Source organism: Capricornis sumatraensis, chromosome 1, assembly GCF_032405125.1.
Source record: "Capricornis sumatraensis isolate serow.1 chromosome 1, serow.2, whole genome shotgun sequence".
Classification (NCBI taxonomy): Eukaryota; Metazoa; Chordata; class Mammalia; order Artiodactyla; family Bovidae; genus Capricornis; species Capricornis sumatraensis.
In genome coordinates, this window is record NC_091069.1 from 215,685,500 (window position 1) to 215,757,588 (window position 72,089).

Sequence of the window (72,089 nt, forward strand, 5' to 3'; positions counted from 1 at the left end):
TTGTTCTTTCTGATTTTTCATTGTTATATAGAAATTAAAATAATTTCTGTGTATTGATTTTGTATCTTTCAATTTTTCTAAATTCACTGATTAGCTCTAATTTTCTGATAGTATCTTTAGAGTTTTCTATGTACAGTATCATGTCATCTGCAAACAGTGGGAGCTTTACTTCTTTTTTTCTGATCTGGATTCCTTTTATTTCTTTTTCGTCTCTGATTGCTATAGCTAGGACTTTCAGAACTATGTTGAATAAAAGTGGTGAAAGTGAACACCCTTGTCTTGTTCCTGATCTTAGGGTGAATGCTTTCAGGTTTTCACCATTGAGAATAATGTTTGCTGTAGGCTTATCATATATGGCCTTTACTCTGTTGAGGTAGGTTTCTTCTATGCCCATTTTTTGAAGAGTTTTAATCATAAATAGGTGCTGAATTTTGTCAAAGGCTTTTTCTGCATCTATTGAGATTGTCATATGGGGTTTATCTTTCAATTTGTTAATATGGTGTGTCACATTGATTGATTTCTGTATATTGAAGAATCCTTGCATCCCTGGAATAAACCCAATTTGATCATGATGTATGAGATTTTCAATGTGTAGCTGAATTTTGTTTGCTAAAATTTTGTTGAGGATTTTTGCATCTATGTTAATCAGTGATATTCATCTGTACTTTTCTTTTCTTGTGTTGTCTGTCTGATTTTGGTATCAGGGTGATGGTGGCCTTGTAGAATAAGTTTGTAAGTGTTCCTTTCTCTGCAATTTTTGGAAAGAATTTTAGAAATATAGGCATTAGCTCTTCTCTAAATGTGTGATAGAATTCTCCTGTGAAGCCATCTGGTCCTGGGCTTTTGTTTTTTGGGAGGTTTTGATCACAGCTTCAGTTTCAGTGCTTCAAATTGGGTTGTTCATAATTTCTATTTCTTTCTGTTTCAATCTTGGAAAATTAAACTTTTCTAAGAATCTGTCCATTTCCTCCAGGTTATCTATTTTATTGCCATATAGTCGTTCATAATAGTCTCTTAGAATCCCTTGTATTTCTGCATTGTCTGTTGTAACCTCTCCTTTTTCATTTCTAATTTTGTTGATTTGATTCTTCTCTCTTTTTCTTGATGAGTCTGGCTAAGGGCTTGTCAATTTTGTTTATCTTCTCAAAGAACCAGCTTTCAGTTTTATTAATCTTTGCTATTCTTTCTCTCATTTCTTTTTCATTTATTTCTGCTCAGATCTTTATGATTTTTTTCCTTCTTCTACAGGCTTCCCTGATAGCTCAGTTGATAAAGAATCTGCCTGCAATGTAGGAGACCCTAGTTTGATCCCTAGGTTGGGAAGATCTCCTGGAGAAGGGAAAGGCCACCCACTCCAGTATTCTGGCCTGGAGAATTCCATGGACTGTATAGTCTATGGGATTGCAAAGAGTTGGACATGACTGAGAGACTTGCACTTTCACTTTCCTTCTACTAACTTTGGAGTTTTTTTCTTCTTCTTTTTCCAGTTGTTTTAGGTATAAAATTAGGTTGTCTGTTCAATGTTTTTCTTGTTTCTTGAGGTAGGATTGTATTGCTATAAGCTTCCCTCTTAGAACTGCTTTTGCTGGATCCCATAGGTTTGAGTTGTTGTGTTTTCTTTGTCATTTGTTTCTAGAAATTTTTCCCTTTTGATTTCTTCAGTAACCTGCTGGTTTTTTAGAAACATGTTGTTTAACCTCCATGTGTTTTTGTTTCTTTTTTTAAAAAAACCCTTTATTTATTTATTTTAATTGGAAACTAATTACTTTACAGTATTGTAGTGGTTTGTGCCATACATTGACATGAATCAGTCATAGGTGTACATGTGTTCCCCATCCTGAACCCCCTCCTACCTCCCTCCTCATCCCATCCCTCAGGGTCATCCCAGTGCTCCAGCCCTGAGCACCCTGTCTCATGCATCAAACTTGGACTGGTGATCTATTTCACATATGGTAATATACATGTTTCAATGCTATTCTCTCAAATCATCCCACCCTTGCCTTCTCCCACACAGTCCAAAAGTCTGTTCTTTACATCTGTGTCTCTTTTCCTGTCTTACATATATGGTCATCATTACCATCATCTTTCTAAATTCCATATAATGCATTAATATACTAGAAATATTATTTCTAGTGTTGGTGTTTTTCTTTCTGACTTACTTCACTTGTATAATAGGCTCCAGTTTCATCCACCTCATTAGAACTGATTCAAATGCATTCTTTTTAATAGCTCAGTAATATTGCATTGCACATATGTACCACAGCTTGCTTATCCATTTGCCTGCTAATGGACATCTAGGTTGCTTCCATGGCCTGGCTATTGTTAACAGTGCTGTGATGAATACTGGGGTACACGTGTCTCTTTCAATTCTGGTTTCCTTGGTGTGTATGCCCAGCAGTGGGATTGCTGGGTCATATGGCAATTCTATTTCCAGTTTTTTAAGGAATCTCCACATTGTTCTCCATAGTGGCTGTACTAGTTTGCATTCACACCAACAGTAAGAGGGTTGTAACAGTGTAAGAAGGTTCCCTTTTCTCCACACCCTCTCTGGCATTTATTGTTTGCAGACTTTTTGATAGCAGCCATTCTGACTGGCATGAGATGGTACCTCATTGTGGTTTTGGTTTGCATTTCTCTAATAATGAGTGATGTTGAGCATCTTTTCATGTGCTTGTTAGCCATCTGCATGTCTCCTTTGGAGAAATGTCTGTTTAGTTCTTTGGCCCATTTCTTGATTGGGTATGTATTTTGTGGAATTGAGCTGTAGGAGCTGCTCGTATATTTTTGAGATTAATTCTTTGTCAGTTTGTTCATTTGCTATTATTTTCTCCCATTCTGAAGGCTGTCTTTTCACCTTGCCTTTAGTTTCCTTCATTGTGCAAAAGATTTTAAGTTTAATTAGATCCCATTTGTTTATTTTTGCTTTTATTTCCATTATTCTGGGAGGTGGGTCATAGAGGATCCTGTTGTGATTTATGTCAGAGAGTGTTTTGCCTATGTTCTTCTCTAGGAGTTTTAGAGTTTCTGTTCTTACATTTAGGTTTTTAATCCATTTTGAGTTCATTTTTGTATATGGTGTCAGAAAGTATTCTAGTTTCATTTTTTACAAGTAGTTGAGCAGTTTTTCCAGCACCACTTGTTAAAGAGATTGTCTTTTCTCCATTGTATATTCTTGCCTCCTTTCTCAAAAAGAAGTTGTCCATAGGTGCACGCATTTATCTCTGGGCTTTCTGTTTTGTTCTATTGATCTATATTTCTGTCTTTGTGCCAGTACCATACTGCCTTGATGACTGTGGCTTTGTAGTATAGTCTGAAGTCAATTAGGTTGATTCCTCCAGTTCCATTCTTCTTTCTCAAGATTGCTTTGGCTATTCAAGGTTTTCTGTATTTCCATACAAATTGTGAAGTTATTTATTCTAGTTCTCTGAAAAATGCTGTTGGCAGCTAGGGATTGCATTGAATCTATAGATTGCTTTGGGTAATACACTCATTTTCACTATATTGTTTCTTTTGATCCATGAACATGGTATATTTCTCCATCTATTTGTGTCATTTTTGATTTGTTTCATCAGGTTTTATAGTTTTTTATATATAGGTCTTTTGTTTCTTTAGGTAGATTTATTCCTAAGTATTTTATTCTTTTCGTTGCAATGGTGAATGGAATTGTTTCCTTAATTTCTCTTTCTGTTTTCTCATTGTTAGTGTATAGGAATGTAAGGGATTTCTGTGTGTTAATTTTATATCCTGCAACTTTACTGTATTCATTGATTAGCTCTAGTAATTTTTTGGTGGTGTCTTTAGGGTTTTCTATGAAAAGGATCATGTCATCTGAAAACATTGAGAGTTTCACTTCTTCTATACCAATCTGGATTCCTTTTTATTCCTTTTTCTTCTCTGATTGGTGTGGCTAGAACTTCCAATACTATGTTTAATAGTAGTGGTGAGAGTGGGCACCCTTGTTATGTTCCTGACTTTAGGGGAAATGTTTTCAATTTTTCACCATTGAGGATAATGTTTGCTGTGGATTTATCATATATGGCTTTTATTATGTTGAGATATGTTCCTTCTATGCCTGCTTTCTGGAGAGTTTTTTTTTAAATCATAAATGGATGTTGAATTTTGTCAAAGTCTTTCTCAGCATCTATTGAAATAATCATATGGTTTTTATCTTTCAATTTGTTAATGTGGTGTATCACATTGATTGATTTGTGAATACTGAAGAATCCTTGCACCCCTGGGATAAAGCCCACTTGGTCATAACCTATGATCTTTTTAATATGTTGTTGGATTCTGATTGCTAGAATTTTGTTGAGGAATTTTGCATCTATGTTCATCAGTGATATTGGCCTGTAGTTTTCTTTTTTTGTGGCACCTTTGTCAGGTTTTGGTGTTAGGGTGATGGTGGCCTCATAGAGTGAGTTTGGAAGTTTACCTTAGTCAGCAATTTTCTGGAAGAGTTTGAGTAGGATAGGTGTTAGCTCTTCTCTAAATTTTTGGTAAAATTCACCTGTGAAGCCATCTGGTATGGGCTTTTGTTTGTTGGAAGATTTCTGATTACAGTTTCAATTTCCATGCTTGTGATGGGTCTGTTAAGATTTTCTATTTCTTCCTGTTTCAGTTTTGGAAGGTTATATTTTTCTAAGAATTTGTGCATTTCTTCCAAGTTGTCCATTTTATTGGCATATAGTAGCTGATAGTAGTCTTTTATGATCCTTTGTATTTCTGTGTTGTCTATTGTGATTTCTCCATTTTCATTTCTAATTTTATTGATTTGATTCTTCTCCATTTTTTTCTTGATGAGTCTGGCTAATGGTTTGTTTATTTTATTTATCTTCTCAAAGAACCAGTTTTTAGTTTTGTTGAATTTTGCTATAGTCTCCTTTGTTTCTCTTCCATTTATTTCTGCCCTAATTTTTATGATTTCTTTCCTTCTACTAACTGTGGGGTTCTTCATTTCTTCTTTTTCTAGTTGCTTTAGGGGTAAAGTTAGGTTATTTATTTGATTTTTCTCTTGTTTCTTGAGGTATGCCTGTATTGCTATGAACCTTCCCCTGAGCACTGCTTTTATAGTGTCCCATAGGTTTTGGGTTGTTGTGTTTTCATTGTCATTTGTTTCTATGCATATTTTTATTTCTTTTTTGATTTCTTCTGTGATTTGTTGGTTATTCAGAAGCGTGTTGTTTAGCCTCCATGTTTGTATCTTTAATAGAAACTTTTTTTCCTGTAGTTGTCATCTAATCTTACTGCATTGTGATCAGAAAAGATGCTTGAAATGATTTCATTTTTTTTGAATTTACCAAGGCTAGATTTATGGCCCAGGATGTGATCTATCCTGGAGAATGTTCCAAGTGCACTTGAGAAATAGGTGAAATTCATTATTTTGTGGTGAAATGTCTTATAGATATCATTTAGGTCTAACTAGAGTCCCTTGGACTGCAAGGAGATCCAACCAGTCCATTCTGAAGGAGATCAGCCCTGGGATTTCCTTGGAAGGAATGATGCTAAAGCTGAAACTCCAGTACTTTGGCCACCTCATGAGAAGAGTTGACTCATTGGAAAAGACTTTGATGCTGGGAGGGATTGGGGGCAGGAGAAGAAGGGGACGACAGAGGATGAGATGGCTGGATGGCATCACTGACTCAATGGATGTGAGTCTGAGTGAACTCCGGGTGTTGGTGATGGACAGGGAGGCCTGGCGTGCTGCGATTCATGGGGTCACAGAGAGTCGGACACGACTGAGCGACTGAACTGAACTGAACTGGTGGACTAACTAGTGGACTCTCTGGGTCCATTGCATCATTTAAAGTTTGTGTTTCCTTGCTAATTTTCTGTTTAGTTGATCTATCCATAGGTGTAAGTGGGGTATTAAAGTGTCTCACTATTATTGTGTTATCATTAATTTCCCCTTTCATACTTGCTAGCATTTGCCTTACATGTTGTGGAGCTCCAATGTTAGGTGCATATATATTTATAATTGCTATATCTTCTTCTTGGATTGATCCTTTGATCATTATATAGTGTCCTTCTTTGTTTCTTTTCATGGCCTTTATTTCAAAGTCTATTTTATCTTATATGAGTATTGCTACTCCTGCTTTCTTTTGGTCTCCATTTACATGAATTGTCTCTTTGCAGCTCTTCACTTTCATTCTGTATGTGTGCCTTGTTTTGAGGTGGTCTCTTGTAGACAACATATATAGGGGTCCTGTCTTTGTATCCATTCAGCCAGTCTTTGTATTTTGGTTGGAGCATTCAACCCATTTACATTTAAGATAATTATTGATAAGTATGACCTCATTGCTATTTACTTTGTTGTTTTGGGTTCACATTTATAAACCTTTTCTGTATTTCCTGCCTAGAGAATTTCCTTTAGCATTTGTTGAAGAGCTGGTTTGGTGGTGCCAAATTCTCTCAGCTTTACTTGTCTATAAAGCTTTTGATTTCTCCTTCATATTTGAATGATATCCTTGCTGGGTATAGTAATCTGGGTTGTAGGTTTTTCTCTTTCATCACTTTAAGTATGTCCTGCCATTCCCTTCTGGTCTGAAGAGTTTCTATTGAAAGATCAGCTGTTATCCTTATGGGAATCCCCTTGTGTGTTATTAGTTTCTTTTCCCTTGCTGCTTTTAATATTTGCTCTTTGTGTTTGATCTTTGTTAATTTGATTAATAAGTGTCTTGGGGTGTTTTGCCTTAGGTTTATCCTGTTTGGGTCTCTCTGGGTTTCTTGGACTCGGGTGGCTATTTCCTTCCCCATTTTAGGGAAGTTTTCAACTATTATCTCCTCAAGTATTTTCTCATGGCCTTTTCTTTTGTCTTCTTTTTCTGGGACTCCTATGATTCGAATATTGGGGCATTTAACCTTGTCCCAGAGGTCTCTGAGGTTGTCCTCATTTCTTTTAATTCTTTGTTCTTTTTTTCCTCTCTGCTTCACTTATTTCCATCATTCTGTCTTCCACCTCACTTATCCTATCTTCTTCTGCCTCAGTTATTCTACTGTTGGTTCCCTCCAGAGTGCTTTTGATCTCAGTTATTGCATTATTCATTATTAATTGACTTTTTTATTTCTTCTAGGTCCTTGCTAAACATTTCTTGCATCTTCTCAATCCTTCTCTCCAGTCTGTTTATCTGTAATTCCATTTTGTTTTCAAGATTTTGGATCATCTTTACTATCATTATTCTGAATTCTTTTTCAGGTAGATTCCCTATCCCCTCCTCTTTGGTTTGGTTTGGTGGGCATTTATCATGTTCCTTTACCTGCTGAATATTTCTCTTCCTTTCATTTTTTTTAGATTGCTGTGTTTGGTGTGGCCTTTCTGTATGCTGGAAGTTTATGGTTCCTCTTTATTGTTGAGGTTCCTCCCTATGGGTGGGGTTGGATGAGTGGCTTGTCAAGGTTTCCTGGTTAGGGGAGCTTGCATAGTGTTCTGGTGGGTGGGCACTTCTCTCTGGAGTGCCATGAAGTGTCCAGAAGTGAGTTTTGAGGTGTCTATGGGTTTGGTGTGACTTTTGGTCACTTGTGTATTAATGGTCAGTGTTATGTTCCTGCACTGCTGGAGAATTAGCATGATATGTATTGCTCTGAAGCTTGTTGGGTCTTGGGTGGAGCTTGGTTTCAGTGTAGTTATGGAGGCTTTTGGATGAGCTCTTGTTGATTAATTTTCCCTGGAGTCAGGAGTTTTCTGGTGTTCTCAAGTTTTGGATTTAACCCTCCTGCCTCTGGCTTTCAGTCTTATTCTTACAATAGCCTCAAGACTTCTCCATCCATACAACACTGATGATAAAACATCTAGGTAAATGGTGAAAAGATTCTCCACAGTGAGGGACACCCAGAGAGGTTCACAGAGTTACATGGAGAAGAGAAGAGAAGAGGGAGGAGGGAGACAGAGGTGACCAGGAGGAGAAGAGGGAGAATCAAAAGGGGAGAAAGCAAGCTAGCCAGTATTCAATTTCCTATGTGCTTTCCACAGTCTGGAACACCCGGACAGGTTCATGGAGTTACATAGAGAAGAGGAGAGGGAGGAAGGAGATAGAGGTGACCAGGAGGAGAATAGGGGGAGTGAAAAGGAGAGAGACCAATCTAGCCAGTAATCAGTTCCCTAAGTGTTCTCCACACAGCCCAGAACTCCCAAAGAGATTCACAGAGTTAAGTAGAGAAGAGAAAGGGAAGAGAGGAGATAGAGGTAACCTGGGGAAGAAAAAGGAGAATGAAAAGAGGAGAGAGCAATCAAGCCAGTGATCACACCCCTAAGTAAAAATGGGTACTGAAAATCAGATTCTTAAAGGTACAGAATTGATAACAAATACCAAAAAGCAAAGATTAAAAATCTAGAGGTTAGACTCTCAAAAATACAATATTAAAAATACAAAATAAAATCACAAAAAATATAAATATATATATATGAAATTTGCTTTAAAAGTAGGGTCTTGTTTTTTTTGCAAGGTAATAGTAGGTTATAAAAATGAAAATTAAAGGAGTAAATTAAAAAAAATTAAATATGATAATAGTAAAATACATCTAGGAATTTCTCTGGAGCTGTTGAGGGCAGTGTAGGGTCAGTTCAGTTTCAGATAGTTCCTTGTTCCAGCTTATACTTCTCAAAGTCTATAGGCCCCTTCCAATGTTTAGTCAGTGCTAACAATAGGGTTTTAATCTGTAGCCCCTATCACTTTCAAAGCGGTTCCCTCTTCTTTGTTTATTTTGGCTTCCTCTGTTGGCAAGTCTCTTCAGTGACTAATTTCTGCCCTGACACAAGGGGGTGAAGGTGGTCTCTTATTTAGGCTTACTTGTTCAGTTGTGCTTTGGGGAGGGTGGAACACTGCAAACAAATATCCCTGGCATGTGTGGGGAGTGCTTGCAGTGTATGGACCACACTGGGTTTGCCCCAGCTCACGGTGCATATGCTTTCCAGGTCTTCACTGCTCAGGCTCCAGGTTCCTCTGCAGGGGTTCTGTCCAAAGCAGGCCCTGGGTTTTGTGCACTTCCCAGATCTAAGCTGCTCACGTTCAGGTTCTTGGGTATTCCACAAAGGCACAGAGTTGGTCGGGGATGCGTTTTGTGCCCTTCCCAGGTCTGAGCAGCTCAGGCAACCAGGGGCTTGGCGAGCACACTGTCCAAGGTGGTCTGTGTGTCTTATTATGCAAAGACCTGGTCCCAGCTGCTTGGTTTCCTGGGTGCGCCAGGAGAGCACCGTCTCAGGTGTGCCGTGTGTCTCCTCTGGGGAGTGATCTCTGGCTGTGACCCTCCTGGCAGATGTCAACCGTCCGGGATCCCAGGAAGACTTGGTTAGCAACTGAGAGCATGCTCACAATTTGGTGGAGGATGCCACTTCTGGGTCCGAGATTGCCCATTGCCTTCCAGCTCTGGCTGTCACGCGCCTGCCTCTCTGCCTCTGGTGGGGGAATGGGCCAGTCCGCAGCTGGCTAGCTCTCCTCTGGTATTTGCTCAATCCTTTGTTTTGTGAGCAGGCCCAGCTGTGCCTTAGGTTAGAGCTTTTCACGGGAAAGTTCTCTCTCTCTGTCTCTTTTTTTCTCTCTGTCTATCCTACAGTTTGCTTTCCTATCTCACGTTAGCTCCCTCAGATTGTCCTCAGGGCATTCAGGCCTGGTCCTTTCCCTAAGCATGCAACCCACGCCTCCCTGTTCAGCCCTGCTCGCTGGTGGCAGATGTGAGCATCTGGGCTACTTCTCCACTGGGAGTTGCAGTTAGGCATGTATTCTGTGGGGGTTTTTTTTTTTTCCCCTCCTTGTTATCTTGCCCTCTGAGATTCCAAAACTCCCCAAAGACCCGCCGGTGAGAGGATCTTCTGGTGTTTGGAAACTTCTCCTCCTTCATGACTCCCTCCCCAGGACGAGTCTCTGTCCTTAACTCTTGCTTCTCTTTTTGTCTATTTTGTCCTACCTCCTTTTGAAGAGAATGGGCTGCCTCTCTGGGTGCCTGGTGTCCTCTGCCAGTGTTCAGATGTTGTTTTGTGGAAGTTGCTCAGCATTCAAATGATCTTTTGATGAATTTGTTGGGGAGAAAGTGGTCTCCTCATCCTAATCCTCTGCCATCTTAGGACCACCTCCGTGTTTGTGTTTCTTACAGTTTTTTTCTTGCAATTGATATCTAGTCTCATAGCATTATGGTCGGAGAAGATGCTTGGTACAATTTCAATTATCTTAAATTCACTGAGGTTTGATTTGTGACCCACGATGTGGTCTATCCTGGAGAATGTTCATGTGCACTTGAGAAGAAGCTGTATTCTTCTGCATTTGGATGGAATGTCCTGAAGACATCAATGAGATCCAACTCATTTAATGTATCATTTAAGACTTGTGTTTCCTTATTAATTTTCTGTTTTGATGATCTATCCATTAGTGTGAGTGGGGTGTTAAAGTCTCCTACTGTTATTATATTACTGTCAATTTCTCCTTTTATGTCTGTTAGTGTTTGTCTTATGTATGGAGATGCTCCTATGTTGGGTACATAGATATTTGCAATTGTTATGTCTTTCTCTTGGATTGATCCCTTGATCATTATGTAGTGTCCTTCCTCAACTCTTGAAATATTCTTTATTATAAGGTCTATTTTGTCTGATATTAGGATTTGTACTCCAGCTTTCTTTTGCTTCCCATTTGCATGGAGTATATTTTTCCATCCTCTCACTTTCAGTCTATATGTGTCTTTAGGCCTGAAGTGGGTTTCTTGTAGACAGCATATATATGGGTTCTGTTTTTATATCCATGCAGCCAGTCTGTTTCTTTTGGTTGGAGCATTTAATCCATTGGGCTTCCCTGGTGGCTTAGAGGTTAAAGCATCCACCTGGAATGTTGGAGACCCAGGCTCAATCCCTGAGTGGGGAAGATCCCCTGGAGAAGGAAAATGGCAACCCACTCCAGTACTCTTGCTTGGAGAATCCCATGGAGCGAGGAGCCTGGTAGGCTACAGTTCATGGGGTTGCAAACAGTCGGACATGACTGAGCGACTTCACTTTCACTTTTCATAGCCATTTTCTAATTGTTTGGGTTGACTTGGCAGATCTTATTTCTTCTGTTATATTTCTTGACTATATAAGTCCGTTTAACATTTGTTGTAAAGCTTGCATGGTGGTACTGAATTCTCTTAACTTTTGCTTGTCTGAAAGCTTTTTATTTCTCCATTCATTTTAAATGAAATCCTTGCTGGGTACAGGAATCTTGGTTGTAGATTTTTCCCTTTCAGTACTTTAAATATATCCTGCCATTCCCCTCTGGCCTGCAGAGTTTCTGCTGAAAGATCAGCTGTTAAGTGTATAGGGTTTCCCTTGTATGTTACTTGTTGCTTCTCCCTTGCTCCTTTTAATATTTGTTCTTTGTGTTTAGTCTTTGTTAGCTTGATTAGTATGTGTCTTGGTGTGTTTCTCCTTGGGTGTTTCCTGTGGACTCATTGTGCCTCTTGGACTTGATTGACTATTTCATTTTCCATGTTGGGGAAATTTTCAACTATAATCTCTTCAAAAAATTTCTCATATCCTTTCTCTTTCTCTTCTCCTTCTGGGATCCCTATAATTTGAATGTTGGTGCATTTGATATGGTTGCAGAGGTCTCTGAGACTGTCCTAAGCTCTTTTCATTTTTTTTTTACTTTATTCTGCTCTTCAGAAGTTATTTCCACCATTTTATCTGCCAGCTTACTGATTCATTCTTCTGCTTCAGATATTCTGCTATTGATTCCTTCTAGAGTATTTTTAATTTCAGTAATTGTGTTGTTTGTCTCTGTATGCTTAATCTTTAGTTATTCTAGGTCTTTGTTAATTGATTCTTGCATTTTCTCCATTTTGTTTTCAAGGTTTTTGATCATCTTTACTATCATTATTCTGAACTCTTTTTCAGGTAATTTTCCTACTTCCTCTTCATTTATTTGGGCTTCTGTGTTTCTAGTTTGTTCCTTCATTTGTGCAATATTTCTCTGACTTTTCATTTTTTTTTTAAGTTATTGTGTTTGAGGTCTCTTTTTCCCAGGCTTCAAGGAACGTTGAATTCTTTCCTTGAAGAAGGTTGAATTCTTTCTTTATTTTGGTTTCTGCCTTCCTAATGTTGGTCCGGTGGTTTGTATGAGCTTTGTATAGGGTGAGATTTGTGCTGAGTTTTTGCTTTCCCTCTGATGGGCAAGGCTGAGTGAGGTGGTACTCCTGTTGGCTGATGATTTGGTTTGTATTTTTGTTTTGTTTGTTGTTTAGATGAGGCATCCTGAACAGGATGTTACTGGTAGTTGGGTGATGCTGGGTCTTGTATTCAAGTGGTTTCCTTTATGTGAGTTCTCACTATTTGATACTCCCTAGGGTTAGTTTGGCTTCCCTGGTAGCTCAGAGGTTAAAGCATCTGCCTGCAATGCAGGAGACCTGGGTTCGATCCCCGGGACAGGAAGATCCCCTTGAGAGGGAAATGGCAACCCACTCCAGTCTTCTTGCCTGGAGAATTCCATGGACAGAGGAGCTCGGTGGGCTACAGTCCATGGGGTCGCAAAGAGTCAGACACGAATGAACGACTTCACTTTCACTTCTAGAGTTAGTTTAGGTGGACTCTCGGAGTTGGTGATGGACAGGGAGGCCTGGCATGCTGTGGTTCATGGGGTCTCAAAGAGTCAGACATAACTGAGCGACTGAACTGAAAACTGAAAAGGGTTAGTTCTCTGGTAGTCTAGGATCTTGGAGTCGGTGCTCCCACTCTGAAGGCTCAGGGTTTGATCTCTGAGGCTCAGAGCAGGATCTTTCACAGTCTTTGCACATACAGGAAGTGCAGGGTGGAGACTGAAGTCCTGTTCACTGTGGAGCAATTGGCTTCCTCACTGGTTGATTCTCTGCACTGAGACAGCTGCACTGCTTGCTCTCTGCTTCCAGGTGTGGGAAGCTGTGCAGGCCAGCAGTGAAATGATTGGGGCAGCCTGGGGATGGGGCCTAGGTAGAGACAGGCTTTCAGGGTGTAGTTTGTGGAGGGAAACAGGTCTGCGTTGCACCTTGGGAAGGTCATTTGTAGATTTTAATGGTGGTCATTCTGACAGGTATGAGATGACACCTCACTGTGGTTCTGATTTACATATCCTTAATAATTAATAATATAACATTATTATTATAAATTACAACAGACTGGTTCCAAATAGGAAAAGGAGTACATCAAGGCTGCATATTGTCACCCTGCTTATTTAACTTATATGCAGAGTACATCATGAGAAATGCTGGGCTGAAAGAAGCACAAGCTGGAATCAAGAATGCCAGGAGAAATATCAATAACCTCAGATATGCAGATGACACCACCCTTATGGCAGAAAGTGAAGAGGAACTAAAAAGCCTCTTGAAAGTGAAAGAGGAGAGTGAAAAAGTTGGCTTAAAGCTCAACATTCAGAAAATGAAGATCATGGCATCTGGTCCCATCACTTCATGGCAAATAGATGGGGAAACAGTGGAAACAGTGTCAGATTTCATTTTTTTGGCCTCCAAAATCACTGCAGATGGTGACTGCAGCCATGAAATTAAAAGACACTTACACCTTGGAAGAAAAGTTATGACCAACTTAGATAGCATATTGAAAAGCAGAGATATTACTTTGCCAACAAAGGTCCATCTAGTCAAGGCTATGGTTTTTCCAGTGGTCATGTATGGATGTGACAGTTGGATTGTGAAGAAAGCTGAGTGCCGAAGAATTGATGGTTTTGAACTGTGGTGTTGGAGAAGACTCTTGAGAGTCCCTTGGACTGCAAGGAGATCCAACCAGTCCATCCTAAAGGAGATCAACCCTGGGTGTTCATTGGAAGGACTGATGCTGAGGCTGAAACTCCAATAGAGTTGACTCATTGGAAAAGACCCTGATGCTGGGAGGGATTGGGGGCAGGAGGAAAAGGGGATGACAGAGGATGAGATGGCTGGATGGCACCACCAACTCGATGCACATGTGTTTGAGTGAACTCTGGGAGTTGGTGATGGACAGGGAGGCCTGGTGTGCTGTGATTCATGAGGTCACAAAGAGTTGGACCCAACTGAGCACTGAACTGAACTGAATTGAACTGAATAATTAGGGATGATGAGCATATTTTTATGTGCCTTTTGGCCATCTGTATGTCTTCTTTGGAGAAATATGTTTAAGTCTTTTGATCTTTTTTGGTTTGCAGTTATGATAAGAATTCTTGAACACAAATTTTTATTTATATTTCTGATTATTTTCTCACAGGAGCCCCAGGGATAGAGTTACAGGGTCAAAGAGTAAGAAAATTTTAAACCTATTGATACATGTCACCAAAATACTTTTTTTTCAAAAGTTTGTAACAGTTTACAAGCCTACCAAGAGTGGGAATGAATATTAACTTAGACAAATTTTGCCAAGTTCATAGGTTAAAGAAGGCGTATCATTGTTTTAATTCACAATTTGTGATTACTAGTCACTGAACAATTTTAATATGTTTATTAGTCATTTATACTTGTTCTTCTGAGAAATGTCTGTTAGTGTCCTTTGTTTTATTTGTGTGTGTGTGCAGTTAACATTTTTCTTATTGATTTATAGGAGCTCATACATGAACTGTGAACTTCCTGATGTTCAAGCTGGTTTTAGAAAAGGCAGAGGAACCAGAGATCAAATTGCCAACATCCGCTGGATCATGGAAAAAGCAAGGGAGTTCCAGAAAAACATCTATTTTTACTTTATTGACTATGCCAAAGCCTTTGACTGTGTGGATCACAATAAACTGTGGAAAATTCTGAGAGAGATGGGAATACCAGACCACCTGGCCTGCCTCTTGAGAAACCTATATGCAGGCCAGGAAGCAACAGTTAGAACTGGACATGGAACAACAGACTGGTTCCAAATAGGAAAAGGAGTGAGTCAAGGCTGTATATTGTCACCCTGTTTATTTAACTTATATGCAGAGTACATCATGTGAAACGCTGGACTGGAAGAAACACAAGCTGGAATCAAGATTGCTGGGAGAAATATCAATAACCTCAGATATGCAGATGACACCACCCTTATGGCAGAAAGTGAAGAGGAATTAAAAAGCCTCTTGAGGAAAGTGAAAGCGGAGAGTGAAAAAGATGGCTTAAAACTCAACATTCAGAAAACAAAGATCATGGCATCTGGTCCCATCACTTCATGGAGAATAGATGGGGAAACAGTGGAAACAGTGTCAGACTTTATTTTTGGGGGGCTCCAAAATCACTGCAGATGGTGACTGCAGCCATGAAATTAAAAGACACTTACTCCTTGGAAGAAAAGTTATGACCAACCTGGATAGCATATTCAAAAGCAGAGACATTACTTTGACTACTAAGGTCCATCTAGTCAAGGCTATGGTTTTTCCAGTAGTCATGTATGGATGTAAGAGTTGGACTGTGAAGAAGGCTGAGTGCCGAAGAATTGATGGTTTTGAACTGTGGTGTTGGAGAAGACTCTTGAGAGTCCCTTGGAGAAGGCAATGGGACCCCACTCCAGTACTCTTACCTGGAAAATCCCATGGGCGGGAGAGCCTGGTGGGCTGCCTTCTATGGGGTCGCACAGAGTCGGACACGACTGAGTGCCTTCACTTTCACTTTTCACTTTCATGCATTGGAGAAGGAAATGGCAATCCACTCCAGTGTTCTTGCCTGGAGAATCCCAGGGACAGGGGAGCCTGGTAGGCTGCCGTCTATGGGGTCGCATAGGGTCAGACACAACTAAAGCGACTTAGCATCTTGAGAGTCCCTTGGACCAAAAGGAGATACAACCAGTTCATTCTGAAGGAGATCAACCCTGGGATTTCTTTGGAAAGAATGATGCTAAAGCTGAAACTCCAGTACTTTGGCCTACTCATGTGAAGAGTTGACTCATTGGAGAAGACTCTGATGCTGGGAGGGATTGGGGGCAGGAGGAGAAGGGGACGACCGAGGATGAGATGGCTGGATGGCATCACTGACTCGATGGATGCAAGTCTGAGTGAACTCCAGGTGTTGGTGATGGACAGGGAGGCCTGGCGTGCTGCGATTCATGGGGTCACAAAGAGTCGGACATGACTGAGCGACTGAACTGAACTGATTAGTAAAAATACATTGGCTCAATTTCACATTTTTATTTTTTTTAATTTTATATTTATTTATTGGTTTTGCCTGGTTTTAGTCGTGGCTTGCAAACTCTTATTTGCAGCATGTGGGATCCAGTTCCCTGTCCAGGAATTGAACCCATGCCCCCCTGCATTTGGAGCATGGAGTCTTAGCCACTGGACCACCAGGGAAGTCCCCAATTTCACAGTTTTAATCTGTCTATATATCTTTTAATTGAAAAGAACCTTGTAGGCCTATAAATACCTCATTAGATAAAAATGGGTGGATGCTAAATTTCAAGTGATGATAGTGTCATTTGTAAAATTTTATAATTAATTATCTGTTTGTAGTCAACATCTTCAATTCATTTAATCAATGGATGTTTATTAGATATCTACTGACACACATGTATGTGGGTATATAAAACAGTATATATGGTTTACATATATGTAACAAATATAACTATTTAAGATCTATCTATATACATAGGTCTTCCCTGGTGGCTCAGTGGTAAAGAATCTGACTATAATGCAAGAGACATGAGTTTGGTCCATGGGTAAGGAAGATCCCATGCAGAAGGAAATGGCAACCCACTCCAGTATTCTTGCTTAGGAAATCCCATGGACAGAAGAACTTGGCAGTCTACAGTCTGTGGCGTTGAAAAAGAGTTGGGCACAGCTTAGTGATAAACAACAACAACAACAATCTATATTCATACTATAATTTTTAGAAATAAAAATCATCTTCTCATAACTACAAATTTTCTCTTCAATAACTGGACACTAAATTCAACACATGCTTGTGTGGAAAGAGAAGTTTAAAATGGCTTTTATTTCTCAAATATTCACTCTGGGGGGAGAGATGGAAATGTACACAATTAACTTTAAAGCAAAGCATTACTGATAAATACAGTAAAATAATCATACACAGAATGAAACAGGCTTATATAAGAAGCAGAGATTAAATCCGACTGAGGGAGTCCCTTTGTAGACAGTAAGTTTTGAATTATCTCTTATATAATAGATAATTTTTAGCCTTACTTGGTCTCTTTAAAGGGCTTCCCTCGTGGCAGATGGTAAAGAATCTGCCTACCCAGTTTCGATCCCTGGATCAGGAAGATCCTCTGGAGAAAGGAATGGCTTTAAGCCTTGTCAGATCCTCTCTGAACTGTTGATTTTTGACAAGCAGTTGGGACTTCTTGTCAGAAGTGGGGAATGATAGAGTGATGTGGAGTGGGGAACAGGGAGCAATAGAAGGAATAGGAAATTCCAGGTCAAAGGTCAGTTTGATAAAAGAAAGATATTGGAATGTGGAGGGATGGCTTAAGAAATGCAAGTATATTAGTACGTGGAGTCAGGGGGAAGAAGAGCGGGCTGCAGATGAGTCAACTTGAGAGTCAGGTGAGGACCACATGGTAGACATCCCTGAATGTCAGGCTGAAAAGCCAAAGCTAGGATTTTATGTTGTAAGCAATGGGGAGCCCTTGAGAGTTTCTGAGTAGATGAGTGTCATGATCTGTTTGTGGCAATTTCCTTGCTGCAGGAATGAAGAGTGAATAGGGGGAGGAGAGTGGAGTTGGGGAAACCTGTGGGGAGGTGAGGGTGGTGAGTGATATAGAGGAGGGGCAATAGGAGGGAGAGAGTATAACTCAGGGACAGTCTGGAGGCAGAATTGTGAAGATGTGGTGACTAATTGGATATGTAGAGGAGAAAGGGACAGAGAGAGAGAAAGATGAATCCCAGATAAACCTGAAGCAGTTCAGAGCCTGAACAGTTCCAGCTGTTTTGCCTACATCCCCGTCCTAGGGACTGTCTTTTCCTTAGTGTGATTCAGGAGTGTACCTGGGTTATAAACATCACACAGAGGTCTATAATCAAAGGAAGAGCGCTTTCTCTGCACTTCTTACATGGGGATACAGCACATTTATCCAACACTGGGGATAGACTGGCTGGAGCTTCAGTCACAGTTACTTGCCCAAGACATACACTAAGCTGAGGGATGCTGGACAGTTTCCTCAACCCCTCACAACCTCGGCATCCTTATCTGAATTCACTGCTTGTGTGGTTTTAGGAACTAAGTGCAATAATGAATGAAGATGCTGAGCAGAGGGACTAGCAAATATTAAGTGCTCAATAAATGCTACATTTAAGTGATAGTGGTAAACGTTTTGGGGTTAATTTGAGAAATCAGAATAAAAATAACCTCTCTGTTAAGTTTAAGAACAGAGTATACAATAACTTGGAACTAAAATCACAGGGCTGAAAATTCATAAAATAAATGTGATTTAGACAAAGAATAAAAACCTAAGCTATGCTGTGTCCATAAAAAGAAAAAAAATGTTTGGAAAAAAGTGAGCTATTAGTAGACTTAGTAATCTTGCCTGAGATAGCATCATAAGACTTCCCCTATTTCATCCTATCCCCATCTACTCACTTCCAAGTTTAATGTGATGATGCATTGTAGACATTTTAGGCATTGTATTTAATGAGTATTATTCACTCCATGATATTAATATTTCTCAGGATTAAATAATTAATTTAATCAAATTGTATTTGTGAGCAACCAGATATTTGTAGAGCTCTGAGCAGATACTCAGCAATCTCTGAATGTGACATTTTTTCAGACAGCCAGAAGCACTGATCCAGATGAGATGCTCTCTCTTGTAAGTGGAGTTTTGTCATACTAGAAGGAAGCTACACAATAACAGAAATGCAGAAGATATGGAAGTTTTCATGAAGGTAAAAGCTGTAATGGGCACTTGTATATAATTTAAAGTGTTGCTCCTTTATTATCAAAATCCAATTGCATAATCAATTTTTATTTTATTATTACTACTAAGTTTTCTCTGTTGACATCTGGCTCCTTTTGGAAGCCAGGAAATCAGAACCAAATTTGTTTGCTTTCCCAGTAATTTATTTTACATTAAAAGCTGTCTTAGTTTCTTGACATATGAGAAATAATTCGCTTTTAGCACCATATTATGGATTTGAGCATCAAAATAAGTAAGATAATGGTGGATTATAACACATGAATAAAACAAGAATTCGTCAGTCCATACTGCTAATAATAAACAGAAAAACAAGGGAAAGAGAAAGCTCTCCTTATAATAAAAATCAAACTAACAAGTGTAGACAGAATGAGGACTGATAAAGTTAAAAAAATCACCATTTTGTAATCATCAGGAGTCATTAATAGATACTAAAAGTTGTAGCTAAAATTTTGATGAGAAACAGGTTTGAAAGTTTCAAAGGACAGTTTCAAAGTATGTGGCTAAATTATTCATTAATTATATAAAGGAAATAGTAACATTACAGTGAAGAAGCTGGCAGATGCCACTTTTACCAAGTGATCAAAGTGAGTATTACCATTAATGGGAAAAATCAACATCATGAGCCTCCTGATATGATCTCGTGGGAAGGACACAGTTTCACTTTTGTGGTATTCTTGCCAAAAATGTATAATCGGAATCTAATATATATCATGAGGATACAGCAGACAAATCCAAGGTCAGAGGCATGCTACAAAATAACCAGCCTTTTCCTTTAAAAAATGTCAAGACTAGGAAAGACAAAGAAAGGCTGAGCAACTGATTTGGATTAAATGAGACTAAAGAGATATGAGAACTAAATGTAAAGTGAGATACTGGATTGGATCCTGAACCAAAGGGCGAAATTGCTACAAAAGACATTACTGGGACAATTGCTGAAACTGGAATAAGGCATGAAGATAATAGTATTGAATTAATATTCAATTTCCTGATTTTGGTAAGGAAATGGAGCAGGACCCTATGGCCCTTGCCCCTCATGTCCTCAGCCTGCCTTTTGCCTGTGGAGAAATTTTAGCCAAACAAAAAGTTTAATCAGAGAAGTGAGAAGCAACAAAGAAAAACAGTCAAAGGGGACCAAATAATAATAATGCACTCATTAAGCATAGTCAAGGACCTAAAGTTCCATCTCAAGGACTATAGACAATATTCTGAGGCATATCCTTTGAGCTGTCTTGTAGATACCGAAACCCTCATCAGGTTTAAGAAGTTATCCACATAATGACCAGATCATAGCCATGACATAAACTGCCATGATTCCAAGAATTGGCCTCAAGGAAATGGGAACAAGCTAACCCTGGAACTGAAGATTAACTGTACTTAAAACAATTGAGATAATGCTGGTCAGACCACCAATGACAAATTTCCAGATGACCGTCAGAGCTGACTCTGCTGTTTTTGCATGTAGCGCTCCCTCCTTCAGCCTATAAAAGCGCTTGCCCCCTGATTGTCAGTGGGAGGGGGTCAGCCTTTAGACCGATGTCCTTCCCCACCTCTATGGCCTCTTTATTGATTTCTTAGCAGGGAGATACCAGACCCCACTTTTCGTTACAGTAACTGTAGTGTGGTTATATTTAACATTCTTGTTCATGAGAAATGCACAATGAAATTTTAGGAGGTAAAGGGGAATTATGTTTACAACTTACTCCAAGATGGTTTAGAAGAAATAATATGTGTGTATACATGCACATGTATGTATATGCATGTGTAAATACATACACACAGATGGTGGAACAGGGAAAAGGAAATGCAGATGCTCAAATAAAGAGCCCTTTTCTCAAAAGTAGAGTTCTAAAAGGAAAATGTTTAACATACAAGAATGTGAGGACAGATGGTAATTTGTTACATAGTGATTATTTTCTCTCTCACTCTTATTGGCTGAGCGTACTTGTGTGAGAAAGTAGGCACAGGTAAGTACTTGCCTTGACATTGATTTCAGACTGTCTTTTGACCAAATGATTCAGTTCAGTTCAGTTTATTTGCTCAGTGGTGTCCAACTCTTTGCAACCCCACGAATCACAGCACGCCAGGCCTCCCTGTCCATCACCAACTCCCGGAGTTCACCCAAACTCATGTCCATTGAGTTGGTTATGCCATCCAGCCATCTCATTCTCTGTCGTCCCCTTCTCCTCCTGCTCCCAATCCCTCCCAGCATCCGGGTCTTTTCCAATGAGTCAACTCTTCGCATGAGGTGGCCAAAGTATTGGAATCTCAGCTTCTGCATCAGTCCTTCCAATGAACACCCAGGACTGATCTTTAGAATGTACTGGTTGGGTCTCCTTGCAGTCCAAGGGACTCTCAAGAGTCTTCTCCAACATCACAGTTCAAAAGCATCAATTCTTTGATGCTCAGCTTTCTTCACAATCCAACTCTCACATCCATACATGACCACTGGAGAAACCATAGCCTTGACTAGATGGACCTTTGTTGGCAAAGTAATGTCTCTGCTTTTGAATATGCTATCTAAGTTGGTCATAACTTTCCTTCCAAGAAGTAAGCATCTTTTAATTTCATGGCTGCAATCACCATTTTGGAGCCCCCCAAAATAAAGTCTGACACTGTTTCCACTGTTTCCCCGTCTATTTGCCATGAAGTGATGGGACCAGGTGCCATGATCTTCGTTTTCTGAATGTTGAGTTTTAAGCCAACATTTTCACTCTCCTCTTTTCACTTTCTTCAAGAGGCTTTTTAGTTCCTCTTCACTTTCTGCCATAAGGGTGGTGTCATCTACATATCTGAGGTTATTGACCAAATGATTAGATATCTATTTAAAAAGATAACACTCTCTCTTTTTCTGGAAAATCAGAATGTAATTTCTTTTCACATACTGATCTTAAATGCTTGACTTTTAACAAATATTACATGTCTGCTGTTATAGTTTGTTGCTGAAAATATAAAACTGGACTTTCAAATTAGAAGTCTGTAATCTTTTTTTGGTTAGGAGGAATTTTCTTCAGTTTGCTTTATTATAAATTCCTATTGGTCATTCAACAAATAACTTCCAAGTCGAAGGGAACTGTTAATAAATATTTCACTTTTTTCCTCACTCGATCTTTGATAATTACTTGCTCAATATAGTAGGAGAATATTAGGTTGAAAGTTTTTCTTATCTGAACAGATCTCATAATTGGCAGTCTGAAATTTTTGTGTTCCCAGTATCAGACACATACACTAGGAGAGGTTGTACTTCAAAAACTTAGAAGTGGGATGAGATGTTCTAATACACCTAAAGGCAAAAGCATCTCAGAGATTTCTTCTGTGGTGTCATCAAAAGAGCACAGTCTCTCGGGACAGAAGACTTTGGCTCCAATCCCAGCTTGGTTGCTTACTATGAGTTTGTTCTTGCACAAACCGCTTAGTCCTGCTAACACTTAGTCATATGAGCTATCTGTAATCTACCTTTCAGGCAGGTGGTAAGCATTAAATGTGCAAATGTGTCTATCTGAAAAGTGAGTAGCATAGATCTGACCTAGAGTAGGACTCAATGCATGTTTCATTTTTGTTAACAGTTCTCTCAGAGCTGAATAAGACAAATTCCCTTCCTATCACACACCAGTTCAAGTTACACCCAGTTCACTCTAGATGGGCATTTAATGGTGATACATTAATAGCATTAATATTTGTCCAATTGGTGTGTCTTCAGGTTTGGACTCACTCTTGAAAGTTTATGTAACTTGCCAAAATCAGTATGTTTCTTTAACATTCCCTCTCAAAATGCAAGGATTCAGTTTAGATTTCAGAGCCTCCAGAAAAGAGAGACCAGGTGCTTTGGTCTTAGGATGAAACAGGTTGTAGATTCTACCACTTAAAGTCTAAACTTTGCTGAACTGAAGCCAGAGAGAGAAAATTCTTTGAGGTTGCTATTAAAAGCATTGGGTAGCATTGGTAAGTCAGTCAGTTCAGTCGCTCGGTCATGTCTGACTCTTTGCGACCCCATGAATCACAGCACACCAGGTCTCCCTGTCCATCACCAACTCCCGGAGTTCACTCAAACTGATGTCCCTCGAGTTGGTGATGCTATCCAGCCATCTCATCCTCTGTCGTCCCCTTCTCCTCCTGTTCCCAATCCCTCCCAGCATCAAGGTCTTTTACAATGAGTCAACTCCTCACATTAGGTGGCCAAAGTATTGGAGTTTCAGCCTCAGCATCAGTCCTTCCAATGAACACCCAGGGCTGATCTCCTTTAGGATGGACTGGTTGGGTCTCCTTGCAGTCCAAGGGACTCTCAAGAGTCTTCTCCAACACCACAGTTCAAAAGCATCAATTCTTTGGTGCTCAGTTTTCTTCACAGTCCAACTCTCACATCCATACATGACTACTGGAAAAACCATAGCCTTGACTAGACAGACCTTTGTTGGCAAAGTAATATCTCTGCTTTTCAATATGCTATCTAAGTTGGTCATAACTTTTCTTCCAAGGAGTAAGTGTCTTTTAATTTCATGGCTACAATCACCATCTACAGTGATTTTGGAGTCCCCCAAAATAATGTCTGACACTGTTTCCCCATCTATTTGCCATGAAGTGATGGGACCAGATGCCATGATCTTTGTTTTCTGAATGTTGAGTTTTAAGCCAACTTTTTCACTCTCCTCTTTCACTTTCATCAAGAGGCTTTTTAGTTCCTCTTCACTTTCTGCCATAAGGGTGGTGTCATCTGCATATCTGAGGTTATTGATATTTCTCCTGGCAATCTTGATTCCAGCTTGCGCTTCTTCCAGCCCAGCATTTCTCAGGATGTACTCTGCATATAAGTTAAATAAGCAGGGTGACAATATACAGCCTTGATGTACTCCTTTTCGTATTTGGAACCAGTCTGTTGTTCCATGTCCAGTTTTAACTGTTGCTTCCTGACTTTCATATAGGTTTCTCAAGAGGCAGGTCAGATATCAATATTTCCTCATGTGAAGGGATTAGGAGTTAAGCAAATGGTACATTATTAGTCATGACTTGTCATATAGAGGGTATGATTGGATTTATCTTGACAGTATTTTTTTTTTTTTACTTTCATTATTCTTAGACTAATTCATATAATTTACTATTCCTTAAATTAGTAGAATTTCTCCATTTTCAGAGTGGTCATTCATATCCAAAGAATATTCATATTCTGAGGCAGGAAGCATCAGAGTTAGCTTCTATGTAGAAATTAGGATGAGACCTAATCAATCGCAGTTAATCTTAGCTTGATTCAATTCTGAACTAAAGCCAGTTTTGATCTGGCCAAAGCCAGTGTTTCTAGTTTATTATTGGTTCCTTAGCAGTTGACAAATAGGAAGATGTGTTCCAGCTGGGCAATAATCTGACTGGTGGTGGAGACCTTGACACAGTGGGCCCACTCTGACTCCCAGGACTGTGTGAGAGTGCAGACAGGTTGGGTGCAGCTAGGGCCAGCTTCAAGGGCCCTACTCTTGAAAGTGTAGTGCTCCATTGTGATCTTGAAATTCTTAATAATTTTTGAATAAATGTCCCACATGTTTATTTCACACTATAGCCTGCAAATTACATGGTCTATAGCTCTTGCTGGGTGCCTTCACTCACATGTACCTTTACAGAATTGGTTAAGCCACTGGTTGGGCCTGGTAAGAGGTCTTCCCTCTCTTTTTTCATTTTCCTGAAGCCACTGTGGAACATGCAGGTGTGTATTCTGAGAGCAGGCTTTCTTCTTTATAGTATTATATGTCAGCGTTTCTATGCTGTAGGCAGTAATATGAAGATTAAGAAATGCACAAAAAGTTAAGTAACATTGAGCTTGACAAATTTGTTAAAATCTTTAGAGTTGACATAGGGTTTTTACACCGAGTGAGGGTTCTCTTGGGTTGTCTGCTTCAGGCCTGCTTGCTTGTTACCTATAGAAAATCTATCTCTATCTTAAAGTTTCAAAGGCACAGTTTAAAAGAAAGATTAAATAGTTAAATTCCTTTCAATTCTGAGATTCTTTAATTCCTTAAGAAATAGACTTAAGAGCAATAGAGATTTACTCTTTATGTGAAATGATTAAAAACAAGCCTCACTTCTTACAGAGAAACACAATAATAGCTACTATTTACTGAATACTTACTATGTGCCAGGCACTTGGATTACATGTTGTTTTCTGTATCTTACAATAGCCCTAAGAGGTAGAGTTATTATCTATCTCTTCATTGTGCCAATGAATAAATGGAAGCTTGGGGAAGGTAAGTCAGGGCAGCCAGGACTCAAACTGGCCTGGCTGACTCCCAAGGTCCCCATGAACAGCCTCTACCCTGTATGGCCTCCCATCAATTAAACAGAGGACTAAGCTCTGAGTCAAGGCAGGACTTGCCCAGGGAGTTGAATGTGAGGGTGACCTGGCTGTGACCCTGCCACACCATTGATTTCCAAGGCCCATTAGGCTGATGTGGTGGCCCAGTGTCTTCTTTCTCCTTCACCTCCATGTACCTCCATCAAGCTTTAAGTTACTGGCTCAGACAACAGAAATGTCCTCTCTCTGATAAGAGAGGATTTGCCCTTGGTAGGTGCAGGTGATGTGAGGACTCAGTGAGTCCTCGAGATAGGGAGCTTTCTGTGACCCTAAAATGCATTCCGAAGTGTTGAGATGAACACTATGGGAAGGGTCTGGCTGGTTTTCTTTCTGCAGGCTTCTTTCCCCTCCTCCCATTTCACCCAGGCACAATTTTAGGGGAGTTTTAGGATGGATGTTATTAGCTTGCTCTTTCATTGTTGCTAATATTTTTGTTTTTTTAAAAAAGATATACATAGAGTTGAGGATGGATCATCTATTGGAGAGAAATTCTTTTGCATTTCAATTCATTGTCCATTTAATTAAAGGAATGGAGGAGAAAAACGCTGTCATGGAAGCATATACTCAATACATTAGAGAAACAGCTCATTCTTACGCAGGAATTACCCCTGTCAAATCAATGAAGTGGGGTCACTGAGCACATAAATTCTGTTTACATAATTTTAAGCCATCAGAGGTAGAAAATGCATCTTCTCTAAAAGTTTGTTTTGAAATTCTGAAGAGGCCTAAACTGCTGTTGTTTCTGGCAAGACCCTTCAGTAAAGTTGGTACCTCTCTGTTGTCCCTTAAATTGCTTCTACCAATTACGAAGGTAAAGAGAATCAACTCTGTCTACTTAAACAAAAGGAAAAAATAGGATAATGTGTGTAAAATACTCAGTGCCTGCCATATGGTGATTTTTCTTTAAGTTAGCTACTCTGATATTTGCAGGGCTGTCTTATTCTGGATCAGTCTCCTTGTCTGACCAAGAACATCATAACAATACCTTAAGTTTTTTCACCTATAAAGTGCAGATCGTCACCTAAACTAATAAGAAAATTACTTCTAACTATTGAAATCTGTGATAAAATGCACTGTTCCTTTTTTTTTTCCTTTAATGTTTTGGTTACCCCTAAGAGTTTTGCTGTGGTGTATTTTTATTTTAAAAATAAATTTGTATTCTCAAACTAATCCATACATTTAATATAATTTATGTCAAAACCTAAATGGGGCATTGTTTTTCAGACAGGATATTGAAATTTTTTTCTGAAGATTTTCTGGAAAGGCAAACATCCCCAAATAGCCAGGAAAATGTTTAGAAAAGAATCATAACGATAGGGACCAAGGTACTTAATCAGGAATCATTATGAATTATAATAACTCAGTAAGTTTAAACTGAACAGTGTTGGCACAATAGTAGACAGACAATAGATTGAGTATATGTAATAATATGATAAAATTGACGGTAATTGCTAGTCAGTGGAAAACAGGTATACCATTAAATAAATTGTGCCAGGAAAACTGACTTACTATTTAGAAAAAATAAAGTTATATTCTTAGCTTGTATTTTATACAAAATAAGTCCTATGTGGGTTAGAGATTTAACAATAAAAAGTAAAATGATAAAAACATTTAGAAGAAATTATGGATGGAAACAATATCTCAGGGTAGGGAAGAACTTTCTTTAAAGCATGAGTGAAGATAGAAATCATAAAGGGAAATGCGAATATCTGTACGTTTGAAAGTGTGGAATGGAAAATAGAGAACAGACCAAGGTAAAGCACAAATGATAAACTGAGAAAAGTTGCTTCATATAACAAAAGGTAAAGACTAGGAGCTCTTTATAACATAATTATTATCTTTCTCATAGAAACATGTGCTAAAGCCTTGGGCAGGCAATTCAGTAAAGCATTACAAAGGGCCAAGAAACAACTTTAAAATGTTCAGTGTTACTTGTAATCAAAGAAAAACAAATTAAAATTAAAAACACGCATGTTCAATTGTAGAACTGAAAATGTCCAGTATAGCCAGGGTGTGGGGAAAAAGGCATTACCAGACACAGATTATAGGAGGACTTATCTTTCAGCATGGCAGAGCTATTTAAAACTATGCCTGAAAGAAAATGATTGGACATGTGTACATATATGTAAAAGATGTTTATATTGGAGTTTTAAAATGAGTGAAAAATTGAAAACAGCTTAAATGCTTGGCAAGAGGGGACTGGCATAGTTCTACAACAGAATACTCTGTAGACATTTAAGAATGCTAATATGGCTATAAATTTATTGAATAAGGAGTCACTATCTATTATTGAGGTTCACACCCATCCCTAAAAGCAAGGGAAAACATAGCATAAAAAGTATGATCCCACTTTTTTTGTAAAAAAACTTTATATAAACTCAGGAAGTAGTTGGGAAGGGTAATCAACTAATTTTTAATAGAGGTTACTGCTGGGGGTGGGATTACACTAGTGATAAACTTTTACTTTTTTGTGCTTTCAGATTTTAAAGTAAAAACTTTAAAAATTATAATTGTAAGACTTAGTAAGTTGGAAGTAATACTTTAAAATATGAAAAACATTTATAGTAAGGTAGTAAGATTATAGGTGATTTAAAAATTAGTTCTTCATTTTTCCAAAATTTCTATTACTCAAAAATAGTTGTACTACTATTATATTAAGAAAATTGAAAAATTAAAAAGGAAGAAAATAAAATCTATATATGAATACGCACACACACATGAAAATTCTGAAACATTGCACATCAAAATCTTCATAGTGTTTATTTCTAAATGATGATGTTGATAAGTGATTTTAAAATGGTTTTCTTTTGTTTATATGCATTTATTAATTTAAAAACACATGTAATACTTATAGAATAAATAACAAAATTATGGCATAAAACTTTAAAATTTTATATAGTATGATTTACTTTTAATAAAAGAAAAACACAAATCCTAAGTATAAATAAGAACTCTGGAACCAATATAAATAAACAATGTGTGTTTAAATAATTTTTGGAAGGAAAAAGTTATTTTGAAAATTTTCAACACCCAGTGAAGTGACATAATTGGGGACAACGAGAGGTGACACACTGAAGCTGGACATCGCTGTTGCTCACCAAAATGCAGCTTTTGTTTCTAGTCCATGACCTTAGTTTGCTGTCACCAACAGAGGCTCGTGTACATCAGCATTTGGAATTGCAAAGCAAGTCTTGATTGATGGATCTAAAGCGATTTTTAAATTTGGGATCCTAGCATGGACTTTTGTCCCCGCTTGAGTTTCTGTGTCCTTCCGCGCGGGAACTGGGCTTCATCCAGGATCTGGGCAGTGGTGGTGTTACCACAAGAATGTTTCCTTGAACTCAGCTCTCCTCTGTCGTCTTTTCCTGAGCTGGATGGTGTGGTTGGTCCCCCCCAACCCCTGCAAGTGACCACTGAAAGACCCTTGCTTCTGAGATGGTTGGCGCTTCAATCAACATCAAAGTTTTAATTTTCCTTCATTCTCACAATGAAAGGGGAAATTTGGAGCCCCCACTTCACATGGAGTTCCTTGCTTCCCACCTCTCCACTTGGCCTGTTTTCACACCTCTTGCGATGCCTTCACTATGTATCTCATTATAGCAATCTATCAAGCAATCATGTATATGTATCTTGGATTGTCTTGTGTTTTTGTTATTTTTCAATGCATGCATCGTGACATACTTCTTGAGGATAGGATACATGATTTTTTAAAAAATATATTTTTAATTGAAGTATAGTTTAATTACAATGTCTTGTTAGTTTTAGGTGTAGAGCACAGTGGTTCAGATATACATTCTCCTTCAGATTCTTCTCTCTTCTAGGGATAGTATCCATGCCTTTTAATGCTCAGAAATTATTCTGCATTTTTACATGACAGAGGTAGCCCAGTATAGGGAGAAGATTATTGTTGCAGGCCATGAATTCTAGTCCAACACTGTTACTGAGTGAATCTCGAAAACGTCCCTTCCCTTTAGAGCCTCCATTTCTTCTTCTTTTCTTTTGGAAAATAAGGGGTAGGACTGCATTTATAATCACAAAATGAATTCTAACTTGTCTTTAAGCAAGATGGGTAACAGCATGACTGAAGCAGGCCAGCTCTAAGAAGACTATTTCTTAAAAGATTTGTGGCCTTCTTGATCTATTTTCCTCACATTTGAAAAAGATGGGTGTTAGGAACTTGTTGAATTTTTATAAGAGAAACAATACTGTAAGAAAAATAACAAATGGCAGCTGGTGCTCTGCCTCCATGTTTGGGATATATAAGGAGTGGTGGAGACTGTGGCAAACTGAACGCTCATGGCCAGTATTACCGTGTTGATTGTTGTCAGCTTTCCAGGTCCTCACATTTTAAAGAGAAGCCAGATAATGTAGCTGTTTATGTCAAGTCTCCTGATTTTTGAATGCTGGCAAGGAATGTAAATAGATTTTGAAAGCATGAGAAGGTAAACACATCTATAGATCCCATCCAGTTCAAGGTCTGAGCATGTGTGTTTCTGGACTCCTGACCATCTAGGAGCCTGATATCTCAATTAATCATCTCCATCTGACAGGGAGCACTGTTATATGAGCTTAGACAGGCTTCTTATCAATTTCCCAGAACTGATTTTTAAGAAAATGTCCATTTTATCAAGAGCATCATTTAGGATATTGAAACTCCTTTCAACATTTCCAAGGATGAAATGAGAATGGCCTACAAAAGAAGTTTGATGTTAAAGTCTGTGCTTTTCTTGATGCTCAGAATCATAGGCAATCAGAGCTGGTGTGATGGTAGAGGGAAAGTTGATGGTGTGTAAGATAAAATGTTGATGGGCTGGAGGACATGTGAAAACAACTGTGAAGAAATAGTCTGAAGAAATGAAGGGATGTGAAGGAAGTGTAGATGGTGAATGAAGGGGCCCTTCTTTGAGCTTCTGTCTACAGAGAGGCAATAGAACAATGCCTTTCCTCTCACACACTTGTTTTGCTTTTAGGACTGAACATTTGTTTTCAATTTTAACAGTTACATTGCATGCTTTCATTACACCATTGTCTAAAATATTGCTGAGGCCCTAACCGTTGTAATTTATCTTTTGTACTATATAATTTGGAGCCGCTCAGGCCAGAAAGGAACATCTGTATTGAAAGGTTGAACTCGACACAGTTTAGAGTCCTACACTGGGCCCGTTCTAAGGTCAGTTTCCTCATAAACTTCGTTATCACTGTTGGTTTTTATTCATTCTATTTGACATATTAAGCTTCTGTATCTTGGCATAAAGGACACAATATTGCAGCATATTGGCAAGCTCATTTGCTTTTCCCAGCTAGTGTTGTGTCCAAATATCAATCCCCAGGGATAAACACGTGTATATCGACTGCAGGAAAATGAAGCTTAGCAGCAGGTGGCCTTTTGCTGCCTAATGAACATGGCAATCTGTTACTATCACCGCGGCGCTTTTCACCAGACAATTAGGCAACTAAGCATGTAATTATTCAGGCCAACGAGAAGAGGCTCTCCTCTAATTTTATCTTTTCATTGCTGTTTACTCACCCACACTCCCCTCATTAGCGAGAGATTTTCCAGTCTATGCTAATTGGTTTCAATAACATTCATTTCAGTTGAAAGAGAACGATTCCGTTAATTGAGAATCGAAAGAATCTTTTCATTTTAAGTGCGTCCTGCAATGGAAATCTGAATACTCTCAACAGGTTCGGGCTAATGAAATTAAGTCACACAGCCATTAGTGGTGTAATAGAAATAAAGTAATTTATTTTCATTGAAGCATGTGCTATAGGTCCAGAACAATTAATACAGCTTGAAGAGGACAGTAACTTGTAAAAAAATAGATTGAGGGTAAACAAGATGATTTCCCTTAGAATGGCTTGTTTAATTCTTGGTTTAAACCCCTTGTTCTTGTGGTGCCACTTCTGAAGCATTTAAAGTGAAGAGAACTCATTTGTAAAATGACAGTTATCTAATTGTATATGAACAGCCCTGTTATTTCCTAGAGCAGCCACTTAAATGTATCAAGATGACTCACTTGGTTAGCCCTATTGGATATTTTAAGCTGAATGTGCTTATAAAAGTTTTACAGCAAAACAATTAGTCAACCTGAGTATTTCAGTCTTCTTTATGTAGCATCAGCATATTTACATGTGCGTGATTTAGAATTGTACTGAGTCCTATGTCACAGCTATTATCATTTGATGGACCTTGGAATCCATCACAGGTATTATGACATCAGGCACTGCAGTGTCAGTTCCAGGAACAGGCAGACAGAATTTAAAATATGAGGTACTAGCAAGTGTATTTATACAAAAAACATACTGTTTCTCCAAACAAACTAAATTATCAAAGAAAAATCTTAAATGTAAATGAAATGAAAGACTTTGGTTTGGGCTGCCTGTTCCAATTCTGTATTGACAAGTTATTTTTTTCTTGCCAGCAAGAATTTATTTTTAAAGCAAATCTCTTCCAGTTTCAGAGGGTGAAATATTGAATACATTACTTTCACGCGTACAAAAACATACCTATATCATGACACTTTTACCAAAATTCTCATATCTTATTTAGTTGTTATTTTTTTAATGGAATAATCAATATGAAACCATTTGGGTTGCTGTCAGACTAGCTGCCTGTGTATAACATTCCCTTTCCTTCTCACACACAGAACCAGAGTTCTGCTGTGGCCATTAGTATATAGTACAGGTCTGCTTGTTTCTAGAAGCTCCTGTGTATGTCAGTTGGTAGGTGGGTGGGAGGGGAGGTGGGGGTAGCATATTATGCAAATGTTATGTCTTTTTTTTTTTTTTAGTTAGATTCAAAACTGCATAATGGGGACAGGCTTACAAAATAATACACTGCATAGAGTTATGAATATTTCAAAGAATTATTTCTTTATTTTGTGCATAGCTCAGAGAGCTGACATTTGATTTATAGCTGCACGGATGTACCTGGGGTTGCTAAGGTTACCCAATTTCATTCACCCATAGATATTTGAGATCTACATAATGCCATCACATCCTCCACTGCATTTCAAAGTGATGTTGATAAATGGTGCCTTCCTTAGATGATATTTCCATTTAGATATGATATATCTCATGATTTCTGTCTTTTAAAATATTGTGGTTGATGAAATTTTACATTATGTGCATATACAGAAAGCAGTGATACATATTTTTTTCAGTTTTAAAGGTTCAAAAACCTGTGAAGAGTGGACTTCCCTTCCCCACTCCCCATCCTGCACCTATTCCCATATGTTGAGGTTTACTATGACTAATATTGAGCTCCTTTTTTTTTCTTAAGAGAAAAAACCCACATTATTGTTTGTCTTATGTTTAGAGATATAACAAAAGACTAGCTAGTCACCTGCAATCGTTTTTATGATGTTTCATATCTTTGCAACAAAGGCTTAAGTTTCAGAAAAAATAAAAACACCTTTTGAGTTTTTGATAAGAAACCTATGGAAGTTATTTTTTTCCAGCAGATCTTTTTTTAAATTTTAAATTTATTTATTTTAATTGGAGGCTAATTACTTTACAATATTGTATTGGTTTTGCCATACATCAACATGAATCCACCACTGGTGTACACGTGTTCCCCATCCTGAACTCCCCTCCCACCTCCCTCCCCATACCATCCCTCTGGGTCATCCCAGTGCACCAGCCCCAAGCACCCTGTATCATGCATCGAACCTGGACTGGCTATTTATTTGACATATGATATTATACATGTTTTAATGCCATTATCCCAAATCACCCCACTCTTGCCCTCTCCCACAGAGTCCAAAAGACTGTTCTATACTTCTGTGTCTCTTTTGCTGTCTTGCATACAGGGTTATCGTTACCATCTTTCTAAATTCCATATATATGCGTTAGTATATGTATTGGTGTTTTTCTTTTTGGCTTACTTCACTCTGTATAATCGGCTCCAGTTTCATCCACCTCATTGGAACTGATTCAAATGTATTCTTTTCTATGGCTGAGTAATACACCATTGTGTATATGTACCGCAGCTTTCTTATCCATTCATCTCTAGTAGATCTTTTTAGAATTTTCACTTATAAGGTTTTTTTTTCTTTCTTTCTTTCTCTACACACACACACACACACACACACACACACGTACATAAACCAGCACATGCATGCAGGGCTTCCCTGGTGGGTCAGTGGTAAAGAATCTACCTGCAATGCAGAGACACAGGTTTGATTCCTGGGTCAGAAAGATCCCCTGGAGATGGAAATGGCAACCCACTCCAGTATTCTTGCCTGGGAAATCCTGTGGACAGAGGATCCTGGCAGCCTACAGTCCATGGTGTTGCAAAAGAGCTGGACACGACTTAGCGAGTAAACCATGCATATATATAATTTAAAACATGTATTTTACTATTGCTTACAATGAACACTGACCTTTTATCTTGTGATGCATTGCAGTCCTAGAAAGAAGTCTGGTTCAGGGTCTCCCAACTTCAACGGAATCAGCATCAAATCTAAGGAAGAAAACAGGTAAAAATTGAAAATCTCTATTTCTACCAGAATAGACCTGGCTTCATGGGGCAATAAAGTTGCTAATGGAGAGAGATGAACACATGCAAAGAGCCATGAGCCCTATCTTATTAAGTACAGATCTGTGGATTACATGCTTTCATTTCTCCCTAACCAGATGTGTTGAATTCTGAAAAATTAGTTTTTTACTCCCCTCTTCTGAGTGAGAAAATAGTAATGGAAAAGACTGGGATGATGAAATGTAGGAAAGATTTATGAGGGCTGTGGTTAAGGCTTTTGCACCATGTTCTTTGGAAGGAAACAGAGACAGTCTGGCTAAGAATGAAGGATGGAGAGTGAAGGGGTGGAGCAAAGAGGTTGTTGGGAGAAGGAGACCGCTGAACTGGGGAAAAGCCATTGAGAAGGGTCTGTGGAAGGTGAGGGGCCAGATAGTGAGGAATAACAGAAGAGGTGACTGGGGTCAGGTGAAGTTGCAATGTGTGACATGGTCAGCCATGCCTAACAAGATTCTGTGCTATGGATGTTTTCAGAAGATCACAACATGATAGCAGAGTTGCTTTGTTGGGCTGTAAGTTATTAAAAATATTTTGAGTTAGCTGCAACATTTACACATTGGAAGATTTCATAGAGAAATTTTGAGTTTTGGATACTTCTGCAAAATCAGATCTGGAAATACTGGATCTGCATTCCTGGATAGAAAACTTAAATGGAGCTTAAGAGTGTCTGACCTCTTTACAAGACTAAGCCTCTCCAGGTTGCCCCAGCCCCCTCCCCATCCTGAGAACCCAACTACTTAAATTAATACACCTAATCCCTTTGGGCAGGTGAATGCACTCCTGCTTGACTCCGGTATTCATGTGACTTTGCAACTCTGTTTTCTGCTCTACACCTAATACCTGGCAGATAATCGATGATCAATAAAGGTTTGTTGAATTAATAGAAGATAATGCCTTGTTGTATTATGAACATGCAGGTCTGTTCTTCATGGGAAATTGTAAGATCTTGTAGAGTGAGGATTGTATCTTCTCATCTTTGTAACTTCCATGTCAACACAGCAGAATAAATATTTAATAAACATTGGTTCAATGTTGCACACATATTGGGAGGCTAAGCAGTTGCTGTCTTTATAAAGAGAAGGAATCTTATTACTGAGAGATGGAAGACAGCAGGTCTGCTAAGCTGATGGCCTCAGTGAGCCGAGCAAGATCATACAGCCCTGACCAGGATGGTAAAGGGCCTGCTGGCCTCTGAGCACAGAGCCCGTCCTCAGAGTAAGCTGATGTCTTTTGATCATTAGCTCTCAGGCTGTAAGAGAAAGCTTTTGGAAGTCCTACCTGTTACTCTCTTTGGTTGCCCCCTTGCCTTTGATTTCATTTCTCTTGGCCTAACTTGATCTGCCTCTGGACTCCTGCTTTCCCTTCATTCACTTTTTACCCTTCATTTGTCCCTCCCTTAAGTCTGGTTACACATCCTTTCATTTTCCTATGTAGCCATCTCCAAACTGACGTCCCACTTTTGTGATTTTTTGCCAGGTTTGGCTCACATTTAAAGCAGAGAAGGAGTAGTGATGGTTGGGAGTGGAGAATGAGAAGGAATTTGAATTGTCTGTTTACCTTTTGTGTTCTGTTTATAATTTCTGAACAAAACCCCTCTCCAATAAGACCATCTGGGGAGGTTCAGGAACACAGGCTCAGGCCCCAGACTTCTTGGGTTTTTGTTCTAACTCTGCCTCTTATCAGTTCTGTGACCTTGGGTAAACTATTTAGCCTCTCTGACCTCAGTGTTTGTAAAGTGAAAATAACATCATGTGACTCATAATGTCATTGTGAAGACTGAATGGGTAAATATAGGTACATTGCCTAGAACAGTGCTGCTGCTGCTGCTGCTAAGTCGCTTCAGTCGTGTCCGACTCTGTGTGACCCCGCAGAGGGCAGCCCACAAGGCTCCCCCATCCCTGGGATTCTCCAGGCAAGAACACTGGAGTGGGTTGCCATTTCCTTCTCCAGTGCATGAAAGTGAAAAGTGAAGTTGCTCAATCGTGTCCGACTCTTCGCGACCCCATGGATTGCAGCCTACCAGGCTCCTCCATCCATGGGATTTTCCAGGCAAGAGTACTGGTGTGGGTTGCCATTGCTGACATATAGTAAATGCTCTGATTTCCAAGGCAATCTGTGTCCAAGGCTTTGTGAGCCTCTGTTATCATATCTGCACTCTTATTTGGACCAAACTATATGTATAACTTAATTTTTACCCACTCATCCCTCTGCCATTCCAAGCACAGAGTTCTGGATCACTCATTTATTTAATCAGTATTCACCTAATGATTGCTAAGTGCCAGATATTGTTCTAGGCTCTTGGATACAATGCAGTTTTGTCTTTGTTTTCATGGGTTTTATACTCTACCTGGAGAAGAGGTTCAATAAAAAAAAGAGCATCTCAGCACTTTAAAGAACCTCTCAGTGTATTTTATAGTGCCATGAGTGGGGGATTACTTTGTATGCTGTGAGAGAGAGAGTGTGTGTGTGCGTGTGTGTGTGTGTGTGTGTGTGTGTGTGTGTGTGTGTGTAAAGTCATTTTAGAGAGGTTGGTTAAGGAGGATTTCTCTGAGCGGTGACATTTGGATGGAAACCTGAATGGGAGCAAATCAGCCATGCAAGGAGCTGGCTAAGGGTGTTTCAGGAAGAGCAAATAGTAACTATAAAACCCCGAAGGCTAGAATAAGCTTGACAGTTTCCAGAAAGAAGACATATGTGGTTGGGGCAACTCTGGACTCTGATGTAGAAAGGTACAAGAAGTGATCAGACATGATTTCATAGTCCTCATGGGGCAGGGGAGATGCTTAAATTTTACTCTATATGTCATAGGAACTGCTGGAGGATTTTAAGTAAGGAAATGACATAGTGATTTTATGTTTTCAAAATACCATGCGGTTGAATGACTATTATACATACATATTGTCAGTATTTCTGGAAATAATAATTTAGTTAATTAATTACATGTTGCATGCAATGCATAGACCATCTATAAGTAAGACAGCCCCAAACAACAGTGACTTAAATGACTGAAATACGGTAGCTTATTTCTCTTGTGCATGGAAGTGTGGAAGTAGGCAATTCCAGGGCTGATACGGGGATTTGGCTAGATGAAAAACTCAGAGTACAGTACCCTTTCAGCTCTCTGGTCTACTATCTCTAAGTGTAACCTTCAACCTTATGGTCCAAAGTAGCAGCAAGAGCTCCAGCCATTGTATCAGTCTTCTAGGCAGTACAGATGAAATTGGAAAGAACATATCCAAATTGTCTTGAGGTTGACATATGACACATCTGCTTATGTCTCTTCAGCCACAACTTATTCCTATTTCCACAATTATCTGTAAAGAAGGTCAAGGAGTGTAGTCTTTATTCTGAGCAACTATGTGAGCTAAAACCTACGAATTTTACTACTGTAGAAGAGGGAAGACAGATATTGAGGGTCATTTAGCAATCTCTCTGCCATATAATTCTGTTATTAAACTAAATCCGAGTTCATTAAAGCTGGAAGTGATTTAGAGATTTGCTAGGTTAACCACTTCTGTGGTACCATTTATACAATCACTTTAACTCAGTTCCAGAATCTCCAGTACCCAGAGTCTCCTGGAGAGTCAATCACTAGTTTCACTGGGGGGACTGTGATGTCTCCTTGGGTCTTCTTAGCAGGAGCCAGTTATGAAGTTCCCTAGCCCCTTACTCCCTCGCACAATAAACAACATCCAGTGGAACTGTGTGGGATGAGTGGATTTGAGTGTAATTTGAAAATGCCAACCTCAAAAGCCTAAGAAGCATCAATCTCAAGGGTCACTATTGAAAAATCTCATCTCTCAGTTCCCCGAAGGAGACTGTTTGAGATCCTGGTCAGCAAGTAGTAGGTTTGGATCAGGGATGGGCCTTTAACAGGTGGGGTCTTCCAGCTCCCAGAATCAGTTTTCATTTTCCTCTTTTCTTTCTTATTTTAAAAAATATTCATGCCCTGATGAGCAATGCATTCCCTAGAGCAGAATAGAGATGACCCCACGGAGCACTGGGCTCTGTTGATGGGAATTGCTTTTACCTTCTGGAAAGAGAATAGGCCACAAAGGATCAATCTTTTCTCTGTTGTATCTCTTTCAAGTTGAACTGCATTGGACAATGAGTGGATTAAAAAAAAATTCTATGGCCTGGTGTGCTTCAGATGCATTTGCCAATTTTAACATCATTCTCCAAGTTATATAAAACTGGAGAATAAATGCCCAAGCCTTCTGTATGGTGAGCAGTTTACTTCCCAGGCAGGGATCACATTTGTAACAAATCTCCTCAGAGATGCATTTTGTAAGTGAAGTGAAGAAATCATTAGCAAAGCAATATTTGAAGAAGCAGCCTGGCTCAGTTCTGAAAGCAACTCTATTTTAACCTTTAAAAGATATCATTTTACTTACCAGGCTGCTTATTACAATTACACAGTGTTTTCCTTGGCCCCTGGCTCCATTAAACATATGTTTTATAGCAAGTTCTCAATTACATTATCCTGACAGGCTGGCTCATAAGGGCACGTTATAAAGTAGAGAGACTGCAAAGTGCTAAACTGGCCCTCATTAAGTTTATAGTTTTTATTACCTTGTTTAGGGCACTTTTTCTTCCCTTCCTTTCACCGGCTTTCTTTTGTGACATTTAATTTATAAGAAGCAAAGAGACACTCTTGTCCTTGTGGCTGGCAAACTCTCCCACAAGAGGCATTGAAGGGATGTGTCTTTAGCACGTGATGCCCATCCCACTGCCCTCCTCTGGCTGTTAGTAAATTGCTTTTCTTTCCCCTAAAGGTTGCCCACTATGTCAGTACCCTTTTAGTGTTAAACAGCAACAGGCTATGCATTTTGGTCTAAGACCGGTTGCTCTTAGATGGAGATGAGCTCTTCACAAGCTTGCAGGGCACACTTAGGTCAATGGGTATTTAACAAATGATGTGCATCACTTCCCCTAGCTGGCCATCTTTGCTGATCTGCATAAGCAGTTCCTTTGCGCCAGCCCACAGTCAGCCTCTTGGAGAGGTTGGGCTGGATTCTCTCACCGCAGCACTGAGGTCAGCTGAACTATTTTAATTTACAGAACATTACGCATGCATAAATATATTTATATCTCCATACCCCGACAAGGGAATTAAATCAGTTTGAATTTATGTAAAATGTGTTATCATTATTGGACAAGGAAAGAGGATCATGCTCAGATGCACAAATATCATCTGGCCACTGCTAATTATGGGCATGTTAAAAAATGGCTGGTGGTTGCTTCTGAACCCAGACGGAATATGTGGATGTTGATTATGAAGAGCTATTATATATTGATAGGTTAGGATTTATTACTGAAAGTCTAAACCGATTGCTCTGGATTGCATGGTAGTCAGACACTGGGGAATCGGTCTTGGAGCTGTTAGACCAGGGTAATCTATCAGGAGGAGGGGAGTGTATTCTATCAATTAAGGAACAAGCAATTCTACTGATTTGCTATTGGCAAGCTAATAGAGGTAATGGGTTTTCCTAGACAGTCCAGGTACCGTACAGCCGAGCTGGGGAAAATAGTGACATTAGACAAATAGATGAGCAGTTCATTAAACCTAAATGAAGCCTGTGATGGGGCCAGAGAGCTGGAGGACCCTTGGCTCTAGAATGTCCTGTGTGGGAGCCTCTTAGGTGGAACGAGGTGGCTGAACCAACAAGAATGTAGATGCCTTTTGCCATTGATATATGCAGCAAACTAATGTTCATGGGATACTCACAGGAACCCTTTGGTGTGAAAGCATGTCAGCAGTGTATATCACTAAGCTAGTGTTGCAATAATGGTGCATTAAACACAACCTCAAAAAACTTAGTGGCTTAAACAAAAATGCTTATCTTTCTTGCTCATGGGTCTGTGGGTCACTGGGGGTTTGGCTTTAGCCCATGTGTGTAGCTCTTGCACAGAGGTGGGCAGGATGGTAGCTAGCCAGGGCATGTGCTTCTCTTGGCTTTGGCAGATGCACAGATGTCCAAGTCAAACTGTGCAGGCACCTTTCTACATCTGCTAGAGTCATGTCCACACACATCCTGTTGGTCAAAGGAAGTCTTAGGGTCAAGCCAACATCCAGGGGCAGGGAAGCATACTGAGCCCACAGCAAGAGTTTGAATATATAAATTTACTATGGAGAAGCAGAGAAATGTGATCAATAAGCTATATGGCACCTTCTGTAGTAGAAGCTGAGTTTGGATCCCTCTCCTCCTCCTACTTCCCCTCCCTGTCCCTCCCCCGCCAAGAGCCCACTAGGCCATACTGCTATTTGTCCCTAGTCTCCAGAAGCAGACTTTGTGCTTTAATCCTGCTCCTCCTCAGGTGGTGCCAAGTTGGTGTATATTACAGCATATCAACCAACATGGTTCGTAAATTGAACTCAATTTTTAGAATAAAAACTTTTGCACTACTGCCACTTTTTACTGCAGAAGTCACCAGTGAGTTCCTTTGCTCTCCCAGATATGTCTCATGTTTGCTTTCCTTAAACAAAAGCTGACAAACCAAGGGTAATAGGATGTAGCTGCAGCCCATCTGAAGTGAGGCAAAAAGGACAGGGAGGGCCAGCGCACTTAGCAGGGAGAGTGAGAGAGCAGTGCACGTGGGCTCTTAGAGTCTGCTTGGTTCCCTCTGTGTGTTAGTGCGGAGTTACTAGGCAGTGAGCTAAAGTTTACTCGAACAAAAACTCCATGAAGGCAGGAATTTTTGTCTGCCTATGTCCATTGCCACATTCCCTGAACTATAACCAGATGCAGGGAACATGGTGGCTTCTCAATATGAATTAACTGTGTGGATGAATGAATGAATGAAGGTGAAACCAGTTCTTTTGGGACAACCACAGCCTCTAATGATGTCCAAGTTTAGGTTGTAAATAGAAAGTTTATCCTTTCTTTTCATTTAGGGGGTAGAAGGGATGACCTTGGAGAATGGGGAAGCAGAGAGGAGAAGTAGCCTTGGAACCTCAGCTTAGAGGCAGGGGTCAGGAAGGCTAAAGAGAGGGCTAATGTCTATTCTCTGTCCTATATTAAGTAGCAAGGGTCTTGTAGCTCCTTGTCTTGCCTCACCACAAACGGCCTTCCTATAAGGTCTGTAGAAACTTCCAGGCCACAAAAATAAAGCACAAAACATTTAAAAAGCCAAAAGAAGGGGGATCTTGATTCTTGTAGGTGAGGCAGAAATTACGGCTGGTTTGTAGGGGGTAGAAAAATAAAAGACCTAGATCTAGCTTGGCTGTGGTAAATAGGCAAGCAAAGGGATAAAATAGCAACCAGCCAACAAGAGAAAGCTCAACCCGACCAGGGCAGGGACAGACTTTTACAATGTGGTAGCTTTAGAGCCCAACCCAGATCCTGGGGCAGGCTTCACAGAGACTGCAAATATCCAGCTGCCATTGTTTTGCCACTCATGGGATGATCTGAGGAAGGGAGAAAGGCGATTGGCCAGGAAAAGAAACCATAAGATTGGATTGGCCACCTGACCTCAGGCACCACAATTTCTCTGATTAGAAATGTAATTTCTGGGCTTTCACCCAACACCCAAGACTGTTCAGTACCAAGCTTCTACACATATACAACATTCTATAACAAGCACACACTTCTAACCCATGCTGCTTGAATATAGGCCACTGATATAATTCTATTGATTTCTGTCTCATCCACCCTGGAAGATTTTCATCCATCGTAGATTCTAATTTCTAAGACTCTTTATCTCCTCCTGACCTGTCTTGGCAGCTTTGAATTTTGGGTTTCTCCAGCTGGCCTCTCCCAGACTCCTTATCATCATATTTCCCAAACCCACCTCCTCAAATTTCCCTAAATCTTGCTCCTCCTTCTAGAGCCCCTCTCTTAATTAATTGATCAACCCCCTGAGATACCTTCTCTTCTCTTTCCCATGCCTAATTAAAAACATGCTGTCATTTTTTTTTTTTTTTTGCCCTAAATATTTTCCAAGGCCATTTCCTCATCTCTAATCCTGCAAATGCTGTTCTGGCTCCAACCCTATCATTTCTTGTTGGTGCTATCAAACCAGCCTACCACCTGGTCCCCGCCTCAGGTCTCACCCTCTTCCTGTTTATCCTCTTAGCCGCTGCCTGAGGGACTCTATTTAAAATGCAAATCTGGCCAGTGAGCCCTCTGTCTTGGGCTACCTCCGGGTAAGTGTAAGCTCCTTTCAAACAGGTGGAGGTGCCCCTCCTCCTGCCCACCTCCCCGACCTCATCTCCTGCTGCTCCTTGACTAACACTGACTACCCAGAAGGCTTTGGATGGTTTAGGGTTTGTTCTCTGCACACACTTTGCTGTTTTAAGTCTTGGCCTCTTCTTAACTCTATTGTCTTGTCAGCGGCGTTTTTTTTTTTTTTGTCAGCTTCCCAGCTGCCTGTGTGCGAGCTAAGTCGCTTCAGTCACGTCTGACTTCTGCAATCCTATGGACTGTAGCCTGTCACACTTCTCTGTCCATGGGATTCTCCAGGCAAGAATACTGGAGTGGGTTGCCATTTCCTCCTCCAGGGGACCTTCCCAGGGATCAAACCTGCGTCTCATTTGTCTCCTGCAGTAGCAGGAGGTTCTTTACCATAATGGCCACCTGGGAAGCCAGAATCTGCCTGCCAGTACAGGAGAGAGTAAGAGGCACAATTCGATCCCTGGGAAGATCCCCTAGGGGAAGAAATGGCAACCCACTCCAGTATTCTTGCTTGAGAAATGCCATGGACTGAGGAGCCTGGCCGACTATAGTCACAGGGTTGCAAAGAGTCAAACGCCGTGCGACTGAGGCATGACACAGGTCTCTCTTACTATCTATCTCTCAGCTCTTGTGCCTTCTCTTCAGGGCAGCACAAAGTGCTCCTCGGGGTCCCACAACACCGTGTGGCTCCCTCATCATTTAATAATATCTCACTTTCCTTCTTCCAGGCTTACCGAGCAATACACCATTTAAGGAAAGAGATCTTTTTTATTCACTTTATTACTGCCAGCATCTAGCATAGTGCCTAATGCATGGAAGATGCCCAGTAAATATTGGTTAGGCTGACCAGAATTGACTCTGCATTTTCCTTACTTTTCTTACCTCTGACTTAACAGCCTTCAATGATGAGAAGTCAGCGTGAGGCAGAGGTTTTCTTTTGGAGCCTAAAATCGGTAACTTTGTCATTGTACACCTAACTGAAAAAGAAAAAAAAAAATCAACTTTGATGTTTTTGGAGGCTACATCTGAAGTTGAAAGGTTGACGTTTGCATCATGATAGAAAGTAGTGGTCTTTTCAAATGATTTTGCTTCAACCTTCCCAATAAAACAAATGAACTGTGTGCATGGGATTTTGACGTGCTGGTTTTTCTTTGACACTAAAATGAAATGAATGTGCAAAGGCACAAAAACAGTATGTATCCTCAATTGGATAAAAGCTCACCTTTATCTCCCTCTGACCCTTTTATTTTCACAATACTAAAGAAATATTAAAAATGGTAGGGGCTGGCGAATTTTTAGAAAAGCTATCAGTTCCCACTCACTTTCCATCCCGTTGCTCTAGTGTAACCTTGACCTCCTCTTCCTCTCACCTCTGCAAATACTTCCCAGAGTTGGCTTCCTTCTGCTTTCTGAAGCCCACAATTGACATCCACACAATGGAAAAGTCTCTGTTGCATGATCTTTTCTTGGAGTCCATTCCCCTGGGCTGTGAAGGCTTGATCTAAATCACTGATCAACATGTCTTTGGAGAAAGTTCCAGGACCCCTGGACCACCTCTCCCATCCCTAGATAAATGGGGCTTTGAGTAGAAGCATATTTAGGTTCCAAGGGGAGGAAGGAGGGCCTGGGGGGATGTGAGAGTGCATGCCAGGTGGTGGTGTGGAAATAAGCACAAAGATAGCCCCACTCCTTTTGATAACATTCTCTTCATTGTGTTTCTTTCACACTGGTTCATCTTAAGATCACAGTCTATAAGCACTGTGGCCATCTATAAGCTAAAACTTTGGAGAATGGGCTCAAGGGAAACCATGGGCCCTCTTGCTCCCTTCTAGAACTGCTAAGGGACTGGGAAACTGGGCTTTGGGGAAGCAATCTGATGAATGCGTGCAAATATGCATGTCTATGTGTGAGTACAAGAATATGAACTGTTTGTGTGTTTATGTGAAAGTTTGTGTGGGGTTGTGAGAATGTATGTAAATGTTTGTAGGGGTATGTACTTACGTGAATGTGTGTGAGTGTATATTTGTGTCTGTGTGTGTGTTGTGTGAGTGGTGAGTGGATATGCGTGTGAGTGGTGAGTGGATATGCGTGTGAGTGTGTAGTTTTCTGAATGTGTATGTATATGTCTGTGAGTTTGAAGATACAGTGTTTTGAGAAAAACTCCCTCCTCCCACCTCCAGTTGTTTTCCTGATACAATGTTCTGCAGTGACAGAACCACATGACCTTAACTCCCTCATGAGTGCCATCATGCATCCTCCCCCTGCCACATCATCCAGATAAACCTACATCCTATGTATAAACAACATGCTTTGACTTCTACTTCCAATCATGCTTGTATTCTCTGATCTTCTCTCAGAGAGATGTGCCAGAGTGGCCTCTGCTGTTACAATGAGTTGTTAGTTACAGGACCAGGAAGAGAGGAAGTGTCTAATGTAAGTCCTGGAAAGCCAATTTAAAGAATGGGAAGGCTTGAAATAGAGGGAAGATTGTAGGGCTTGGAGAAAGTTTCTGGACATAAGAGGTGGCAGCTGTAGTTTTGTATATATGCCTTGTAGCCATATACCTTTTTTGAGTGAGAGGGGGATCCTTAAAAGTACCTACTAGAGCAAGAAACTCCTGATAAACATGTAGAAAAGTGTATTTCCAAAGAATATTCCATAGCAATATTTTCCCTCCTATGTTTATTTGCAATGTGACATTATTATTATATTTGTCTATTTATGCCCCCCTTGAATAAATGTTAGCTGTGATCTATTTTGACTAAAAGAATATGACAAAACTGACACCATGTAACTTTTGAGGCCAGGCTTTTAGAAGTCTACAGTTTATATCTTCACCTTCACTCTCCATTGTGACAAGCTCGTCACATGGAGGTGCCCATGTGGATGGGAACTGAGGTGCTCTATTAACAGCTCACATTGAGCTTTCAGCTGACATCCAGCTCCAGCTCCCAGTCTTGTGGGTCAGTCCTCTTAATACTTCAGCCCATCTGAATCTCTGCAGAACTGTAGACACAGTCAATACCACCTGAAACAGAAGAATCACTCAGCGGAGCCCAGTCAACCCACATAGTTATGAACAGTAACAAATGGCTATTGGTCCTTGAAGACACTAATTTTGGGGGAAGTTCATTATGTGCCAACAGATAACCAATTTACTAGGTGAAGTTACTGCTGTTGATTGAGCTGGGTAGTGAGAAGGCTTTCTCCACAATTGCCAGAGAGTGAGCAAAAATCAACTTATGCAGAAAGCAGATGATTGGAGAAGGTACATTTCATTTATGTTTTTCAGGGAAGTAGTCATTAAATCTCTAACCTTCATATGATACAAAATAATTAAAAGAAAATGTTAATTGCATTTATTTTTGAATAATGGCTGCTTATCTATATTAAACATTTCTACAGTGAACATTTACTATCTCTGTAACAAGATAAAATATTATTAGAAACAGTTAATGGGCTTCTTATTTAGCTTTTCTGAAAGTGGCATATTACCTTAAGGCATGCTGCACCTCATACTGTGAAGGCAGGGGGATATTTTTTTTTTTTTTTTCCCTGAGAACATTAGCGTTTACTTAATTATTAGAAAGTTCTAATGAGGATTTCACTGCCTGGTTTTCAATACTCAAAAATTCTTTTTTATTTAGTGAATAGATTTAAATCCTACTTTGTCAGCTTGAAATGTGAAATCCTCCTTTTGAGTCAGTCTTAGTTAAGTTAGATGATAGATTTAGCTGGGCTCACAGAGAAAGGCCCTTGGGCTGGCAGGGTGCAAGGCGCTGTAGGTCACCATCTTCCTCCTTTTATTGGTCTATTAACCATTACCTTGTGTCAGTGAGCACCAGTGCATATGCTTCTCCCCTCTTCCTGGAAACACGTCTGAACTGTTCTTGCAGCCATCATGTGTCTGTGTTCTGGTTCGTGGGATGGCCCATTCAAAACATCCATGATTTCTTAGCCTCCATCCTCTGGTCCAGTTCTACAGTACCTGGGAAGTCACATGATGAGGAAAGTAGTACCACCAGATGGAAAGGGATCTCTACATGACTAAGTGGAGGGTGTCAACATAACCACCCACCTCAGTGACCTGCAGTGGACTGTGACTTGAGCATGAAAAACATCTTTGTTATGTTAAGCTACTGACATTTTCTTGGTTTAGGTATTGGCATTCCCTGAGTAATATGTATTTATGCTAGAAAGTGCTTTATGTTTTTATAGATATTATCTCCTTTGATACCCACAACACCCCTGTGACCCAGGAAGGATGAATGTTTTCCCATTTTACAGAGAAAATTGAAACACACAGAGGTGGATTCTTTGCCCAAAACAAAGTTCTCTGGTCAGTAAATGGCAGAGCATTGGCTTGCCTTCAAGTTTCATTCTTTTTCATCTTTCTCCTGCTGACTTTCTCTAACTCAGGTCTGATTTCTGGTATGAATTTTATTTTGACTCTAGTCTATGGAGCTAAATATCACAAAGCAGTGTTTAACCTTTCTTTTTTCCAATGAAGAAAATCAAACTAAAGCAATTCCTTTTTGTGAAATCAAGGTGAATATGGTGAGCATTTCCAAGGGCTCCCCAAATAGGTTAAATAATAAAATGGATTTTTATGCCAGCATTTCACATTTCACAAAATGTAGTCTGTAGTCCTGAAAGATGGCTAGTGTAAAAAGGGATCCTGATCAAATACTCATCAGTTCTGGGTACTATATCCCTCTTGGAGATTAGCAATAGACATTAGCACATTAAAGGCTCTGAGAATTTCTGTAGTTAAAGCATCTATTCTGTGCTGTGACACTACTAAGTTTTTGTTCTGCAGAACATAGTTTTGGTAACTCTGGTTTAGATGTTTACTTCTCTTAATATAGGGAATGGGATTTAAAATATTTTGCAATTCTCTTTTGTTCTATCATTGTATTATATTATCAGTTTCTTTATTCACTTTATTGTTCTTAATTATTCTTTAAATATTCATTTTCTTCCTCTGCTTCTTCCTCTTCTTCCTTTTCCTCCTGACTTCCTCCCCCAGTTCTTCTCTTCCCACTCTTTATTCTTCTGCTTCTTTTGTTTTGTCATTGTTGTTGTTGTTTTCTTTTTTTTTTTGACTTTTAAAATTATTAACACCTGTCTTGGTCCTTCCAGCTGCTATAGTAAAGTACCACAGACTGGGTTTCTTTCAGTACTGGAGACTAGAAGTCTGAAATCAGCATTCCAGCGTGGTTAATTGAGGGTCCTCTTCTGAGTAGCCAACTTCTTAATGTATCTTCACAAGGTGGAAAGGACTGGGGAGCTCTGTCAGGCCTCCTTTATAAGTGAAATAATCCTACTCATGAGGGCTCCACTCTCATGATTAATCACCTTCCAAGGGCCCCACCTCCTAATACCATCAAAATAGGCATTGGGATTTCAACATATGAATTTTGGGGAGATATATTCAGACCATAACAGCTCCCTACTCTAGTTGATCAGAGAATGTAGCAGATAAAAAGCACTTTCAGTAATCATTTGACAAAACATATAAGATTATCTCTGGACACAAGATGGCTAAATGTAGGTTAAATGGATCATGGTGACTGACAGACTGTGGGAGAGGTAGCAATGGCTGCCTATAGTTGCACCTGATTCAATAATTTTAGCAGTGATCAGATGAGCACATTAACAGTAAGTTGATTGTATTTATGAATGATGGCAAGATGGAAGGCTTAGATGCCATGGTCAGGATCCTTCAAAATTTCAGACAAGGCTGAATTCAACAAGACATCATTTAACAAGGATGAATTTAGAGCTATGCTCTTAAATCTAGAAGCTCTACTGTATAACTATAGTATCAGATGACATGACTGAACAGAGCAAAATATAAAAAGGTCTTAGGGTTTCTAATTTGATTGTACACTCAATATATAATCTTGTGGCTTCCATTTAAAAATGCCAAAGTAAAACATTTTAACCCTCAAAACCCACTCAAAACTTAAAAGAAAAAGAAAAAAAATCTCTTTATTCAATGAAACCAAAGAAAAATGACACATCTCAAACCGTAAAGCAAGATGCACACATGGCTGATGCTGTGGCTTCCGGGCTGAGATGTGGGAGCTTGCTGAGAGTAGCGATATGGATCCTTAGATTATCCTTGGGTAAGGATGTGAGATTAATGTGCCATAAATCTGACAGATGTGGACAATGATGCATCTAGGCCAAAAATAGGTCAAAGGAGAGATCGGAAATGCCTCTAAAAAGACTTCATTCCAACCACTGAAAGGAGGGGAAGGTAGATTTGAAGGTGGAAACTTACTGACATGCCATTTCTATTGTCTATCATGATACAGTTCACACACAGAGAGGTAATGGGTGAAGGGTATAAGGAGAAGGAAGGGAGGAAACCAATAATTGCCAGATCGAAAGCCAGAGAACTTTCTACCTAATGGTTTTTCTGTGAATCTCACTGACCACATGGAGCCCAAAACAGTAAGGAAAAATGGCGCCAGGATAGCAATTTGCTCAAGGAAACTTTGGTATTATTTACTCCCTCATTCAGTGGAATTATACTAATATATCCATGCTCTTCCATGGCTTATGGTGGCAGAGTTTGTTTCTCATTCCTTGACTTTGGGCGTGGTCATGTGAATTGCTTTGACAATGGAAAGTGAGCAAATATGATGCAGACAGGGGCTTGGAATTTGCATGCATCGTTGGTTAGCACTCTTGTATCTCTATGATTGCCATGACAAAAAGGCAAGTTTTTTTTCATCCATGTGGCATGTGGGATCTTAGTTCCCTGACCAGGGGTTGAACCTGCACCGCTTGCCTAGGAAGCACAGAATCTTAACCACTGAGCCCCCAGGGAAGTCCCTGCCATGTGAAAAATATGCACTGGGTAGCTACTTCCTCGTTACCCTGCCCTAGAGTGAGATGCAGAAGACATTAACCTTCCAGGGAGCATGGAGGCAAGTCCAGCTGAGCAAAGCTTTTCCAGCCAGCTCACAAACTCATGAATGAATGTTTTGTTAGACATTGAGCTTTACGTGGTTTATTAAACATTTTTAATGCTCTGATAGCTGAATAATACAACCATAAAAGTGAGGGCTCTAAACTCTGTAGTTTCTTCTGTATCCTACTAAATCAATCCCATGATAGTCTCTCTTTGTTAAAGGTAGTAATTTTTAATTTGTATTTTATTTTATTTTATTATTATGGCTGTGTGTAGGCTTTCTTTGTTGTGGCTAGTTGGGGCTACTCTTCACTGTGGTGTGCAGGCTTCTTATTGCAGTGGCCTCTCTTGTTGTGGAGAGCAGTCTCAGTAGTTGTGAAGCATGGGTTCAGTTGCCCTGTGGCATATGGGATCCTCCTGGACCAGGTATCAGCCCCATGTTCCCTGCACTGGCAGGCAGACTCTGAACCACTGGACCATCAGGGAAGCCCACTATGATAGTCTCAAGCAGGTAGTGACTCCTATGAAAAATAAGCAGAAAGGCGGGAACTATGTTTGAAAATCTGCAACAGAGAAGGAAGAAAGGAAAGTAAATAAAGGAAGATGAAGAACTTCTTCCACATGATGAATTATTCACAGAAAATAAAGGAAGATTTTAAATAAGTCTTCTATATTTCAAAGAAATTATGTACAACCTGATCTCTTAAAAAATAAATTCTGAGAAATGATATAGGGATTGAATGGAGAGATTATGGACCATAGAACTGAAGGAGATTTTTTAAAAAACTAGTAAATGCAAGAGATTTTAGAAACTAGTACATCAGACATTCTTTTCCCAAGATCCTTTAGAATTTCTTGTACATCTTAAGCCATTTTTTTCAATCTTCTTTTACATCTGTGAGCTTTTCTGTATCATCTCAATAATACCCATTTTTGCTTGTTATCCAAAGATATTTTCAATATTTAAAGACTTGTAATTTAAGAACTCTGATATATACCTAACCTGAGATTAGCCTAGAATAGACATTTAAATTTTGCTTTTAGAACACTAGCATTCTAGAAAAACATATCTTTAAACTATTTTATCACTAAGATGAATATTTATTTATTCACAATCATATTCCTCCTTTCTATTCCTTGTTTATAATATCAGAGAAGTGTTAGCCAAGTTAGAGATCTAAATTAGATTCCAACCCAGTAATCTAAATTTAATAAAATGTGCTGTCACTGCTATTGGGGATGGCAAGGGATTTTGCAAAGTACAAGAGAAGTATTTTATCTTCACAATTAGTAGTATCTCTATTAGTGAGATTCTGATCCTGATAATTAATATCTGGTAATGCCACAGGTGAATTATGAAGGGCCCATTTCACACACAGGGATAAATGAATAATCCCACTATAAACCCATTAAAAATGCACAGGCCACAAAGAGTATAGGTTAATAAAGTGCCCAATAAATAAATTAAGATACTGGCCATAAATTACGGTGTCCTATCAACATCAAATTTGTTAACCACAGTACAGCAGAGAGTTTTAGATTGAATTAGTGCCGTGATTGAATTAATAGGAGAGAAGAGAGGATGTGAGAGGGAACAGTATTCATGAATGAAGGAAGTTACCAGTGAGTTAGAGCTTGTGCAGTTATGAAAATTCAAGTGTATCAATCAGCATGGGTTGGGTTATGCTGCTATAACAAACCCCCAAATCTCAGTGACCTAAAACAAAAAAAGTTTATTTCTCTCCTATATCTCATGTCCATAGCCACTTAGCCAGATGCTTCTTGTCATGACTGTCTTCATTTCTGGATCCAGGATGACAGAGAAATCATCTGGAGGATTGCCAGTTTTCAGATCAAAGGGAAAATGAAATCTCTGGAGAATGACTCCAGGAATTAAATGCGCAACTCAGATGTGACATACATCATTTCTACTTGGAAGCTATTGGTCAGAACTAGTCACTGGCTCCACCTAACACAAGGAAGTATATAAGCCTACCAAGTGCTCTGGAGTCAGGTAAAAATTTCTAATAAATAGATTAAGGACTATGGCTTAATTTGAAAGAAAATGGCAGATGGCTTAATTTGAAATGACTTGAAAAATTTTTGATTGGGCTCTAAATGCTTCAGAATGTTAACTACTGGCAACAACAAGCTTAACTTGGCTGTACTACTCAGCAGGTAGGGTATGAGAAGGCTGTTCTTAAAAATTTTTTCTTTCTATGTCCTAATAATCATTCATACCTCATCCTTTCCTACAAAAGATATCTTAACTCCTTTGTACACAGAATCCTAAAAATGAAGCTCAATAACAGGTGGTGAAACTCAGCTTCTTTATATTTTGGAGGATGGGGGTAATGAGGGAACTCTTTAAAAGCTTCTTCTGAATATTAAGCAGAAACTCAATAGCAAATAATTTGTTCTATGTCGTCTTTAGGGTTGTCATAATAGTGTTATCTATACTTCTTTTTTCCCATTTAGAATACTTTAGATCATTTGAATAACACAGTGTTATTTAAGGTCTCTGGTTTTACTTTTACTCATTTATCCCTCCATTCCTTTTGCATTTTATTTATCTTTACCCTCAGGAAGGAAAATGTTGGCAAACCCTAAGGTGCTCTTCTGTTTAGCCTGTGGAGAGTCTCTAGCAAAAAGCCACTTGAAAGGAGCCGTTGGTGCCTTTCCTTGTGCAAGGCTCAAGAAGTGCATAGCGATATTACATTTCACTGTTGGTTCTTTGAGTGTGAGAGCAAACCAGCTTTCTGAAGTTGTCGTTAAAAGTTCATGAAAGGCGTGGTGCCTCTTGTTAGACGCCTAGACTGAAGTAAGTGTTAAGAAACACACTGAATTTTAACCTTAAAGTCTATACACTTAAGAAAAGATATAGAGTACATTACAGACTAAGGTAATAAACAGAATAATTCATGACTCCCTGAGGGGGTTAGGCTTTTTTTCTAGGGGGCAAATGAGCAGGAACAGAATGCCTCTCAAGCCCTTGAGGGAAGAATGTATTGTGTAGCTAATTCTCATGGGCACAACTACTACTTTATTCAATGGGAAATTGTGTTTTTTTATTCAACATCTGTTTTATCACTTTTCTCTTCTTAATCATCTCTTTTTCAACATTGCAGCCTGTTTAATCATATCGCAAGCATGGAAAAACAATTGCTTGGCCATCAGTGATTTGTATCCTCTCTGTCTTGATCAGCAGAGGGAAATTAATAATAAACTACTTCACAGAGGCATAGGACATTATTCCAACCAGTTACTGGGTGCTCACAGAGCTCAGATGCATCACTGTGCAGCCAAAAATGAGCTTTTGAGATTTCAAAATCTTTTTTAGTGTATATAGGGCAAAACTTTCTGTATACTTGCTCAAAAAGTTTTCAGTCTTATCCTTCAAGACAGAGTGTAAACTGGTGCAGAATAATGGTTGTAGTTGTGACCATCGACTTAGTACATGCTCAATACCAGATACTCTCCCCATATGATTTTCTTCTGTTACTTTTTGAGAAATATTTTATTACTCTCAATTTACAGATGAGAAAACTGAGTCTTAAAAGTAACAGGTAACCTCCTTAAAGTCACACAGCAAGTAAATAACAGATTTTAAAGTTTTGGTCTGTTTGACTCTAAAGCAGGTTTATTTCCTCCATTTCTCTTGTGTTGCTCTGGAATCTCCAAAATGCAGTTTAACATACGGACTCTAGGTTCCTGAAAACAGACAGAGTAATTAAGCTAACTCTGTTCAGTATTTCTGTTCATAAGTGAAAGTAAAAGTCACTCAGTTGTGTCTGAGTCTTTGCGACCCCATGGACTATATTCTCTAGGCCAGAATACTGGAGTGGGTAGCCTTTACCTTCTCCAGGGGATCTTCCCAACCCAGGGATCAAATCCAGGTCTCCCGCATTGCAGGCGGATTCTTTACCAGCTGAGCCACAAGGGAACCCCCCTGTTCATAGATCACTTGTTATTTTAGACTTTCAGACATTGTTGCTGGCAAGTATCTGGATCTGCATCAGAAGGCAGGATTCTCACACTTGCTTGGCAGGATGACCTAGAGCAAGGTAGTCATTCTTTCTGGAGGAGATATTCAGTAGTATTTTCACCTGAAAAAAAACAGGCACAATCAACTCCCACCTATCTCCCTTTGTTACATAACCGAGAGTCATTAAATCTACAAATATTGATTTGTTAAGATAGAGAAGTAGTGACTAGAAATTTCAGGGTGATCCTCTCTGTTAAGTTAATTCAAAACAAATAAACCACCAGACCTCAGCAGCTCCCTACAGAAGACAGAGAATGATGCTGTGTGGCTGCCTCTTCTGATTCTGGCAGAATCTACTTTCCCATTTTTTCACCACCCTGACGAGTTGTAATCTTCCAAATGTCACCTTCCAGTTTCAGTCTTCTTTTTTGGCATTATCTGGCATCATAGGCCCCTCTGGACTCTGGGTACCTTTTCAGTGCTCCAGGATGTGGAAAAATCTAAGTGGGCAGAAACATCTAAACAATTGTCTCTGCCTTGCTATTTTTGCTGGTGGAAAACATTTATTTCTGTTTTATTGACTATGCCAAAGCCTTTGACTGTGTGGATCACAATAAACTGTGGAAAATTCTGAAAGAGATGGGAATACCAGACCACCTGACCTGCCTCTTGAGAAACCTGTATGCAGATCAGGAAGCAACAGTTAGACCTGGACATGGAACAACAGACTGGTTCCAAATAGGAAAAGGAGTACATCGAGGCTGTATATTGTCACCCTGCTTATTTAATTTATATGCAGAGTACATCATGAGAAACACTGGGCTGGATGAAGCACAAGCTGAAATCAAGATTGCCGGGAGAAATATCAATAACCTCAGATATGCAGATGACAGCACCCTGATGGCAGAAAGTGAAGAGGAACTAAAAATCCTCTTGATGAAAGTGAAAAAGGAGAGTGAAAAAGTTGACTTAAAGCTCAACATTCAGAAAATGAAGATCATGACATCTGGTCCCATCACTTCATGGCAAATAGTTGGGGAAATAGTGGCTAACTTTATTTTGCTGAGCTCCAAAATCTGCAGATGGTTATTGCAGCCATGAAATTAAAAGACACTTACTCCTTGGAAGGAAAGTTATGACCAACCTAGACAGTATATTAAAAAGCAGAGACATTACTTTGCCAACTAAGGTCCATCTAGTGAAGGCTATGGTTTTTCCAGTAGTCATGTATGGATGTGAGAATTGGACTATAAAGAAAGCTGAGTGCCGAAGAATTGATGCTTTTGAACTGTGGTGCTGGTGAAGACTCTTGTGAGTCACTTGGACTGCAAGGAGATCCAAACAGTCCATCCTAAAGGAGATCAGTCCTGGGTGTTCATTGGAAGGACTAATGTTGAAGCTGAAACTCCAATACTTTGGCCACCTGATGCAAAGAGCTGACTCATTGGAAAAGACCCTGATGCTGGGAAAGATTGAGGGCAAGAGGAGAAGGGGACAACAGAGGATGAGATGGTTCTATGGCATCACTGACTCAATGGACATGCGTTTGGGTGGACTTCAGGAGTTGGTGATGGACAGGGAAGGCTGGTGTGCTGTGGTTCATAGGGTCGCAAAGAGTCGGACATGACTGAACAACTGAACTGATATCTAGGTTCATAAATTCTCATAAATCCCCCTTTAGTTTTTCTTGGGGAGTTTAGGACTACATTTGGGGCTTTCCAGGTGGTGCAAGTGGTAAAAAATATGCTTGCAAATGCAGGAGATACGGGAGACATGGGTTCGATCCCTGGATTGGGAAGATCCCCTGGAGGAGGGCATGGCACCCTGCCCCAGTGTTCTTGCCTGGAAAATTATATGGTCAGAGGAGCCTGGAGGGCTACAGTCCATGGAACTGCAAAGAGCTGGACTCAACTGAGTGACTGAGCACCTTAGGTGAATGTGTGCTAAGTTGCTGCAGTCGTGTCTGACTCTTTGTGACCCTATGGATTATAGCCCCCCAGGCTCCTCTGTCCATGGAATTCTCCAAGGAATACTGGTATGGATTGCCATGCTGTCCTTCAAGGGATCTTTCTGACCCAGGGACTGAACCTGAGTCTCTCACATCTCCTTCATTGGGAGGCAGGTTCTTAGGACCACATCTAAACAGAAAAAAAAACAAAAACAAAAGCTCAGTTTAAATGATTATTTGGGTGAATGAGGCCCCAAGTCTCTTCTCAGTTGGCTTAAGCCATCAGCTGGAATAAAAGTGCTGGGCTGCAGAAGGGTTGGAATGAAGCAGCTATTGCTTTGACTCCTCACCATGCTCCGTGTCCAGAAAGCCATGGCCTAAATTTTCTGCGTTAGACACTCATCCCTCCCTTTTCTTGCTCTTTGATTTTCACTTCTTGTTCTGTGCTAAAGCTGCTTGCCTTCTCTCTTCTCCAAAACCATATTTCAGACTTGAATATACTTTCTTCTCTGCTTTAAAAATTGGGGGTAATCAGATGATGATTTTATAGTTCTGATTTATGTTTTAGAAGTTACTTTTCATAAATATCCCAAATGAGATCTATTTGGCCCCTGCTGCAGACCAGATGCTGGTCAGGTCTAGCAGAGCAATTGATTTAATCCTGTACATTTTCATAATTGGTAGGAATCAATTTTCCCTTTTAGTCTAACATTACAGATTTGTAACAATATGTGAAACAGGCTTCATGCTTTCCTTCTTCCTTTCATGTATGGTATGGCCTTAATAAACATTTAGTAGTTTCCTGCAAGAGCATCATATACATTAGGATGCAAGGCTTTCATTTTGTTTTCTGTTTTTAGTAAGCAAATTGAGTTAATCGGGGAGATTATTAAAAGGGGGGAAGGCACAGGAAAACAAGAATGCATATTTTCCTTGTAGAGTCTTGTCATTCTTGGTATGCATCTGACTGTCTTTCTTCCCATCTTTGAAACCCTCCTTAAGATTCCATTCTCTTGGGAAGCTCATCATGAGCCTTATTAGGAAGTTTCTAGGTTATTCAGACAAAACCAACTTGTGCCTCATTTTAAAGCAATTTCAACTCTCAGGCCCTCTTTGACTGAGCACATTTGGTAATGAGGGTAGAGATGGACTTGATCCTGGGTGGTAGGCACAGACATGCATGCAGAAACAAGATCTAGGTTGAATCTTTACCAAACTCACTACAGATTTTATTCCTTTAAAAGTTTTAAGTTTTCTGAATATGAACAGTACAACTTTATTTGATTGTTTTGAGTAATAGAAGTTTTGAAAAACAAAGAAAGAATTTTTAAATGGCAACCCACTCCAGTACTCTTGCCTGGAAAATCCCATGGATGAAGGAGCCTGGTAGGCTGCAGTCCATGGGGTCGCTAAGAGTAGGGCATGATTGAGCGACTTCACTTTCACTTTTCACTTCCATCCATTGGAGAAGGAAATGGCAACCCACTCCAGTGTTCTTGCCTGGAGAATCCCAGGGATGGCGGAGCCTGATGGGCTGCCGTCTATGGGGTCGCACAGAGTCGGACACGACTGAAGCGAGTTAGCAGCATAAGCTTACTACCTTATTATAAACATTTTCAATATTTTAAAGTATTACTTCTAACTTACCAGACATCCCTGGTGGCTCAGGCAGTAAAGCGTCTGCCTACAGTGTGGGAGACCCAGGTTCGATCCCTGGGTAGGGAAGATCCTCTGGGCAAGAAAATGGCAACTCACTCCAGTATTCTTGCCTGGAGAACCCCATGGATGGAGGAGCATGGTAGGCTACAGTCCATGGGTTCGCAAAGAGTAAGACATGACTGAGCGCTTTCACTTTCACTTCTACCTTACCAAGTCTTACCAAATTCACTTGCTGCATAAACTTGGATAAATATTTGTATGGCTTTCAGTGTCAGTTTTCTCATGTGTAAAATGAAAATCATAATCTTGAAACTGAAGCTGAAACTCTAATACTGTGGCCACCTGATGCAAAGAACAGACTCATTGGCAAAGACCCTGATGCTGAGAAAGATTTAAGATGGGAGGAAAAGGGGATGACAGAGGATGAGATGGTTGGATGGCATCACTGATGTGATGGACATGAGTTTGAGTAAGCTCTGGGAGTTGGTAGTGGACAGGGAAGCCAGGTGTGCTGCAGTCCATGGGGTCACAAAGAGTTGGACATGACTGAGTGACTGAACTGACTGAACTGACTGGGTTATTCTGAAAGTTAACATGAGACAATTCACATACATTTCACATACACTGCCTAACGCAGTGCTTATTTCATGGGCATAATACCTGAAATATTAATATTCTCCTATCTCATTTGTCTCCCATAGTGATAGAATATCCCTCCTTGATGGGATAACTGTTGGCCTAATACATTTCACACATTGCTTATTGAGTGAAAGGGACTATGATGCTACAGAAACACAATCATTTTTAGTAGGCAAAAATTGCACTTTGAAACAGGTGTGTGTGGTTTTCTTCTTCAAATTGTAAGATCTCTGAAAGCTGGTCTGTGAATTGACCTGAAAATTCACCCTGAAAAATCAGCTTGTAGTGTTAAATAAATACAGAATTTTAGAGCTGGACAGGACTTTAGAGGTAATTTAGCCCTCATTTCTTAGCTAAGGTAGTTCAGGGCCACAGAGATGAATGATGTTTCCAAGGTCAGCTATATCTGTTAATCAGTTAGGGTATTGCGTTGCAAAGAGCAGAATCATTACTAGGTATTTTAAATAGAAAAAGAATTTTCTAAGTAACATTTGATGGCAGATGAAGCCTCCAGAAGGGCCAGAGACCTAGGCCTAAAGGCTGTATGCCCAGGAGCAATTCTCAGATTGCACCAGTGGAGGGCTCCACTGGGAACCCAGGTGGTGCTGCCACTGGGCACAGGCTCCACAGTTCAGCACACAGGACCTTACACTGGGCCTGTCCTGCTGCCACCGCTGGGAGCAGGGTGACTTCCTGCCACTCCCGATTTGCTGTCAGAATGGGTTCCACATGAAGACTGTTTCTTCTCATCTGTCTCTTCCCTTTTGAAATGTATGTCATTTCAACAAAGAGCATCTAATGTCCGAAAGCTAGGCCATACACCTGGGCCTAACACCAAGGGAGGCCAGAAAAATCAGTTTCTGACTTCTGCCTTGGCAAGTTTAGCTTCCCAAAGTGGGAAATTCCCCAGCTAGAAATGGTGCTGGACAGCCTGAATCCACGTCAAGTGTTCACCAATTAGCAGATCCAGAACTGGGGTCAGGTAGCCATATGATGCTTCTTTCACTTTTGTGATAGTGTTCCTCATCAGCATAGGGCCAACCCTATTTCAAATGTGAGACTCACATTTCAGTAAAAATATTCAGTGCATTAGTGCTCTGTCGGCCTCCTCTCTGGGCATTATTGGGTATCTGTGGAACCTTATGTAGAAAAGTATATCAATCTCCTCAAATAGTATATGTATTTCTACAATATTAAACTGTAAATAGATATGGATAAATCATCAACGTTTCATTTGAAACATACTTGAACTTTCATATAAGATTTCCTGTATGATAGCTTTTTGGCAGTCTCATCTTTAGATATTGTGGGTCAAAAATAGGATTTAAGTCCTATTTGTCCTAAGGTGACCTGCATTTTTTGGAAATCAAGGAGAAGAGAGAAGTCTCTAAATTCTGGATTATCAAATCTGATGTTGATCCAAAGAAGATTACTAAATGCATAATTTACTAGCACTGTAAGAAAAGAGAGCCATCACTAGGACCTGCATGGATTTGCAAAATCAGAAATTTGTGTTTTCAGATTTGTTGGGAATGTCCTTGTGGTCTAGGTCACATATGAAATGCATGTGCCGTTCATGTTCTATAATGACTTAACCTCAAGAGCAAAAAGGATAAAGAGAGGGAAGGAAATGCACAGAAGGAGAGACATAAACACACATGAATAATACTGAGCTCTCCTCTCCATTTGAAATCTGACTATTAAAAGCTTTAGAGTTGAATTTGGGACATAGATGGAAATTTCTTCAGTCTATAAATGTATTAGATGTGTATTTTATGAAACATCTATTAATACCTTAGTATGGGAATAGGGGCTTCTCTGGTAACTCAGCAGGTAAAGAATCTGCTTGCAATGTAGGAGACCCCAGTTCAATTCCTGGGTTGGGAAGATCCCCTGGAGAAGGGATAGGCTACCGACTCCAGTATTCTTGGACATCCCTGGTGGCTCAGATGGTAAAGAATCTGCCTGCAATGCGGGAGATGTGGATTGGATCCCTGGGTTGGAAAGATCTTTGGGAGGAAGGCTTGGCAACCCACTCCAGTATTCTTGCCTGGAGAATCCCATGGACAGAACAGCCTGGCAGGATACAGTCCATAGGGTTGCACAGAGTTGGACATGACTGAAGTGACTTAACATGTACGAATGCATGGGACTAGAGTAAGATATAATAAGTGTTTCATAAAATATACATACAATACATTTATAGAAAGAAGATGTTTCTATTTATGTCCAAAACACTGCTCAAAAGCTTTTAATGCTCATATTTCAAATGGATAGAGCCTATGCTAGGTTTACCATTATCTTATTTAATCATCACTATCTTCCCAGATAAAAACCATCATACCTTTTTATAGATCACATTATTTGTTTTTGTAGATCACTAGATTATAGAAAACTGATTCTCACAAAGGTTAACAATTTGCCCAGGGTAAACTACATAGCTGTCTTTGTCTCTAAAAGTTATTCCTTCATTCCCCTCTTCACCCTCGCCATGTCACACTACCTTTTGTGAGTCCTACAGAAAGAAGCTTGTTTAAATAGGGGCCACAGGAAGGGGCCACATTGAAAAGGTATTTAATCTGGATGTTGAAGGAAGAGATCACCAAGGAAAAGAAGAGGGGAAAATTGTTTGATGCAGAGAAAACATGAGGTATAACCAGGGCCTTATATTCTAAACTAAAGAGCAAGCGCTGTGCCCTAGACAGTGACATTAATGAACAGGCAAAGGATACTAGCACGTATTTCAAGGTGGTAGTTTACCTAATAACCAAATGAAATAAAACCAAGGATTTTATCTGGATCATGAATTAGAGATTCTAGACTTCTGATGCAAAAATACTGCCCTGACATGTCATTGGCTGGGCATAGGCTCTGCATCTTTTCCTGGCAATGGAAGGCCACTTTGTCCTACTCCACTCCCCAGTCTCACTTTACCACTCTTGCACCCCTGCCTGTGTGCAAGATAGAAGCTAAGGAATAGAACAGAACTCATAAGAACAAAGTGAGACTTTCCCGCATCTTAGCACAATTATTAGTTTTGCGTTTTGCAAACATGGGTGTATATATTTATATATGTCTTCCCTAGTGGTTCATATAGTAAAGAGTCTGCCTGCAGTGCAGGAGACCTGGATTCGATCCCTGTGTTGGGAAGATTCCCCTGGAGAAGGAAATGGCAACCCACTCCAGTATCCATGCCTGGAAAATTCCATGGAGACAGGAGCCTGGCAGGCTACAGTCATGGGGTTGCAAAGAGTCAGACATGACTGAGCAACTTCACTTCACTTCATGTATGTATATATTTAAAACTCCAAGTACTACATTCTCTTGGAATTCGATGTACTAATATCCCTAAAAATAACACTGGATAATTAAAGGAAAAAAAACCAAAAAATGAAAAACAAAAAACCTAGCTTGATACCGCTCTCAGCCAGTACAGGAGTCCCCTGAAGTGCAGGTAGAATGGCTTTGCACTGTCTAGACTCCTTCAGCTCATCAAAGTCTGCCTGCACTGACATTAAGCTCCTCTCATTTCTTTGAGGAGCTAGGTCAGCATCCATGTCCACCTCAAAGTTCTGGATTGAAAATGTCTGAACTTACCTTCTAAGGATGTCAATTTTTCCTTAACTTCTAGGTTTTGTGACAATGTTCCAAGCTTCATGAGCAATCCATGGACTTATGTTTTGATTCTTGTTCTGTAGTTCATAATTTTTTTTCTTCTTTAAAAAAGTGAAACAGATCCAGCAAAACTGAAAACACTTTCAGCTGCCTCAGAAAATAGTAAGGCTGCAATAGTGAATCTTTAGGAGAAAGTCTCGGAGAAGGCAAGGGCATCCCACTCCAGTCCTCTTGCCTGAAAATCCCATGGATGGAGGAGCCTGGTAGGCTGCAGTCCATGGGGTCACGAAGAGTCGGACACTTACCGAGCGACTTCCCTTTCACTCTTCACTTTCATGCACTGGGGAAGGAAATGGCAACCTGCTCCAGTGTTCTTGCCTGGAGAATCCCAGGGACGGCGGAGCCTGGTGGGCTGCTGTCTGTGGGGTTGCAGAGTTGGACACGACTGAAGCGACTTAGCAGCAGTAGCAGCAGCAGGAGAAGGTCTTGGTTTCAGTTTCTGCCCCAGACTTATGGTAATTTTCCTGTGACTTGGTTTGCAGTATACATACATTTAGCATACATGCTTGAGAGATTATTATAAGAATAAAAAAATTATAGTAATCAGAGTACTTGAGATTGCCTTGACTATTCTGATTTCTGCTGCGATGCATCACTTTCATGTAGTGCCTTGGACATCATCTCTGAGAGGACCAAGTCTTCAGCTCACAGACCACCCTCCTCTCCCCATGGTGTCCCCTCCTTTTCTGGCCCAGTTCCTTTGCGTGCAGGCAGTGGCACATGTGCAACTCCATTTCCCCTCTTGGGTCCTGGTCTAGAGAAATGCAGGAACCTCAGCATTGCATTGGGGCAGCCCTTGATTTCTTATCAAGGAACTTGAAGCTCAGAATTCAGAATTGTGAATACCATAGGATTCTGGGGAAACTAGAATAAAAATATCTTCCCTGAAGAGATAGTACTACCACACTAATTTGGATAAAGTATTTCAGCTGGGCCCCTTCCTGGAAAACTCCATGCCCAGTGGCAGATGGTGAGCAGCCTTGGCTGGGAGTTAGGGAACTTTGGGTTAGGTCTATTGTTGCTCAGTCTAAGACATGTCCGACTCTTTATGACCCCATGGGTTGCAGCACGCCAGGCTTCCCTGTCCTTCACCATCTCCCAGAGGTTGCTCAAACTCATGTCCATTGAGTCAGTGATGCCATCCAACCATCTCTTCCTCAATCGTCTCCTCCTCCTGCCTTCAGGTCTGGCTCTGCCATTTCTTAACTCTGGGCATTCTCACATTTGCTTTCTGGCCCTTAATTTCTTTATGTTGAGAATACTTAATAAGTATTCGAAACTTTAAATGAAAGTGATTTGAAAACAGTGTCTTGTCTGATTCCTGTGGAGGTAGAAATTACTCTTAGATGAAGAACCAGAGTCTTGAGTTTAGGCCAGTGTTACATGATCATTAAGAGGCCAAGTAAAAAATGTGAAATCAGATTGCCTGCTTTTTCCATTATTCTACTCATTTATTAAAAAATTATTTATTGTGCACTCCTATGTATATGAGACTCTGAGATCAATACCAAGGTGCATCGGGTGCAACTCCACTTATGAGGAGCTAACAACTAGGAATCACATCAGGGTGCCTCTATAAAAGGAGGAAGTGCATGAAATCAGGGTTTCACAAGTTTACCTGGTCATAAAAATCCTATGGGGATCTTGTAAAAATGTATCAATTCCAGGGCCATTTCCAAGTCCTACTGAATCAGACTCTGCAGGACAATGTGTCTTGTAGTCTGTGTGTGTTACATGAATCGCCCAATGATTCTGATGACCAGACAAGTTTGAGAAACCTTAGACCAGACTTGGCCAAAGTCTCTTCTTTGAGTGCAATGTTTCTTAGCCCTGACTTCACTGAATTATCAAGGGGATCTTTACAAATACCATTGCCTGGACCATTGATAGAGACAGGGATGTGTAATTGGTCAATTTAATGTGCATCCAGGGGTGAGGGCCGTGGTTTGCAATCCACCGTTCAAATACTCAAGCCTACTTGGGGACAGTTGTTCTCTCTGAGATCAAGGGGAATACCTTTACTCCAAATTACCATCAAAATGCGGATGTTAAGATATTGGCAGTGGTGAAGCTTTTAAAGGACACCTGATTCTTATTTAATTCATTGAAAGAAGTTTCCAGCACACTAGGAATGTGTGTGCTGTAGATGCTTTTTAGAGTCATCAGCTTGTAGTAATCATGTCTTGATTTTATTTAATCAAGCTATTTGATCCTAGGATTTTTAGATTGCATTTGTCCACCAAATTTTCACAACAGCTAATCCTGAGAACTCTGTCTACTTCTGAATAGGTATTACTGTGGTGGGGATACAGCTAGTAGGAAAGGTGGTGTTCTGCCTTTCCTTCTTTCAAATCCAGGAGTCCACTAGGGAGTGGGAAATTTAATATTTCACTTTCGTGTGTTTTGAGGGTAATTTGTAAGCCCAATTCCATCAATAAAATTGCCAGCCCCAGTGACTGCTCTTTTCACCTGTTGACATCCGATCTGCAAGTGACTCCCTGAGGTCATGGGGACCAATGTGCACCTGGCTCAGTGGCCAGGTGCCCCTGGAAGTGGCCTTTCTTGCGGGTAACACATTTGCTCTGGAATGTTAATCGCTTTTCACAGGGCTCAGCATTTGGATCTCCTGGCCCCAGCCAGGTACCTGGAAATCACACTGCAGCCCCCTCAGGTTGGAACAGGAAGCGAGTCAGGAGCTCTGAGACACTCTCCGGCTGCTGTTGACACATAGCCATATGATTGAGCGTTGTTTCCTCTGAGTCCCCAGCTTTCCCAGTCCCTTATTCCCAGTCCTCTGGGAAATGAAGAAAACTGCCCCTCTCCTGCTCACCCTCGTGTTCACGTGTTCATAGGCAGGTCAGGCTGGGTCTGACCTGATTTGTCCCTTTTTAACTCTCCATCACCAGTAAGTGCCATTTGGTTATAAACTGGTAATGATAGTGGTAACCATCAGTCCCAAAAGATTAAAAAAAAATCTTTTGTCCTTCAGTCTAGCAAGGAACTGAAGCAGTAACACTGAAAAGTTCACAGGTAGACTTATATAACACAAATGCTTGTGGGTTCCTAAGTAAGTAGCCCAACACATGCTTTTCTGTTTAAGTTAGAGGTTAGGGTGCTATAAACCTTGAAGCTTGTCAAGATTAAGCAGCATTGGGCAGAACGAAGTGCTGTGAGTGCCAGCCTCCAGTTATTGGGTCCAACCGCATTTTAGTGAAATGAGATTGCCTAGCCTGAGTTTCATTTGTGGGCTTGTAAGTGGAGGGTGCAAGGCAGATGCTATGATTAAGATTTCATTTCCTGGTTGATGCCACCACAGTGATCACAGCACCAGGAGAGGAAACTCATATTTGCCAGCAGGGTTAAATAGTAAGTGGTTCTGAGTTTAATACAAAGACTAAAAACAAAAAGAAACCACCACTACCACCGCAACAAAAACTCACTCAGATTCATTAAGGAAATCAGCTTTTACATTTTAAAAATGAAATCCTTATGTTAGTGTCTTCTTACCTTGTTTGAAGACACCAACTTTTCCTCCCTCCCATTCATTCTTTCCATTCACAAAGGCATTGAATTTTAATTTAAATTTTGTACAACTTATTATTTATTTAAAAATGTTAACTGTTTATACTGTCTAAATATGTAGATCTGACACATTTTAGTTTTGCTCATGTTAGATTTTTAAGTCAGTATTAGTATTTAACTTTTTAAAAACTGAAGTATAATTGCTTTACAATGTTGCGTTTGTTTCTGCCATACAACAAAGTGAATCAAATGTCTGTATACATATATGTACCCTTGCCTCTTGAACTTCCCTCCCACCAGCCCCCATCCCACCACTCTAGGTCATTTATTGAATTTTAGATGTTGAGGATTGTGAGTGAAAAACACAGCAAAATCCTTATTCTCATGGAGAGAGAAAAACAGTTTTTTGAGAAGAAACAAATATGTCAGGCTATGGTGAGCACTATAAAAAGGCCAAAGATAAGTAAAGGAGGTGGAAGGTGATGGGAACGCTTTCTTACAGAGGTTGGGGAAGGCCTTTCTGAAGACGTGAGATTTAAGCAGAGGCTTGAAGGGAGGAAGGGAGTGAATCCTATGGATGTTTGGGGGAAGAACTTTCCTGGCAGAGGAAAAGATAAAGTGAGAGGAATTAAGGTGCGAGCATCTTTGGTAGATTGAAGAATAGCAAGGAGGCCAGAGTCACTGGCCTGGAGTGGGCAAAGGAGACAAGTCAGAGAACGCATGGTTACAGCAGAGGAGATGGCACCTTTGGGAGGTTTTGAGCAGATGGGTGACATGATCTTTCTTATAGTTTAAAATGTTCCTTCTCGCTGTCATGTGCGGTTAAGTGTGGGGAGGAAGATTGAGGGTAGAGCTGAATAGGAGGTGATTGCAATAATCTAGGTGAGAAATAATGGTGGCTTGGAGTCTGTGATTTGGTGGAGGTGGTAAAATGTGGTTGGCTTCCGGACATAGCTCAAAGGGAGAGCTGGTAGACTTTGCTGATGAATTAGATGTGGGTGCATGAGAAAAAATGGAGGAAAAGGTGTTGCTGGCTGTTTAGCCTAAGCATCTGTGTGTGCTCAGTCACTCAGTCACGTCCGACTCCTTCAACCCCATGGAACTGTAGCCCGCCAGGCTCTTCTGTCCATGGGATTTTCCAGGCGGGAATACTGGAGCGGGTAGCCTTTCCTCTTCCAGGGGACCTTCTCGATCTAGGGACTGAACCTACGTCTCTTGCATCTCTTGTATTGGCAGGCAGAGTCTTTACTGCTGCGCCACCTGGGAAGCCACCCTAAGCATTTGGCCAAAAGTAAATGCCATTTATTGAGAAGGAGAAGATGAAGAAGGGCAACATTTTGGGGGGTGCTTGTTGTCTGGTTCTAGATGTGTTAAGTGTGAGATGCTTCATAGATTCCAAGTAAAAATGTTGAGTAATAAGTTAGAAAAAGGAGTCTGGAATTTAAGGGAGAGTTTGAGGCTGGATTATTGACTTGGGGACTGCCAGCACAAAGATGGGTATTTCAAGTCAGAGGACTAGATGAGGTCAGTGAGAGACTGAGTGAGGGTAGAGAAATCCAAGGCTTTTGCTGCTGATACTCTGATATTTACAGGTTAAGGAGGTGAGTGGAGGGACCTGACAAGAACTTTTGAGTGCAGTAGAAGACTCAAGAGAGAAAGGTGTCTGAAGACAAGAGAAGACATTTCAGGGGGAGGAGGTGGTCCAGTGTGTTGCTGGGTATAAGAGAAACCCTTGAATTTGGCAATATGGAGGTCAAGGTGGAGGTCATCTGATAAAAGTAGTTTCATTGTAAAGAAGAAGAGGGGTCCTTACTAAAGTGGTTTCAAGAAAGCACCAGAGGAAAGTGGAAGGAGAGGTGGAGACAGTGGGTATGGATAGCGCTTTTAAAGATTTGCTGTAAAGAAAAGGAGACACGTCGGGAAAATCACTCAAGTGGGGCTTACTTTTGTCATTCATTAGATGTCATCACACCTGCCCACCTCCCCTCCCCACTCCCCATCAAAATTCCCCCTACCCCTGCCACACAGGTGGGTGACCTTCAAATAAAACAGCATGTCAGGTCACTTTGCAAGATGTAGAGTATTACATAAATGTAAGAAGTTTACCCTTCTACTGAATTATGAACTCTGAGGCAGGACTCCTGTCTTATACCTCATAGTATTCCAAGTCCTTCCTATGATGCCTAGCCATGGAGGCTGCCTTTGGTGGAATGGACAGTCGACTGAAATCAGGGTCTGCTGACTGGCCGCGTGGGGGAACCCTGAGCAGGGAATCCTGCCACCTCTTGTCTGATGGATAGCGGCTCACCCTTTTCTCTTCCACTCTCACTACTGCCAGTTTTATGATTTCCCCGTTCAAAGCGCCATTTTGGAACTCTGTCCTCCACCATAAAATACATCAAGGTGACTCTGTTGGTTGTATCCTCCTACCCTGAAAGGCTCATTATTTAAATTATTGCTTAATAAATTATAAATAAATAAATATTTAAATTATTGCTCATTACTAGCAGTCCTATTTCCCCCAGCAGCTGGGAGGTGCAATGTTATTTTCAGGTTCCTCAGAGCACCTTGGAAGTGATGCTAAGTCAGGTTTCTCCCTTGATGCAGCAGCAAAGGGACTGTGGGGAGGAGCTATCCACTGCCGCATCAAGTGGGTGACAAGGGGAAGGGTCACACATCCTCACTGTGGACTCTACCGTGGACAAAGCCATATTTTTGGACTGACTGAAAAAAAAGAAAGGCAGAGGGAACCTGGTTATTGTCCTGTGATGTGGTGAGCCCTAACTGACAAGGCTGGACCAGCCTGGCTTCTTCTGGGTTAAAGGATCAGGAATAAGAGGTCACAAGCAAGGTGGGAAGGAGAGAAGCAGAGAAAATCTGTCTGTGGTTTTAAAAAAAAAGTAAGAAAGAAAAGTTCCTGCTTTTCTTTCCTGTGTGAGAAAAACTATTTAAACTGGCACAAAATATATTTAAGAAGCATATTCTTAGAGTTACTTAGAAAAATACCCTGTATATTCTGGCAGCAGCAGAATGTATCCTTAATAGAATTCATATGGGGCCTTCAATGATCACGATGTTTGGAGAGGAGCCAGATAGTAAGTAATTTAAACATCACAGGAAATTAAATTTTGGAATTCAATTTTGCATAAAGTTTTCTGTAATGAAAATGTCACACATAAATTATGAAGTCTGATTATATTCTTTTTTGACTTTTTAATAAAATAATAGAGGTACTTGACAGTCTAGAACAAATGCATATTTTATGTGAATAGTATTGCGTTCAACCAACGTCCTCTGGAAATAATGGAACAGATGTTAACACTGCTCTATCAGCTATCAGGTGCTCTGTTAAACAGCTCCAAACACAAGTATTTATTAAAAAATGCTAACGGGGTTGTCTTTTAGGGTTATCTAATTGTAGGCTTAAAATGTAGATGGTTAATATAATTAATTATACATGTAGAATTATATAGTTGGGCTATAATTTATTATATGTATGCATATATAAATTATATAATATTCTGTTGTAAATTAATTTAATATGGGCACAGGGAATGACTTCTTGAAAATATTAAATAGCTCATAATGTGGTTATAAATCAAAACTAATCTGAATTTCCACTTAATTTTGAATTTTGAGAAGGAGGATGTCTTAACTCACTGTAGGGGACTTTGGGGGTACTGATTGTGTTTTAGATTAAATCCACAGCCTGTAATTATTTTTAATAATATTCAACTAAAAAAACGCCCCAAATAAAAAGCCTGAACACTCTTAATTTGTTTAAGGCCAAGCAGCATTTTTCTTCAAAGGGTAAAATATAATGAACGTTTATTTTGAAAATTGACCTACTTCATCATAACTCCAGGGCCCTAAGCAAGTCTTTCTTCAGGCTCACAATGAACTCTTGCTGAATGCAGAGATCATGACCTTGCTCTCTTCTGGGGGTGAGAAGTTTTGCCTGTGGATGTCCTGTTAAATATTTCCCTCTTTGCCTCCTCTTATGACTTCATCTACATGCTTTATGTTGGGGGATGGGTCTGCACATATTTTAAATTTTAAAAGAGCACAACAAAGGTTTCTTCCTTAATCAGAGTCACACAAAAATATGGGCCAAGCTGTTTATCTAGGAGCTTGTGTCTTCTTTTGAAAAGTAGGCCATCTGAGTCTATAGTGGTAGGAGGGTGAAGATGATGGTTTCCAAGGCAGTTTATTCAGACATGGATATCTTTTTGTTTTTATCTAATTTTTTAAGAGAACAATGACTAGGGTGGCCAACTTGTCCCAACGGATAGGCTACCCACTCCAGTGTTCTTGGACTTCCCTTGTGGCTGACTTGGTAAAGAATCCACCTGCAATGGTGGGAGACCTGGGTTCAATCCCTGAGTTGGGGAGATCCCCTGGAGAAGGGAAAGGCTACCCACTCCAGTATTCTTGCCTGGAGAATCCCACGGACAAAGGAGCCAGGCAGGCTACAGTCCATGGGGTCACAAGAGTCAGACACCACTTAGCAACTAAACCACCACAATGAGTTTTTGTTGAGCCAAGTCACTGAGATGTGGGGATTGGTCTGTTGTGGCAACTTGTGCCATTATAGAACTTTTTATCTTGAAGTAAGGTGCTGCCATTAGAAAAACCCAAAATACATGGCATCATCTTAGTCATCAAGGATGAGTTGTATGGAGACCAACATCAAAGCTAGAAAGATGATGATACCTGATACATTGTGGCAAAATATTCAGGTAAACTATTGCTTCTAATAAACTTGCAGTGCTATCAGAAGGAGTGAGAAATAGGACCTTAGCATTGTGTGATACTATTGGTTGTGTTTGGCAAGATAACACAAGAAAGAGATAAGGTAAGGAGAGGAGCAATCAGTCTATAAAGCAGAAAAGAAAAGGAACAGAGTTCAAAATTCAGGGCCAGGAATTTGGAAGAGTTGATTGTTTCCAGAACCTGACTATAAAAGATGGCATTTAAGAAGACTTTGTGGTGGTGGTAGTGGGGAATGTCGGGGCTGGGGGGAATGCCTCTCAGTTGATTAATATGCCTCAAGGACAACACTGTTCAGGATGTAGTTTTCCCATTCACACCCAATAGCCTGATTTTAGTAGCCATCATGAAACTGAGAGGAGACATGGAAGTGAGGAAACAGATGAAACAGACCTGAGAACCACTTTCTCAGAACCAAAGGCAAAGTCCTCTGAGTGTGCCTGTTATCCTTATAGGCAACTACATAACTAAAGCAACCATAAAAAGGTATCTGAATATTCAGAACTCAGAACAACCCTGGGGCCCTTAAGAGTCAATGAGTAAGAAGAAAGATGGGAAAGCTTAATAGTGCCCCAGGAACCCAAACTCCTCAAAGCTCACTTTGGCTAAAGAATAAGGGAAAAGAAGAATCTTTCAGAGCATGACTCTAAGAGCCATGGAAAACAATGGAGGATGGAGCTTCTCAGAAAGCAGAGTCCTAGCCTAAGCAAGGGGCCTCCCAGTCCCAGGGTGGGAGGTCTTCCCAGTCAGCTGGGTTGGATTCCATAATTGCTACAGCTCAGTGGCTGCTGTGTTTCCCCTATTCTTCTTTTTGCCAAAGGCAGTATTTACATGTGACTTAGTGGGTGGGGGGAGTGTGTACATGCATATTTGTGGAGAGGGAAAACTTGTCTTTTGTAAAATCAGGACTCCATATCTTAAAAGTTACATTTAACTGAATCCGATGGACAGATAACTGGACATCACCCAGAAAGATGAAGCTTCAAGTTGAGTGCAGCAGCTGGATGGAACTTTGGCTTGTTTCCCTTGCAGAGGAGTTAAGTGTATTCCGTGTAGGAGAAGGAAACAAAGAAATACCTGGTGATGAGAAGGGTGGATTGTGGCATATTTAGTAAATGATAATCAAATATTCCATGTGTTCACTTATATTTCCCAGGCTCTCTGCAGGTAGCTTAGGTATGTGATTAGTGGACTTCCACTGAGTAGAAATGGCCTATTCCTAAAGGTAGCCATTCCTTTCACATGGATTCTTATTTACTAACTTTTATTTTAAGCAATATGTCCTAAGTTGCCTCTATATTCCAGTGCATATCTTGCTTGGAGCTTGCATCACTTCTATTTACCGTCAATAGACACTACTTTGCTCTTCCAATGATAGAGTTGCCTGTCATTTAGGGACCAAAACTTAGTTTACATATATCCAACACTGGGCAGGCTTCTTCCCAAATCTATGTGTCCTGAAAACAGACTCTAGTTTTTACATCCTTGCCATTTTTGGACTCAACTAGAAACATCATATACAAATGTGAGAGATTTCATTACCTCCAGAGCACTGTCTATTTTAAGTCTTCACCATATTTATCAAATGGAAAACTTGGTCTCAGTGAGCCTTTCAGAGAAAGTGATTGGCTAGAATCACAAGTTTTCAGTTTTGAATTGCTTCTCCCAAATATTACCCTAAGGATTTCAGAAATTTTATTTCTTGGCTTAGAAAGAAGATGACTCATTCAAGTAGAATTCTTTTCTTGAGTAAAAAAAGTCACAGGAGAGACTATTCCTGATGTGGTGGCCAAAAGGAAGACCCTTATCCAAGTAATTGCTTCCTGACCCTCAAGCCTGGAATTCTAATTCCACTGACATCTCTGGTTGTCGAGAATACCAGCAGCATTGCTAATGCAGTTGGCCTTATCTGAAGATGTACATTCCTTTCTGCTAAATTGCCTTCCATAGACACACACGTAAAACTGTCTCTATTTATGGATCATAGCAGATGGGACTAGCGGTTTCTCTCCCTCTGATCTGTTAATTCCAAAGAGCTACCATCTTTACTTTTTGCTCAGCTGCTAAGCGAAGCCAGGTTTTTGTGATTCCAAGGGACAGCACGAGGAGGAGTGGCAGCCAGAGCAGGCTTGAGAAACAGACCCACTGTCCTAAGATGAGACTGGTGTCAGGAGTTCAGGTCTGCACTGTGACTGTGATGTTTTTCTCATGATTTGGGATAGTAGGGACTTCCTTCCTGGGTGCTGCCCCCAGGTAATGAGAGTGTTGACTTCTGGTGGAGAGGGTTGGTGGTGGGAAGGAAGGGGCAGCCTTTGGGCATAGATTCTTAGATTCTTCGGACAGGAGCTGTATCATTCCACACTTACCATACAGATGCAAGAAACAGCCATGACAGGACATTTTTATCATCCGAGTGTTCTGTATCTGAGTTTCTTTAGTTTCTGAGTGAAAGTTACTGCATCATAAAACATTAAGAGTGACCTCCTATAAAATTAGCTCCCACTCAACATCGACATGCTTGTCTGCTGGCTCCTGCTGGGTTTCTGAGGTGGCAAACATCTGACAATAAAATGTAAACACAAGGGAAATTGATTGCAGGGGAAACGGAAATTTTTGCAAAATGTGCAAGATTTCATAAAGTTGAGAAAAGTCATGTTGGAGATCTACTTCAATCACATGTAGTCACTAATAAAAGAGGATCGGTCAGGGTTAAAAATTTAAAAGTCAAAGTTGATGGCTTCACTATAGATTTTGAAAGGAGCATCATTGAACTCTCATTATTTTTTCTTGGAAAAATTTCTGAAGTTCTTGGGTTTATTTGTGAAAATGACCTTTCCTAGGATCTTCCAGGCATGTGGAAAGAGAAGATTGTTATTTTGCTTTTTGTTTGACCAAAAAGTTCCATGAAATTCAAACAAATCAAACAATACTTGATATATTTGTTCCTTCTGGGTTAGCAACTAGTTGCAATTATGATCTATACTTTGTTAAATATAGACTAAAATTTATTTTTTAAATTTGAGTTTCATTTCTTCTTCATGTTAAATTATAGTAGAAGCTTTTGTTCTCCACTACTTATTATGTCCATATTTTAAGGGGACTTAAAACTTTTTCAGGTACCAGCTGAATTTATTTTAT